This window comes from Magnolia sinica, chromosome 17 (assembly GCF_029962835.1).
Source record: "Magnolia sinica isolate HGM2019 chromosome 17, MsV1, whole genome shotgun sequence".
NCBI lineage: Eukaryota > Viridiplantae > Streptophyta > Magnoliopsida > Magnoliales > Magnoliaceae > Magnolia > Magnolia sinica.
Genome location: NC_080589.1, coordinates 67,253,387 through 67,325,475, shown reverse-complemented (window position 1 = coordinate 67,325,475; position 72,089 = coordinate 67,253,387). Strand labels below are relative to the sequence as shown.

Here is a 72,089-nt window from a genome sequence, read left to right as displayed (position 1 = left end):
GTCCTAAGAAGGATCGCATGTCCCATATGTTCTTGGGTGGAGATAGGTTAGAGATAAGATCAATTTTTGCCTTATCCACCTCAATTCCTTTGGATGAGATAATATGTCCAAGAACAATTTCCTTATGAATCATGAAATGGCACTTCTCCCAATTAAGTTCAAAGTTCTTTTCTTCACATCTTTTCAGCACACATTTAAGACTCTCTAAGCACTTGCTGAAAGATGAACCAAAAATAGAGAAATCGTCCATGAAGACCTCTAGATATTTCCCCACCATGTCAGAAAAGATACCCATCATACATCGCTGAAAGGTGGCAGGGGCATTACATAATCCGAAGGCATCCTTCTGTAGGCAAAAGTGTCGTAGGGACATGTAAATGTGGTCTTTTCCTGGTCCTCAGGGGTGATTTCAATCTGATTGTAGCCCGAATACCTGTCTAGGAAATAATAATAATAATGACCAGCTAGCCTTTCCAAGATTTGATCAATGAAGGGTAAAGGAAAGTGGTCCTTCCTCGTGATGGTATTCAGCTTCCTGTAGTCAATGCACATTCTCCAACCAGTTGTAACTCTTGTTGGCACGAGTTCATTATTGGCATTGGCTACAATGGTGATCCCGGACTTCTTAGGAACCACCTGAGTTGGACTCACCCATTGACTATCGGATATGGGGTATATCATACCCACATCCAATAGTTTAAGAACCTCGGCCTTAACCACTTCTTTCATGTTTGGATTTAGTCTACGTTGTGATTGCCGAGCGGTCTTCGCACTATCCTCAAGATATATGCTGTGAGTACAAATCGAGGGGTCGATTCCCTTGAGGTCCGCTATCGTCCATCCAAGGGCTCCCTTATGCTCAATGAGAGTAGATATGAACATACTCTCCTGTTCTTTTTCCAGATGAGCAATGATCACCATCGGGTATGTCTCATCTTGACCTAAATATACGTATTTCAAATTAGAGGGCAAAGGTTTTAGGTCAAGCTTCGGTGTCTTGAGATTAGACGGTAAAGGCACTACATCGGTTTGTGGCAATTCTTCAAATTGTGGCCTCCACCGGTTAACTTCAAGTACCGGTGCAGTATCAAGCAAGGCACACGTCTCCCTAATTATGTCATCATAAAAAGGGAGTGGGCCAGGCACATCTCTAGAGGGTCAGAGGATAAGGTAAGAGGTGTCGTATCTTCCACTAAAGAGTCAATCATATTAATGTCGTGAAAATCGTCATCATCCTCTAAGTTTCTGCCGTTATTGAAAAAGATGTTTGACTCCAATGTCATATTCCCAAAAGACATAGTCATGACACCATTCCTGCAATTGATAATTGCGTTTGAAGTGGCAAGGAATGGGCGACCAAGAATGACAGGAATTTGAGTGCTCATGTTATTGATGGGTTGTGTCCAGGATGATAAAATCTACAGGGTATTAAAATCTATCAACTTGGACCAACACATTTTCAATTATCCCTCTTGGTACACGAACAGAGCGATCAGCAAGTTGTAGTGTGGTTAGGGTGAGTTTTAATTCACCCAAACTTAACTGTTCATATATCCAGTAGGGAATCAGATTGACGCTCACTCCTAAGTCAAGAAGTGCATGATCAATTCGATGGTTCCCGATTACACATGATATGGTTGGGCTATAGGGATCTTTAAATTTCCGTGGCACGTCTTGCTTTAGGATGGCACTCACTTTCTCAGTCAAGAAGATCTTCTTTTGAATACTCTGCCGTCGTTTGGTCGTGCATAAGTCTTTCAGGAATTTAGCATATGAAGGTATCTGTTTTACGACATCAAGTAGAGGAATATTGACTTTCACTTGTTTCAACACCTCTAGGATATCCTGAGAGTTAGAGAGAGGTTTTGGTGCGACCAACCGTTGGGGAAATGGAGCAACTGACTTTTTTAGAAGTTCCGGTTCTAATTTTTGCGGGGCCTCACTAGATCCATCATTGTTGTCCTCTTCTGGTTCTTGAGGCTTTTTGGGCCTAACCGGAAGGGTTTTATCAATGATCTTCCCACTCCTAAGAGTGGTAATGGATTTAGCGTGCTCCATTTGATTTGAAGAGCTGGGATTACTTATCTCATATTGCGGTTTAGGATTGGAGAGCGGTTGTGCAGGAAGCATCCCCTTTCCTATAACCATCATACATGAATCCATCTTTTGCATAAAATCTCGCATTGCCTGGGTCAGCTCTTACATGAAATTTTGAACCGATTTTTCTTGAGGTTTCTCCTGATTTGGATTTTGATTGAAGAAACTTTGAGGGGTAGCAGTTTGTCCATTTCTCCAACTAAAGTTTGGATGATTTTTCCAACCAGGATTGTACGTATTAGAAGTCAGTCCATTGAAAGGTCTTTGATAAGTATTTACGGCATTGGATTGTTCATTCGACACTTCTCAAAAGGCGGGTATCGTAGGATAATTTTCAGTTGTATGAATGTTGCAATCACAGATGCTGCAAACACTTTCATTAACCTTATCCTTCTTTCCTTTCATGGCCTCAAATTTTCTTATGAGCGTAGTCACTTTATACTTGAGATCATCCTCTTCTTTCAAGAGATACAATCCACCTTTCTCCTTAGATTGAGTCGGCCTAAACGTGGTGTTCAATTTTGGGTAATAGTCTCATGATTGTGTTTTTTCAGCAAGACTATCGAGGTAATCTCATACCTCATCGACATTTTTATTAATGAATTCTCCATTACACATTGTCTCGACTATTTAGCGCATGGAAGATGTCAGTCCATCATAGAAAAAATTTGTAATGCGCCACGTTTCAAAGCCGTGTTGTGGGCATGAACTGACCAAATCCTTGAACCTTTCCCAACATTAGTAAAATGTTTTATCCTCCTTTTGGGTGAAGTTTATGATTGCTTTTCTAAGGGTAATCGTTTTATGATGTGGAAAAAATTTCTTTATAAATTCCCTCTGCATATCATTCCATGTGCCAATGGATCTAGGATGCAGTGAATGTAACCACGTCTTAGCCTTCTCCTTTAAGAAAAAAGGAAAGAGTTTCAGCCTGACTATGTCCTTAGACACATTTTGAAAATATAAAGTGGTTATGATCTCATCAAACTCTTTCAAATGTAGATATGATTCTTCAGATTCAAGCCCATGGAACTTAGGAAGGAGTTGGATAACCCCTGGCTTGATGTCCATATGTCCTGTATTTTTAGAAAAAATCATGCATGAGGGCGTACTCACCCCCGCTGGTTATAAATAATCTCGTAAAGTACGAGGCGAGGGTGCTTGATGTACCTCATTCTCATCCTGAATGTCCTCCACCTTAGGTTGGGGTAAAAGAGGTTGGTTTTCAGCCATCACTTCAATTAACTCAGGGGATTTCGAGTGGTGTTTAGTCCTGCGATGGATAGTTAACCCCTCAACCAATCCTCCTTCAGTTAAGAGACGTCGACTGTTGTCACGGGCCCACTTAGACATGAAACACTCGCAACCCTCAATCAAATTCGAAACCTAATCCTAAGAAAGGAAAAGAAAATCTAGAAAGAAAGAGAGGGTTGGAAAGAAGTTACCAAATTGGAGTCCCTAAGTTAAAAACCTGCAAAAGAAAACAAAACAAGTCAGTTTCTAAAGAGAAGGTCTAAAATTAGAAAATCCTTAAAAAGAAAGATAGAAGTAAACTAGCTTCTAAAAGAAGAAATTCCTAAAAGAAAGTGAAATTTTAAAATAAATTAGGAAAGTCCTAAATTAGAAAGTAAGTTATTAAAAGTGATCTAAACAATAGAAAGTAGAGAAAGAGCTTACCGAATTAGAAATTTCTATCTTAAAAGCCTACAAAATAGGAAAGTTATTTTCTAAAAAGGGGAAAAAAACTTTCTAAAATAAATGAAAGCCTAAAAATAAAAAATTTCTAAAAATAGAAAGTTAGTTTCTAAAAAGGAAATCTAGAATAAGAAAGTTTTTAAAACTAAAATTCTAATTCTAAAAATAGAAAAAGTAGAGGAATTAGAAATGGATTACCAATTTAGAAGTTTATGTCAGGATCCTACAAAATAGGAAAACAGGTTAGTTTCTAGAAATCAGAAAAACCTAAACCTAAAGTTAGAAAAATCCTAATCTTAAACTAATCCTAAAACTAGTTAATTTCAGAAAATGTAACCGTCAATCCCCGGCAACAGCGCCGAAAACTTGTTCACTCCCTAAGTATAGGGTTGTGATGTAGTAATAAACTCGGTGAGACCGAGGTTGAATCCCAAGGGACTGAAACCTGTACGTAATCTGAAACTAACTAGAACTAGAACTAGAATGAGATGAAATCTAAATCGAGTGTAATTTGAGGAATAATGATGAAATAGGAAACTAAATTTATAGAATTCAGGGAAAGGAACTAGGGATTCAGAGGATCCACTGTAGAGATCAGGGAGATCTTATGCCTGCATCAAAAACTCAACTGGACTTAGAGTCTATCTTCATCCAGTTGAAAAGTGTAACCATGGAAATCGAGACTGAACTTCCTTTGATAAAGATTTTAAGAGATGAAAGGTATATGAATTAGAATGGATTCCATCACCAAACTATGCCTATGAGACAAAGTAAACAACAAAATTAAACTAATTACTAACCAATCAACAATGTATGAAGCTTAGGAAGGGTACCGTCATCCGACCATGCCCAGGAGACGATGATGAACAATAAGGCTTCCTGACATCATAAACATAAAAGGGAAAAGGAACATACTTAAAGGTATCGCGGACCTATTGTAATTTTAGTCACAACAGACCATTAAAAACTAAAAACATTTCCTTAATTAAAACTAAAAATCAACATCGGTTCAGTCTAAACAAAAGGCACAAGCAACAAGTTCTCCCATCACGCTACAAGCTTCACCTCTTAGCCCTAGCTAAGAGGTTTAGCCAACCATGATTAAGCTAGAACTCATAAGAATAAAAGAAAACTCTAACAGATATACTCTCTCTGCTCCACGCTCACGTCCAGATCTGATATCCAACTTGAATGCCTCCTCCCTAGCCAAGATCCCTCTCACGTTCTCTCTCTCTCTCTGTTTTATAGCTGTCAAGGGCGGTAGAGAGGTCGGTCTGCAAGCTTCCTTTCCGCAGCTGGAGTCGGTGCGAAAATCTTACGTAGTTGTAACGTCCGCCGCATCTATCCCAGGAAAAACAACACAACAGATCACGTCTGAAAGGAATTTTCGGCTCCAAGTGCAGGATCTGAGCCATTCGGGCTGCATGGCCCTGGTCAGTCCCACTTTGGGACGATTTTGGATGGTCCGGATCGTCGGACCAATCCTCTCTGTGGATGCAAAACGGCCCGCAGCGTTCGGGTCTCGGACGCGCTGTAAACAGGGCCTGCGGACGGGATTGGCGCTGGTGCTTGGTGGGGTCCACTTCGACTGATCTTATGGAGAATCTAATCCATTCAACAAGCTTCCGATTCAGCTCAAGATCACGGTCCCAAGTTTTGCGTGAATCCGTGATTAATATGGACCACACCATCACTGGACATAGCAGTGTATTCCTTGTAGGTGTGAGCTTGGATGCATGCATAGAAACATAAAAGTATATGTCTTTGGACAAAATCTTGCACACAATGGACCGTTCGGATCACCCAAACGGATGACGATGGTGGGCCACTACATCATCAGCGGAGAGCCCTGCGTGAAGGAAACAGAGGCTTTCCTTCTCTGTATAGGAAAGTCGGGCGGGTCAAAGTCGGTTTGACCCGACTTTATGTTCAGTGCACCTCCACTGCACGTGTGCTTTGCACACGTATCCCATGTAGATGGGTCCCACCGTGATGTTTTGAGCAATCCAATCCATCCATCCATTCTTCCGGCTAATTTAAGGGATCAAGCCCAAGTTGGAAGCATATCCAGTGATCAAGTGGGCCCCAGTTTGACGATTTGTGGGATGATCTGTCTTTTGGGCCGTTTCCACAAGGGTCCAGCAGCTGAAATTTGACGTGTACGGTTACTTTATGGTCCTTAGGCCATATATGAAGTTTCGAACCAAACGGATGGTGGGAACCCTGTGATCTCACATTCTGGATGATTTTCGGGCCCTTTTAACATACGTGGCCTGATTTTCTCAGATCTCTAGTGTTTAAATTATTCGATCTCAGTCCCCTAGAATCCGTCCCTTGCCCTGGTTATTCTGGAGCGTCAATTCCATACGTTTAGCATCTTTTTCAGTCCACGCTTATAAATCCACCTTGCAACATAAACATGATTAACCCAGGCTGTTAAATAGGTAGATCTATCAAAGATGATTCTGCTTAATCTCAGTGAAGTCTGTTTATAGATCTATTAAGAATTAGTATTTAGCCTCTTTTGAAATGCAGAAATCAAACACTAGACTTTGAGGAATAAGATTCAAATTTTCTTTTTCTAGTGTATGTTTCTGTCACATACTTGACTTGTTTGTCCCCTTAAATCTAGCATATATTTCAAAACATAGGTAAGATTGCCATCAAGAGTGAAAGTTATATCTTTATACATCTTAGTCCCATTCATTTAGTGGTTCTTCTTATTTAATTTCTTGATAAACCTTTTGTTAAGAGATCTACTAAGTTCATGATGGATTTAACATATTCCATTGTGATTACTTTATTTCTAAGCAATCTTTTAACAAAGTTATGCCTTAGACCTACATTTCTAGACTTACCATTATAAGTCTTACTCATAGCACAATAAAGAGTAGCTTGACTATCACAAAAGATAGATATGGCGGGAGTAGGTTTTGGCCAATACGGGATTTCCATCAGTAAGTATCGTAGCTATTCACCTTCTTTACAAGTAGTGTCAAGTGCAATAAACTCACTTTCTATTGTAAAGTGAGATATGCACGTTTGTTTCTTAGATGCCCATGATATTGCTCATCCTCCAAGAGTGAATATGCAACCACTTGTAGATTTAAATTCTATGCTATCTGCATTCCAGCTTGCATCATTATATCCTTCAAGTACAGTGGGATATGATTTATAATGCAGTTCATAATTTATGGTTCCTCTTAAATACTTTAAAACTCTCGTAATCGCATTTCAGTGTATTTGTCCTGGATTACTTGTATACTTGCTTAGCATTCATACTGTGAATGATATATTAGGTCTAGTGCAATTCATTACATTCATTGAACTCCTAATAACACTCGCATATTCTTGTTGCGCTTTACATCTACCAATATTTTTAACTAATTTAATACTTGGATCAAATCGGGTTGAAACTGGTTTACCATCATAATGATTAAACTTCTTTGATACTTTCTCTAGGTAATGAGATTGTGTTAAGGCTATTCCATCATTAAGATTATAAATCTTAATACCTAATATTACATCGGCTTTACCCATATCCTTCATGTTGAAGTTAGTACTTAGAAACTTTTTAGTTTATTTCACACAGTCTTTATTTGGTCCAAATATTAGCATATCATCTACATATAGACATATAATGATTTGACCTTTAATATATATGCACTTATCTGCTTGGTTTACTTTAAAATCTTTAGATTGTACTACTTGATCAAACTTCTCATGTCATTGCTTAAGAGTTTGCTTGAGCCCATAGAGAGATTTGACTAGTTTACACACTTTTTTCTCTTACCCAGGTTGAACAAACCCTTTAGGTTGTTCCATATAGACTTCCTCATCTAGATCACCATTCAACAATTTCATTTTGACATCTATTTGATGGATTTTGCATTTACCTACAACTTACACGTGTGCATCCGACTTACAGCATCTTTCCATGCTTCTCTCTCTCTCCTCTCTTTAACGCAGGAAAGTCGTTAAAGTCATGGTCTGATGATTCGTGGGGCCGACTTGCTACGCGTTGCTGCACTCTGCGTGTGTATAACGCGCGTGGAATTCACAAGATGCGACCTAATTCGGTAGTTCCATAACGCGTGTGGGAGCCGCACGCATCCACGTAGGCACATGTGCGGCATCTGAGCTTTTCATCAGTGCAATACACTGTTTAGATCTTTTCCAAAGCTGCCTTGGGTCATAAGGTATCAAAACAAATAAATGGCTAGAAAAAAATTTAACCGTCAATTTAGTTTGTATTTTGTGGCCTACTTGATGAGTGAAATTGTCTGATTTTTTTAGGAAAATATAAAATATTTATTTATAATCTTATGGAAAGCTCAGATCTCATACACGTGTTTTATATTTATACGAGTGCCCGTGTGTGTAAATGTGTACGGCCCTGCACGCGTGTGGAATTACCAATTAGATACCATTTTCACCGCTCCCGCTCCCGTAAAAGAGAAACGATTACATGCACGCACTTGCACATGAACTTTCCTGTACACTCCCTCTTTTCCAATAGCTTGTGATGTGTGGATGACATCCAATCCGTACAAAACATAGGTCAGCCTATAAATATCAGCTATTAAGATCCAACCGATCCGTTCATTCGGTGGGGTGCCTGTCCGTTGAGTCGAATCATTTTGTGTCCATTGATTTCAATAGCGTGGTTCTCCAAATGATGGGACCAGTCTGATTGTGACATGTGTCATTTTCATTGAGTGGTCCACTTTTTGGACGGATCAGATGTCCTATAAATCTGACACAAGGTATGAAAGGTTGGGATGTATTTGAAAATTAACGTCGTGGCAGTATGTGATCATTACATCCGATGAAATGACATCAGCCACTAGATTGCATTCCGCAATCGTGCTTATACTGTTTTCGATCAGCGCATCGCAGCTGCCTTTGACCTCTACTGCAGCTGAGTAGAGGAATTTAACGGTACTGATGGAGCAGAACTTGAAAATCGTCCATGTGCATCTCTTTTTACTAATAAGGCCCATGCTTCAGTCATCCAGACCGTTGATCACGAGGAGCATACTTTGGATGCTGGGATTCCAGAAATTTTCCGTAGAATAGAGGTTCTATACCTTTAATCAGTGGCCTATAAATAGACGGTGAGATTTGGGATCTTCTAACCTGGGAGATTTTCCTATATTTCTAACCTGAAGCGTGTCCCTTAAGATTAACGGACTGGATTAACGGACCATGGGCCAAACCTGTAAGATATAGGTGCATCAGACCATTGTTCATTGTTCCATGCATCATGAACCATTATTTAACTTATAAAGCTTTATATCCTTGTACATGTGGCACACATGTGCATGATCTGAACCATTAATCTGCTAACCTAATAGTGATGGAGCACACCCAATAACACCATTCGGGTGATCTAAGGGACCAGTCGGAGGGATTTTCAATTGACGTTTAACATAAATTTTAAAAAAAATGAAATCTTCCAATGGATGGATAGGATCATTTTACTAATGCGACTTTAGGGTATGGTCCATCCATGATGTTCCTAAAAGGTGAACGGTCCGGATCAATTAGCATATACCATGTGTGAGGAGATAAGAGTGCTGGATTAACTAATTTAGATGTATGCGTTTAACACTGGAACTTTTCCTTATCACCCGTAGCCGTAGGTCAATGAAAAAATCATAAACTCGTGGGTGAAAGTAACCTAACATCATGGCATCTTGCCTTATCTAATGTGGGGCCCACCAAAGTATTTTTGGTGGATGGACGGCTTCTAGATAAAGGGCTTTGGGAGGGGACTGAGGGAGAGATGATACGATTGAGATGGATATGGACCATATGGTAGATCCATCAACCTCTTACAGTACACGTGGCAGGGTGATCTACCAATAAGGTCCATCAATATACTCGGCCCTACCATGGATGGATTATGTCTCAAAAATCACACCTATAAAAAAGTCATATTCATCTGAATGATGGCCATCAAATCGACGGTGAAAAATACACATAGTTAACGGTCATATATTCAGATGGGTAAATTGAAGAAAAAGTGTTTGTGGGATGAAGCATATGCCATCTATGCTAGGGCCCATTACATGGATGGACCGGATGGATGCATGGTCCTGCCACGTGTACCGTAGAGAGATATGAATGTAAATCTTAGGGGTAATTTATATAGACCGTCTGTTTTTTTTGGGTACAGGTGTGGGCCCCACATGATGATTCGACGGGCCGGATTTGTTGAGCCAGATCATCTCAGCTGTCGGTCCTCTTTTATGCATGGTCCAGATTTCGAACACAAGTGCAAGGTTGTCACGTACGGCTACCGAAGCCAAAGAATTTAATGACTTACTTTTGGTTTTTGAGATATAGCATCCTCTCTTTTGGTTGAAAGACAAATAACAGCCTCCCTTATGCATTTTTTCAAATAACCCCTTATGTTTTTTTAATTTTAGTCAAAAACTCATACCATCCACTAGCAAAACATGATGGAGCATGCCATAGTTGACAATAAAGAATACATTTTTACCCTTAAACTGGAAGTGGGTGAGGTTAGTTTAAGGTTTGAGAGAAGTGACAATAATCATAAGATTAAGGGCTTACGATTTTAGGAGAGGGATGTTATTGTCATTTTGAAATAGATTTGCGAACATAATCATGATTTGTCTTTTCATTCAAGAAAATTAAAGGGAGGGTAATTTGTGGATTGGGTCTTGCCTGACATAGACAGACTTGGTCCACGCAGAGCTTTCATCCACGTCATCGGTTCATTTATTCTTATTATTTTATTATATGATGAGCCCAGCAATTAGAGATATCTAAGGCGGTGTCCTTACCGTTGCTCCGGTCCTAAACTCTTAGGAGTTTCAACACCTGGTCAAGGGTTCGAGTACCCATAGGTGGTGAAATTTCACCATGGCATGAGTGTGTGTGAAGAGAGAGAGAGAGAGAGAGAGAGAGAGAGAGAGAGAGAGAGAGAGAGAGCGCTCTAAGGCTTGAGAGGACCACACATGGAAGATTAAAGGCCTATCAATATATAGGTTTTATATTTATTCATGTCTATCTAACCTCCTAACCTTATGGATAGGTTGAATGGCAAATAAGCTCTAGAAAAGTTTCAATGATTGGCATCATTATCATCACTATTTTCTATGGTGTGGTCTACTTGAGTCTTGGATCTGCCTCATTTTGGGGTTCATACCTTAAAATGACCTGCAAATATGGATGAGTGGCATGGGTAAAATCCATACATAACAGTGGTCGCCATAGAGCCCCTGCTTGGATTGAGTCCATTGGCTTCCATTCTTTTTACGATATTTGAAAAGGAAAGGTGTTATTTGCAAAACAAAAAAAAATGCATGTGGGAGGAGTAATTTGTCTTTAGTCCACAAGGGAGGGTGATAACTTATCTTCTTATTATTATTTTATTATTTTTACATTGGATGCTGGCTTTTTGGACTCTTCTCTGGCGAGAAAAACTTTGATACTCTGTCAGAGTAGGAAGGATGACACGTGGACATAGAGGAATTGTGAGCGTGGCTTGCAAGTGACTCAATTTGAACCGTCCAATTTATGCATCCTAATTTAGATATATCATAAAGTAAAAAAAATCAATTTCATTTAGCCATCTAAATATTAGATATATGGATATTTATTTAACGGTTCAAATAAAAAATGCCAAAGAATAAAAGTTTAGGATCATTCCACCGAACCGAATTTTAGATTGTGAATTAGAGAGAGTGCGTTCCATACTTTACATGGTTTAATTGAGTTATTGTATTCCACGTGTACAATTTCAGAGTGCCTGAGTATCAAGCATCATATGCTGCAAGAGTATCATATGGTCTGATTTCAATCCTTGAATGTGATGAAAGAACCCACACAAAACAAAATAGAAGGGAAAAAAAAAAAGAGGAGATTATGTAAGAATAATCTGATTTGATATGCTTTAATGATGTGTTAGACATGACTCATCAAAGGAGTGGAATCATGATTCAGCTAAAGCAATTAGATTATGAGGTGAGGCCCACCAGAAGATAAGTTGGGAGATGCATGCATGACATCTAAGCAGTCCATCAGATGCATTCATTCCCTTTAGGGTCCAAAAGTTAGGCACAACACATGAAACAAGACGAGAGGGGATGCTAGCCCTTGATTTTTGTGGATGGGGCCCACTGTGTTGTTTATATGGAATCCAAGCCGAGGGCCTGTTTGGCCGGGCGGATTGGATGGAATTGGAAGGGATGAGAAGGTAAATCCGGGGATTGGCCGGGCGTGCCAAACAGACTCGGATTTGATATAGCAATCCCATCCTATTGCCAGCAATCCACTGGCATCACCATCATTACCTTAAAATCTATGAGCGTGGATTGCGTCCTACCGTGATGTAAATGTTTTATCCACTCTGTTAATTGTGTTTTTTAGATCATTTTAAGGTATAAGCCTAAATTTTAATCAGGTCCACTTCTCCAGTAGACCACATTAAAGGAAGCTACAGTGATAATGGCACTACTGTTGAAACCTTTCTAAGGGCCACCATGATGTTTTTTTACCACCCAACCTATTAATAAGGTCATGCAGACTTGGATGAAGTGAAACACAAATTTCCGCTTGATCCGGCACTTCTCCAGCTCCCAAGAAGTTTTTAATGGTGGACGTTCAATCCCTACTTTGTGGTCCACTTAAGCCCGGGAACTACCCCAATTTTTGATTCATACATTAAAATGATCATATAAAAACAAGCAATGGTGTGGATAAAATATTTACATCACTGTAGGCCCCACAAAGCCCTGCCCAAACGAATTACCATCCTAGCGTGGGTAGGATGCAATCCGCGTCCAAAATCCATCCAATCCACCTTAATCTCATTCAATTTTGCCTTGGATGTGTTTGGATAGACGGATTGGAAAGGATTGGAAGGTGCAATCCCTGGATTGGACGGGCGTGCCAAACATACCACCCCTAATACCATTCAATCCCTTCCAACCCGCCCGGCCAAACACGCTCAGAGTATTCATCTGGCATGGATGAATGGTCATGCTAAAAGGAGGCTGGTCTATGCAAATTTGGAATGGTTAGGTTTATCTGCGGTTTCTGTCCTTAGATTGGGATGGACAAAGGACACTGCCACACATAGATATGGCACATGTGTGAGAGAAATCTGGGCAGTTGATAAGATGGAGCCTAATGAGCATCACTTTACTAAAAAAAATCAGGCCGACTGCGGTGGAAAATCTATTTTATTTTCTCAGAAATTAATTTTATTTCCATCTTTACTATTTATAGTAAGTTTTAATTTGATTATAACTTTTGATCCATTAAGTTTTAGAAGTTGTGTCCAATATGAAAAATGCTTAGAAAAATTAAAAGAATAACATGGTTAAATCAAATAGGACACTTAGTATTTTTGGCCAAAAATCATGAAGTCCAGTGGAAATATATTTACAGTAAGGAGTTTGTGTTGGAGTTTGATCATGAAACTTCTTCCTATGGTTCATATCACTACTTAAGGGACTGTAAATTTTATTTTATTTTTTATCAATTAATTTACTTTGAATTTTATAAAAATTATTTTATATTTCTTACTTTAATAATTCAAAAATCTTTGTAAGGAGTCCATATAGAGTAGTTATCATTGAGGAAGACGGTGCTCGAACCTCGTCACGTCCATCCCTCATCATATATTAAAGGAATACATGTAAAGTTTTTAAAACCATTAATTTCTCTCGTGCAATTGTGGCCCAGCTGATTAATGCAGTGGTCCCTACATTCAGGCACATATGCCATGTTGGCAGGTATCTATCGAGGTCCCTTCATCACTATGCAGAATCCCGGCAGCTACTTGCCGGTCCTTAATATGGGGACATAGGAGGATCATGCCCATCAGAGCCGTCCATGCAAACTGATTCACAAAAATAATGGCAAAATCTGATCCAACGGTCTAGATTCGAATTTGGATCAATTGGTACACAAATGATTTAGAAATAATTAAACAGGGATTATAAAATTTCTCCATTGTAATCTTGATGATATTGAAAGAAGAGAAGAAGTACCGTACTCTGGCTAAGTGTGTTTGGATGATACACGACCACTTAGAAATTACTTAGAGAATCTAAATTATGGGTACTAATTTAGATGTACCATGAATCAAAAAATTACCTTTATTTGATGGATTGACTATTGGATTTGTGGACACTTAGGGGTCGTTTGGATGCTTGTAATTGGAATACATCGGAAACCAAATCACATGATAAATGGATCTGAGTTGGAATCCTCATTTGTGTTTGGATGCCTATAATTAGAATATATTGAAATTTAAAAAATGTATTATGTCTGTAGAATATATTGGAATTTAAAATTTGTGTTTGAATGCCTATAATTGGAATAAGTAAATCAATTTTAACACTTCAAATTAGCATGTATGGCATTTTACATACTAATTACAATAAGCTAATTGAAATAGATACTTTGGTAAAAAAAAAAATTGAAATTATAAGCCTTAGATGGGCCATAAAAGTGAGCCTACTTTCAACAATCAGACCGTATCTGGTATTTGCATCGAAATCTCAGCTTTAGAGAGAATTCCCATTTACACGATTTTGTTGCATTTCATTTCACATTAATTTCAATTATCATTGTTTACCATCAACCATGCCTTTTTTGTTATGTGTATCCATTTACAGCCGTTTACCATCAACCAAAAGGCTCTTTTTTGGTCGGTTAAAAGCATGGGAAAAGGTTCAATGCGGTCAGCTCACGGGAACTTCCCATGAGGTCGAGCTGTGTGGGCCCCACCATGATGTATGTCGAACATCAACACCATGGATTTGATGGGTCCCCTTTAAATTATAGGATATCCTAAAAATCAACAATATACGGAACTAAGATGGGCCATACCATCTAAAATAATGTGAAGACATGCCTAAAACATATAAAGGCACTTGGAGGGACCCGCCTGAAATTTGGATGCATTTGAAACGTGGTCTGACCCCTCATCCAAGTGGGACACACATAATGGATGGGTTGGATTTGTGAACTACATCTCAGTGGTCCCAAAAAAGATTATGAATGTTTTAATGGAGGGAAACACCTCTCAACTTTTGTATGAGGTGTGGTCCACACAAGTCACAGATTGACTTGATTTTTAAGCCCTAGGCTCACCATGGAATGATGCATCTGACTGATGGGGTAGATGGTCGACACGCATCACAGTGGGCCCACATAACTCGACCTCATGGGAAGTTCTCGTGAGCTCAACGGCATAGAACCTGTGTGTGTATATACACACTCTCTCTCTAGAGAGAGAGAGAGAGCTCAACCGCATAGAACATAGAGAGAGAGAGGGGGTTTAATGCTCACGCGGGCATTGCATTTTCGTCCGACGAGCCATCCATTTAATGAAAGCAATCCCTCTTAATTAATGGAAGTAAATGCTTCCCCCACATACTAATTTCATGTTGGCATCGAAAGGTGGCTATGGCTTGGGTGGGCCCCATCATTGTGCTAATGTAAAATCAATCCCGAGCATCAAGTATATCACCCCATATTAGTTCAATGTCTCAAATTTCATCCCCACCCTTACTTCAGGTCTACCACATGATTGGAAACATTGTACATGGAAAGGTTCACCCACTAAACTATTTCCTATGGTGTGGCTCACATGAATCATGTATGGACCTAATTTTTGGAACCAAGCTTAGTTTTGGTGTGACATCTAATGGATGGAATGGATTTCACAGTTTCATCATGATGGGCCCGATAAAAATCAAGGGTGGATGTCTCCCTCCTCCATTGGTGTGGCCCATCTAAATTATGGGTTAGCCTAATTTCTTGGCCTTGTGTGTATAACTGGATTATACATATAATGGTCGGAGTAGATCTCACATGTTAGAGTGGACCCATAGAAAATCAGATGTAGGAGTCCATGTGGTACCTGTTCCCAGCACACTACCGCTTGGCGTAATTTAAGATGATAATTAATGCTCATAATACTTGGCAGAGAAGAGTAGTAGCGTTATTTTGGTAATTAATCCTCATGATGCCGGTAGAGAAGGGATTTAAACTAACTTTGGAAAAGAGTGGCCCGTTCGGGTCAGCCCACCATGGTGTTAATTTTAAATCTACCCCGAACATCAGGTGGGTGACCTCACCTTACAGCTAAGGTTCAAAAATCAGGTCCATCCTTGTTTCAGGTGTACCACGCATCTAGAAATAGTTGATAAAGAAAAGCTCACCCTCCAAACTATTTACATTTGTGTGGCCTACTTGAAAGATAGATGGATTTGAATTTTGGGTTCTAGGCCTAAGTTTTAGTGTGGAATCTAATGATTGGAGTGGATTTGATATAATCTCTATGGTGGACCCTTTAAAAATCAAGGGTGGACGTCTCTATTCCAACTATTTTTCTGTGGTCCACCAGAATCACGGGTGGTCTTGATTTTTAGGTTCTGTACCTGACATAAGATTACACATCTAATGGTTGGAGTGGATCACACATACACATCAAGGTGAGCCCCGTAAAAAATCAGGATTGAGCCTCCGCTGAATTTCTTTTTTTCCAATAAAAGTCCAAGTTGGAGTACCGTTTAATGTCCGGCCAGCACGTATCATCCAACCTATTATGTAAATATGACATCCAACCCGTCGAATAGGTTGGTCCATTACAAGCATTACTTTTTGTAAAACAACAACAACCATATATATATAAGCCAGTAGGCTAAACACAATTTGGTTGATTTTCATGGTGGGAATTTTTATCTTAACTATTTACCATGGTGTAGCCCAATCGAGTGTTGAATTTACCTTATTTTTAAGCCTTCGTCCAAACTTAAGGTGGCCCACATGATGGACGGGATGGACCTACTCCACATGAATTCGACCCTTATAGGTCTGCGAAAGCAATGCCCCGTTACCCTTAGGAAGGTCAAGCAAACTTCATACGAATATTTGGAAAGATGAGACGTGTGAAGGTGGAGTAAATGTAGGATGGGCTATATGCTATTATAGATTTGGACCAACCAACTCAAAATTAGATCCATGCATTAGATAGATTACACGTCAACATGCTGGGGTAAAAAAAGAATTTGATGATCTTATGATCAATCATGTCAAATACTTATGAAAAGTGTTGGTTGTTAATAAAACAGTACAATGATCCAGATTTAACACGCATGCGTACTTTCCTTACAAGTGTAGTTTCTTAGTTTTTGGTACATAATTTTTCTTTAATGAGTCTTAACTGATGAATGGCCTAGATCTTTGACACGTGTGTCACTTTATGTAACTATGACAGGGATTCTAAAATCCCTCAATGTAAGCATATGTATTATATAAAAGAGGTTTTTTTTTTTTTTTGGGTTAGCTTGTTAGTACACCCACTGTCAGTCCTCACTCCACTGTTAGTGTTAGCCACCCCCATTAGGGAATTAATACCAAGACCTCAATGTTGAAACGAGGTATCTTTCACTCAATCTACCACTTAAATGCACAGCTAGTTGGACGAAAATGCAATGGCCAACTAGTTGTGTGGGAGCATTACTCATAAGAGGTCCATGTTACTCAGTCAATTGACCACAGTTGGGTTCCACAACTTAGCTTCATTTAAGTCAGTACATGCAACACCTATTGTTTCTAACTGCCCGCATATCAAGCATCATACTCTACCGGAGTATCAAGTAAATGCCCTCAATAAAAATAAATAAACAAATAAATAAAACCATAAAACAGTGATTCATTGCCTAATTAAGATCATTTCATCACCCTAATCATTCAATGTGTAATTATTAAATGTTAGAAAGCTCTCTCCATTAATTTAAGAAAATCAGTCTGTGTGCATAGTGAGCACCGAGGGGAGAGTCAGTGCGCGCATACACATCACATGTCTCTGCAGGTGCAACCGAATTACTTTCATCGTATCATGCATTTCAAAATGTGCTCTTAGAAATTCCCAATCTAAAAGGCTGGTGAAATTCTCATAAAAGATCCTTAGATTAGATGGTGGAAGATGTGTGCACACCAAACTCTCGGTGGACACCGTTCGCACTGAAGCTATGCTCTCTTTATTTAAATAAATAAAATGCAATTTAATAACAGTTGGGGTGATAGGTTGACTACAGGCATAGAACCACATCTAAAATAAAAGAAAGCTATAGCTCTTTTGGATGGAAAATGATAGGGTTGAGCCAGTCAAACTCTAGTAAGGTAGAGCACCAATCAGTATATGCCATGTGGCACACTAAAAGCATTTTTCATTAAGAAAATTTTAAAAAATGCTTTTTAAATGCCGGTGGTTGGTGATCTACCTTATTACAATTCGTCCGGCTCTACTGTAGCATTTCTGGTTTTGTACAAAGAGTTACTAATGTGGGAATCCTCTCCCTTTATACTCTCGTTTTATCTTCTTTTTTTTTTTTTTTGATTTATTAGTATTTTTTTTTTTTTTAATTACCTGCTTTTTCTCCACCTTAGCTAGTAATCTATGAGGGTGCCAATGGGCTGTTTTTGCGCCAGGCTCGGCTTGACACTGAAGACCCAACAACCAAGCCAGGGCCCAAAAATTGTTGGTCCCAGGCCTGACTTTTCCTCGGCCTGAAAATTGATTAAATAAACGCTGGGAAGTGGCCTATCCAAAGAAAGAAATGTCAAACAACCATGTATAGTTGCTGCTCCCAATATTCTAAGACTTGATCCTTTGCTCTGATACTATGTCAAGCCACCACTTTCTCTAAAAACTCAAGCCACTCGAAGATGACACATCAATATAATATATATATATATATATATATATATATATATATATATATATATATATATATATATATGCGACCGCATATGCGATTGTGCGATCGCATATGCGCACACGCATATGCAATCCCATCATACGTGATGTGGATCCAAAATCTGAACCGTTCATGTGAAGCTATATATATATATATATATATATATATATTTCTCTTCATCATGATCATTTGTGGGCTTCATGACATGAGTCCCAGGCCCAACTAGTGAAATATGATATCCTCTATGGACGGTGAAAATAAGTCTATTAAAAAGTCTATGCATGGATGATGAAATCTTTGAAGTGGGATTTAGCCACGTCACTCATCTAGGTTAAGGTCCAATACATGAATGGTCTGGATCAGCACATGCCAAGAAAATAGGGTAAGAAATCCTAACAACCGCCAATTCATGAGAGAGCTACTAAGCAAAGGGCTTGAGCGAAAAAGTGCTGGGCTTGGACTACATGCCAGGCCCGTTAGGCCGTATCTATGCTTATTAGACGTGACCACGATCTCATTTTAGAACGGTAACTTCTTCAACTTTGGACCGTTTGGATACAAGTACAAAAGGGTTTTCTAATCAAGTTAGAAATCATCCGGCATGACTTTCTATTTTTAATAAATTTTGCTATTTTAAATAAATTCAGGTTTGGTTGAATTAGGATGAACATTATTGAATAATAAAATTTTGAATTTTTTTCTTGTAGATTTTAGGACTTTTTACTACTTAAGGAAGATGGTGATCTTCTTCATTGTTATTTCACACTCTCCTACATCAGGTGCCCATTTTACACAACGGCTTTCTGTAACCATTTTTTAATACCATGGATCAGCCTGATTCTTTTGTTAGGGAGATTATCGTGATGGGTTGCACCTATTGGACAGCTTGGATATCATACACAGGACATGTGTCCCACACAATACTCGACATTTTGAAAATAATAATAATAATAATAATGCAACTTTAAAAGGAAAAAATGACAAGGGCACCTTGACCATTTCACTACGTTTTCAGACTTCAAAAAAGCCAAGTATTGCTTAGTAAAATCAGTATACTTGAGAAAATTTGCAGCAAAAATCCTTTTATTTGTTCTTGAACTACTCAAGGCTGGTTTCAACCCCTATCAACTGACAGTGAAAATTCACACCAGAAAAGGTCCGTGCATTTTTCAACAAATAATACGAGTTTATAAGATTCCCAAATCCTACGCATATATTCCTACATTCAAGAACAGATGCCAACATGTCAGGTGTGATATCCAATCTGCTCATCAGGTGGGCCCCATCGTGTATGTACACTGACCCAGCACACAGGCCATTAGAAACATGGCCCACCTGATGAGCAGACCGGCCTGATTTTTGGATTTTGCACCTGTGTACAATGTGGAGCACGTGTGTGCATATGGGTGCTCAGAATTTTCTGTAAATTCAACCAGAAAAAAAAAAGAAAAAAAAAGATCTAGTAAAACCCAAGTTACAATGGCAATGAGTTGCAGTCTTACCTTCAAACTAGAATTATAGGATTACAGCATTGTCTCCTTCTCCTCCTTGCTTTCTTTAGAATCCGTTTTGTCTCTTCCCTCGCATCTTCCATCAAGTGGTTCCCCTTGCCTGTCATCAAAAGCAAAAAAAAAAAAAATGTTTTATTCAGACATATAGATCAGAAAACGTGCGTTTGGATGCACTGCTGAATTTGAATTGCAGCTATTAGCTCAATAGGGTGGGAATAACCAAAATCTAATTTCCTTCCATAGGATTCAAGTTGGATTGAAACAATCTCAAACTGCAACTAAGGGGGCCAAGTCCTCCCGTCATGCAATTCAGTTGTGCATCCAAATGCAGACTATAGCAGTTATCCATATAGAGTCCGGATCCAATATCAATGCTTCTTATTTAAGCTCAATGTACAAATCGAGGTGCGGGACTTGCTGTGATGTTTTACTGACATCTGGTCCATACATCATGTGTACGGTGTATTAGCCTCTCCTGATCTCCTTGGGTTCCAGAACCCAGGTCGATCCAAAACTTAAGGTGGGCCACAACAGGCACATTCATGATTAAAACCTCTAAAACCATGTGTTGTGGCCCACCTGAGTTTTGGAGTTGCCTGATTTTCTTGGGTATCCACTCATCCTAGTAGGATCCATCTTCTGAATGGATTAGATGGATTATACAAAGCACAGTGGGCCCCAAACACAATCTAGAAGTTTTTTTTTTTTAATGGTGAGTCTCCAACACAACTGTTCACTGTAGTGTGACCCACCTGATTATTGGATCAGCCTGGTTTTGGAGTGCAAAGGAGAGAAATAGGAGTTTGAAAGGATGGATGGACTGGTTGTCATTAAAAACATCAATGGGCCACACAGGTAGATTTGTACATTAAACTTAAAAGTAGAAACATTTGCAGTAGATCCAGCCTCATTCATTGATAGGCTTAAATACAAAGGAAATTGAGCCAGTGGCAAATCCAACACACAAATTAGTAGGCCCAGGTCCAACTTGACTTGAACCAGACTCATTTTCGACTGGTTAGTATGGACCGCTCTAGCCTGACTACCGCATGGTCATACAAAGGGTATGCCTACAACTAACCGAGCAGCATGGGGAGAACATGCATTAGATCCACCCTATCCATCAGATGCACCAACCATTTTCACCATGAATCTCAAAATCAGTCCAATCCAAGAATTAGGTGGGCCACATCATAGGGAACAGTGTAAAATCATGCCGAAAAACACTAAAATTCACATGGCATGGCCCCCACGAGTCTTAAAATGGCATCTGATTTTCGAAGAATCCATTCATCATGGTATGACATATCAGATGAGTGGATTGGATGGCATATACACACCATGGTGGACCTCACACCCAATTTGGACAATTTTAATGGTATGACTTCCCAATCTCTACTGTTCCCAATGGTGTAGCCCACCTCAGGTTTGAATCGGCCTCATGTCCGGGCATAGTTCAATGTTCAGCCCGGTTGGGTGTACTCAAAGATTCGACCCAACTCAAGACTCGATATTTAATAAAATTATAAATTAAATTCCATTATTAGAAATAGATACTTAAAATAGCTGTAGCTAGTATTAAAAATATAAAATAGATGATTAGCAATAAACTCATTGGACCTCCCACAGGCTAGGAACAGCTATGAACATGTCTTAGAGGCTAGGGTTCTATTCCCACTTCCTTTGTTTTACCTTTTACTGCCAATGATACTCGGCAAAACTGGGTGACTCTGTTTGAGTCGACTCAACGAGTCTTCCCAAGTCAGGATCGGGTCCGCACAAGACCGAGTTTCCCATAGACTCGACTCAAAATATTGCCAAGTCCAGTTGATTCAGCTAAGTTTCAAGTCGAATCAGTGAGTTTTACAACTGTGTCTTTGTACCCTGCTCCAAACACAGGTGGCACACTTGATGGATGGGGTGGATTTCATCCACTCGAGCAAAGAGTCACAGCCCCACATGGCTACACGTAGTCAGGCAAGCGTTTCAAACTAGTACAGTTAAAGATGTTTGGGATTAAAATCTTCTGTTAGTTTTTATAAGATCTTTATAAACAGATTGGCTAAGGGTCAGCCAGAGCTGGCCCTGTTTACCAGATAGCCCTCATTTTCAAGCCTGAACCTGACCCATGACCAGGCTGTCAGGCCGCCAGGCTTGGCCTCTTCTACAAGCCAAGGGACAGGTCTTCACAACATAGTTTAAAAACCTGAAAACTTGACTCGACTCAATGTTCCTCCGAGTCAAGTCTACTCATAGAATAGACCTGACTCAACTTCTTCTTTTTCAGTTAGCACGTTAGTACACACCCCATTATTAGCCACAGCCCACTTGGGAATCGATACCAAGACCTCAGTGTTGAAACGAGGTCATCTCCCCTCAGTCTACCACTTGAGCTATGGATCGGTGTGTATCAACCTGACTCGACTTGATATTTGATTATTATAAATTACAAATATCTAGAAGAGTACAGAATATTTAACATAGTTACATTATAAGTATTTTAAAATGAGAAATAGGTACCCATTGCATAGGTTGCTGGGAAACTAGCTCTAGGAATACATATGAAGTTGGTTACCTATTTCCTTTTCCTCAAGCAAGAAGGAAAAGCCTCCATCAATCTCCTCATCTGATTCGATGAGTACTCTACAATCTTGTTCCTGCATAACCAACATTTTCATCAAATGGACTTCCAAAAGACCTTGCCATCACCGTACTTTCAGTATTTTAAGGGCCGCCCCTTCATTCAAACTAAGGGCAGTGATTCAGTGAGCTGCTCCTCATGTGAGGGGGCAGAACACATGACAGAGGCCTGTGCATACAGCGCACATGTCAGAGATCCAAGCCGTTCATCAGGGAAAGCACAGGTGAATATGCAACCAAAATCAGGGCAGAACACGAGATTATTATTTTTATTTTATTTTTTTGGAAGGCAGCATTTCATACATGATAGCTTACATAGTTGTGTTCAATTTTCACCATTCTGTTCTATACCATCAACAGGAACAGACATTTCACCTTAGCCTAAAGACCACTGTGTGTGCCCTTTTATAAATTTGGGAAACAAAAGCTTCAAGATAATCGCATATTAGAAAGGCAAAGAGCATAATGATCTCTTCCCAAAAAACGATGAGAAAGCTGAGAAGTACCTGTTTCATGATAGTAACTTCTTCCTGTTTGAGCTCTATAGTATGTTTGGTATCAGTGAAAGCCACTGTTTTTGGTTTTAACGGCTTCTCTACTTCTATATTCGGAATCAACCCCCTCCTCGTACAGAACTTCGGAGGTGCAACTGGACTGAAATCAAGAAAATTCTCTGAAAAATAAGCGTAAAGACCATGATGCTCGGGTCCTTCAGAAAACTAAAAAAAGTACAGTTATATCTGTTACATGAGATTCGAAATCGACATCTACACAGGCGTTGAACTCTACACCTACGATTTGTGTAGAATCTAAAGAGGACCATACCAGCTAGGCTACAGTTTCTGAATAATTTTAACTTGAATGTTAGGACCAGGCAACTGAGCATGCAGGTCCACCCCACTATGTGCTGGTCTTGGGCCTGATTTTTAGGCCAATGGATCAGTCACTGGCCTGAATTTCGGCCTAATTAATGACTATAATGTGACCAATAAGTGGGTCAAGCTCAAGTCTGACATATAGAATGACTAGTGAGCAGACTGAGCCCAGTGCTACCCCTATCAGTTATGCTTAGATTTGTAACTAATCTTTTGCTACCTGAATCACATAACTTAGGTTTTTGAGGATTCCCTATGCGCAATTTTTGGTCTATTTGCAGTAAGGGGCACAGTTTGGATGGGTCGGGTCAGGTTGAGGGTCAACCTGAGCCCAACCCAACATCAAACTGGATCAACCTGTGGCTTGAGTGAACCCAAGCCCAGACCACTTTACCATATCCCCAACCCTAACCCATCTTGGGTTGGGTTTGGTCTACATAATTTTCAAGTGCCTAGGTATCATCCGTCAGGCTCTACTAGAGTATCAAAACTCTCATCAGTAACTATATGTGGAATACAAGGTTGGGTTTGGGTTGAGTTGGGTTGCCCAAGGCCTCAACCCGAGACAAATGAGCCCAACCTAACCCGGGTTGAGGTTGAGGATTTCCAGCCCGAGCCTAAGTGGAACTCAACCCAACCCCATCAAAATTTTTGGTTTGGGCCAGCTGGGTTTGGGTTGAGCTTGACCCAAGTTGCAACCCAACTTATATAATGCAGGGGCATTTTCACACCGGGCTCAAGTGGGGTTGCCTATGGGATGCAGAGGCACACTCAAGGTGGGCAGCCCGTGTGAGGCGGGTGGCTCGTGTGAGGCAGAACCCATGTGATGTGGAGCCCACAACGGGGTTCGGCCAAGGACCTAACCCATGGGATGTGGGGGCTGGGCTATGAGATAAAGGGATTGATTTGCCACACTTTATCAATTTGAGCTTTTAGAGCAAGTGGTTAGTTGTCCTGCATCATTATAGTTGCACAAAGAATAAAGGTAAACGTCAACAAATTTGGGTATAGGAGCAGGGAAGCTTGTTTCGAAATATCAGCAAGTAAAAACATGTAGGAAGCAGGAGTGAGAGCATGATTTCAACGTGTGATTAGAAGTGGAGTACCACCAAGATGGAAGGTTTGTGCAACTATGGGTATACTCAGCTCACATGCGTGTAAACTAAACTTGACAGAGCTAAACACAGCAGAATTAAGGTGATATTTGCAATATTTTAAACATAAAGGCATTTAAGGGACATCAATGTATTGACCCCAGTCAATCCCACCAACAGCTGTCACCTAAGAACTACATTCTTTTCTCCTATTTTGAAGAAAAATTAGCAAGCAACTGTCAGTGAACAAAAATATCTGAGGAATAACTATCGCTTGGAGCCGTAAGAATGAATCTGATTGCTGACAACACTCTAATAAAATAAGTTTCCCTTGTCAAAAAACGTTGAATGACGCCAACTTGAAAAGGACTGAACATGTATATCCGGCAGAGCTCAAGAATTTTTGGGATTTGTTGCAGAAAAATCAATTAGCAAATTTTGGGAATTCCATTTTCTTCAAGTAACCTCCTCAACTACAATGATACTTGTGTGGCTTATGTACCATCTAAGCAAAGCAATAACAAAAAATAAATGAACCATGAATTACAATCATACTTTTCCATAACGGGTTGCTGCTTTTTTAGGGATGGGGTAGCGATGCAGCTTTTCCTCTGTGCATTTGTGAGAACCAGTAAGAAACTAAAAAGATTTGCAAAAGAAACATGAACAAATTATGAAGGGATGTAGCATAAAAGGAACAGTTAAATTATCAATATGGTGGGGAAAAAAATTACTACCTTTGGTGGCTGAACAGCACGCGGTTGATGGTTCTCATTGAGAGGCTTCATGCTACTGATAATAGCCTGCCAGGAATTCAAGAATCTAAGAACTACCACGGAAAATATGATGCACCCAAAAAATGAGAAAATGTGAGCACTCCACCTGCCTTTTCAATTAAATTTATTAAATATTTTACAGTTTACTGGGAACAAGAAACTTCTTTACTCTGCAGGTATATGACATCTTACTCTTAAAAGTTCAGAGACATTTCTGTCATTGTAGAAATAGCAACTTCTTCTTTTTAATAATAAAAAGCAACCATTTGAATATATCCCTAGCCCTTTGGCTTTTTTCTGTTTTCAATATACTCGTTACCATAAAATAAAACAAAAAACAAAAAAACAGCAATTTCAATATCGAAAAATCTTGAAAACATTTATCAGAGGAGTGAGAGATTGTTCACACCAAAAGAGAAGGATGTGATCCTATGGTGTACAAATGTGGGAGTGCTTCACACACACCCAAAAGGACATGATCTTATGGTGTATAAATTTAGAAGTGCTTAAAATTCGTACCATTTCTTTGATGAAGGTCTGATAAAGTTCATTTTGGAGCTTCAATAGTCGTGTCTCGATTTGAACAGGCAGTGCTGAAAGTGTGGATTCAATCTTATCTAATTTGTGCTGATTTGATTCCTTTCTCAATTGATCAGATATAGCCTTCAGATTTACATCAAGACTGGCTTTGATATCATCCTCTCCCTTGAGCTTATTATTCCATTCAATGCCAAAGTAAGTCTATATTCATGAATATAACAAATACAAGAAACAGCTCGATAAAGCAAGTAAAAAGACAGAAAACCACATGGTCTTACCACCAACTGCAAGGAGTTATCATGAACAATCATTTTTTGCTGTATACCACCCACTACAGAAGAATACTGAAATTTGCCAAAATTAGTTGAATTGTACCCATTTTCAAACAGCCTTTCTTGGTGGTAATATAATGCTAAGGAAACCAAAATATTAATACAGCAAGTTGGAAAACATGATAGCATTCCTTCGGCAGACCATATTCTAGGGAATCATTTGGAATATATTTAATTTATAAAAGATGCTGTAAGTTATTGCCAGCACTTGCTTCCATTTCATTTGATTCTCTCGAACTGAGATATTATTTCCAACACTTGCTACTAATTAAGGATTAAATAAACTCCACCTGGCAGCGAATCTCAAACAGCGGGGTCATGGCTGTGATGTTGATGATGACAAAGGTGATGAATTAAGGACTTAATCAATCCTTAACACTGTTTAAACATTTATAACGTTCAGACATTTTTATATGCTTGAAAAAATCCTAGTTGCATGGGTTTTTTTTTTTTTTTTTTGTTCATGTCGGTACATTGGCATACAAACTATCAACATGGAACTAAAGTAAAACCAAACAGAAGCTATCCAAACCAGTGTTGAAAATGGAGCGTAGCGTATTGCATAGCATGTAGCCCTCTATAGCGTGTAGCCTAAGCTACACATACTTATATTTTTTAATTAAAAATAGAGAAATATGGTGAATACTAAGAATAAACATTTAAAAAATAAAAAATAAAATAAAATAAAATAGCCTAAAAAATGCTTTATTTTTCTAGTAAAAGCAAACCAATCCACTTATATTTAAACCAAATCAAATCGCTATCACATCAACAACTTTCTAAGCAAACTACTTTGATTAATGATGTCTAATTGAAACCACAAGTCACAACCCACAAATATAAGCTGTACTATAAAATTTCATGAGTTTAGAGTATTAAGTACAAATATCACATTCCTCAAAAGGCTCAAATTTCAAACAACACTAAATCTACTAGGCTCTAGACTCTAACTCTAAAAGTCACTAACTCTTGATGAGGTCATCTTCATCATCTACTAAATCCTCATCATCTAATAGATCACCATCGTTGTCGTCGTCCTCCTCATCCATTTTGTTGTCACCATGTCTAGCCCTTTCATCATCGGCATCAGCATCTACATCATTCACTTCATGAACAGTCTTGCCCATATGAGCAAAAAATCATCCTAGAGGACCACCTACGCATTAAAGAAAGAGATTCGTGGTTTTTCTTCTTTTTCTTCTTTTTTTTTTTGTGTAAAAAATGTTCACGTAAAACGTAATCTTGAAAGTTGGAAGCTATAACTAGAAAAACTTACTTAAATAAGTTGTAGCCTTTCTTTTATAAGTTTCATTTAAGGAAGGGAGAGGGTTAGGGGAACAGGGAGGAATTGAACCACTAGATGTTGATGGTGCATTGCTGCTAGCTAGCTCATCAAACTCCGGAATAGTTACAATAGGGCTGAAAGTCGGGCGGGTTGGTCGGGTTGGTGCTCAACCCTAGCCCAACCCAAGGTTACTATACCTCAACCCTAACCCAACCCAACCCAACCTCGGGTTGGGAATTCTCAACCCAAGCCCAACCCAAGTGAGCTCAGTCGAGTTAGTCGGGTTGTTCGGGCAGATACATGCTAATATTTTCATTATTACACTAGTCTATCATATTTCAATACACGTTTTATTTTTTGTATCTATAATTTTATTAATTATATACGTAGTTATTTATCATAAAAAACTTCATTTTTCCTAAACAAACAAGCTAAAATATAGGAAAACTACTCGTGTAGCACACAATCTATTTGGGAGAGAGAAATCCGGCATATATTGTTAGCTTGAGTCATTGGAAATGATGTGGACCAATGAGACTCAACAACACTGAAATTTCCTATGCCTTCAACACAGACGATCCATACTCAATTATAATTTATAAATAACTTATATGTTGTTTGGGTTCGGGTTGGGTCGGGCAACCCAAGACCTCAACCCGAGCCTGACCCAAGTTTTATCGGGTTGGTGTTTGTATAACCCAAGCTCGTGATCGGACTCGATATATCTTGCCCAAGCCCAACCCAATGTCGGGTCGGTCACGGGTCGGTCGGGTTGAACCCACCCAACTTTCAGCCCTAAGTTACAAAAGCACTAATATCAAATGCCATGTTTTGATCTTCAACCCATGATGAATCATTTAGAAGAACAGGGTCTTCTTTCTTAACAATCCACTCATCATCTGAAGCAATGTGGTCAATCAATATAGGATCCATTGTCGCCCTCCTCTTCATACTTCTTTCCTGCAATTTCATATTATACATCACATATACTAGAGAGTTTATCTTTTGTTGCTCTAGCCGATTTCTCCTCTTCGTGTGAATCTATCAATACAATATCATGATTTACGTCAATTGTCAAACATTTGCTAGTGCACTAAATAACAAATTTAGAATATCAAAGAGTACAAAAGTCACCTACTCAAAAGTACTCCGATTTCTCTCACAGCCAGAAGCAAATGCATGTGATGCTTAAAACCCAAATTGCAAACCTTGTAAGTTGTGGTGTTCTATCTCCAAAGCGTGCCCACCAATCAGCTACACAAATTACTTAGAAATTAACGAATGCTTTAACCTACTATAGAAATATAGTATCCATAAAAATGAAAATAAAAATCACCTAGGGAACACCTCATCATGGTATCAAGTGCCAACTGAGAGCCAAAATCCCCTCTTCTAAAATCATATTCATCCAACTAAATACCAGCATCCTCAAGCTCATTCCTATTAGGGATCATCCTATCAATGCACTCCAATAACCCTCTTTTTATCTTAGGGAGTGTAGAGAACTTATCTGAGTATCGTATCTGAGGATTCAAATAGTACCCAACTGCATGTAGAAGACAATGAAGTTGAGGAATCCTCTCATCAATCTTGTTCCAAATTGGAACATATCTCATTTTTACATTATTGCAATTCAATGCAATATTCTCCTTTGCCGAGTCCATCAATTCATAAATAAAGCTCGTTGTTGGCGTCTCTTTTGAATCTATTTCTCTCAAAACACTTACTAAAGGCATGATGCTCTTAATGCATAAAGCGACTTACGGCCAAAACTTTGGATCAAACATTATGATAGCCCGTGCCTTCACTCCCTTTAGTATTTTTAGCCCAAGAACACAAATATCATTGATCCGATACAAACATGGCTTGAAGACCCTTCTTTTGCTTGTAAATACTTTAAAGGATGAGTTAAGTTGTTGCAAAGCGTGTCACCAATAGCCGTAAAAGCTCATTATTATTCGTGAAGCTTCTCATCATGCTGAGAACAATTCAACGCCCATAAATAAATTTGGTCATTATTCTTGCCTTTTCAAGCGTTTTAGAAAACATTTTTATTTTTTTGATCCTCCAACATTAAGTCTATGCAATATGCAACACATGGAGTCCAATATATCTTTCTTATCTTCTCCATCACCTTCTTCCTGGCACGCTCATAGCTTGAATGGTTATTTGTGATAACCTAAACCACATTTTGCTCTTCAATTTCTTCTGCAATATCATTAAGATATTTAAACAACAAATTTTCATCTTTAATTGAATCTGAAGCATCAATAGACTTGTAAAACATTGTTCCAGCCCGACTATTTATCAAGAAGTTGATGACGCTTCTATTATTTGCATCTGTCCAACTATCAGACATAATTGAGTACCTATAAGCTTTCCATGAATCTTTGTATGCTTTCATTAAATTATCATTATTAGCAACCTCCTCCTTTGGTATCCATGTTGTCATCTCATGCATGAATAGTGGCTTCAATCCCTACCCAAACTTTCCAATAGCCTCACACATATCCGAAAAGCATGGGCTATTGCATAGGTTCAATGGCAAAGCATTCCCAAAAAAAAATCTCTCAATCGCCCTACATACTTCTTTTCTCTCTTCAATGTGTCGTTGTTCACTGCTAAGAAACAGGTCCATAGGACCCCTTGCTCTTACCGTTGACTGGTTACCAAAAGATCCATCGCCAGTCTCAAACACATCATTACCCCCCCCCCCCCCCCCACCCAAAAATAAAATAAAATCACGAAACACCTCATTTTTTAATCTTTTTCATCATGATACTCTCTTAGACCCTTTATACACTCCTCCTTTGCTTCTTGTGTCACTTTTGGGCACGGCCTTATCCCATTGAAGGTTGCAGCCAAGTGATGCTTTAGGCAAGTCATGCCTCCTGAACATCTTTTACCACAAAATTTACAAAACACGTAGTCCTCGTGGATTATCAGCCACATATTTCCATGCAAAATCTCTGTCTCTCTTTTCCCTCGGACATCTCTTTCTCTTTTTTAGTTTACTGAAAAACAAAAAAATTATAAGTCCAACAAGTCACAAACTCGCAAAACATAATAGATGACAATTGTCAAATAACCTATTAACATTTTAGTATTTCACCATAGAGAACAATGGACAGCCACATGATAGAAAACAAGACCTAGAAACAATGGACAGTCACACCTAGGAAAAAAAAGGGGGGGACCAACCAACATCATCACGTGGACACCACACATTACACCACGACAAACACTAAAAAACCACCACTGTAGAGTGGCGGCCCACATGATGGACTAAACAAGTTGGACTTAATGCCATACTCACACCACAGCAGGCCCCATGCATGTGAGCCACGACATAGAAAATAATGCACAACCCTCCAAACACCTCCACTGAAGTATGGTGGCCCACGTGATGGATCGCGTGCATTGCATACACACACCACAGGAGGCCCCACACATAGCAATGTCATAGAACAATCCTATCATACAACATTGCATAGGAACCGGCCTCCTAAAATAAGAAAAATCGAAAAAATCCCAAAAGAAACCACAAATCCTCATCCAAAATGAAAAAAAAAAAAAACGTGAAGAGATATTTAGTGGCAAGAACATACATCTATCAAGCTCAAAAAGAGATTCAATCAATCGAAACTGAATTTTTGAGCTTCATAGCCATATGTATGTGAAACGGGGGGAATTTGATTTAATTTTTTTCCTTCGTTCAGGCTCCAATGTTCTTGAAAATACAGTAAATGGACCTTCTTGCAGGTTCAATTCATCGACCAAAATTCCCCCTTCGATGACTTTATGGATCGAGAGAATCAACAATTTGGATTTGGGGGCTAGTCGGTTGCATGCGTCGAGTATCAGGGCTTTCAAAAGTGGCAAAGGCACCTCTTTCGATACCTTTCGACTTTTAAGACCACTTCTTTAAAATGTGAGTTTCACACCATTTACAATGTGCCATAAGTCCTCATCCGTCCACGTGGAGGCCCATTTATAGATGGTTAAGATTGTCTAAAATAAGTAGAGGAAAAGATATTCTCTCTACAATAGAAACCACAATTTGGATGGTCTGGATAACTCCACAACATTGCCACGTGTGAGAAGGACAGGTTAATACCATTTACATTCGTTGCTTAACTAATAACATTAAAATTGCCCCCTTTTTCCAATCAAACCACTATTTTGTCACGTCCGCTGCCTTACGCTATGGCCTGTAGCGAAATAGGCATTTTTTTTCACGCTAAGTAGCACACGACGCTATTTAAAACACTAATCCATACAACATGCAAGATAAAATACACATTTCAACAAATCCTGTAGAGGAGATAACATCATACTAGTTTCATTTATGTAAGAGTAAAAACTAAATGGAACAAAATTACATTGCCGGGTTTAACTCTTAGGCCCTGTTTGATAGACTCCCGTAGAGAAGACAACAGTAATTATGTATTGGAGATCTTCATCTCTGACACATGATGAATTCATATTAACAATGATTATGTATTAAAGACTAGGGAAGCAGATTGCCCTGAGCTCAGAATGGGCAGGAGCCCTGAGGGGCCACCATGATGTATGGGTTATATCTTCACTGTCCATCCATTTTTCCATACCATTTTAGGGTATATGCCCAAAAATGAGGCAGATCCAAAGCTCAAGTGGCCCACACATTGGGGATTAAACGGCCACCATTGAAAACTTCTCTGGAGCTGTAGAAGTTTTGGACCAAGTTGATGTTTGTGTTTTCCCTTCATCCAGATCCATGTGACCTTATGAACAGGTTGGATGGCACTTAACTATCATAGTGGGCCGTAGGAAGGTTTCAACAGAATGTCTCACTATCATTGCTACTTGTGGCATAGTCCACTTGAGCCTTGGATATGCCTCATTTTTGGGCTTATACCCTAAAATGATATGGCAAAATGGATGAACCATGAGTATATAACCCATACACCATGGTAGCCACTCGGAGCTCCGACCTGTTCTAAGCTCGGGACAAACAGGGGTAGGATGCAATCCGCTTCCAAAGACTAGTATCTTTAATACATAATTACTGTTAGCTAAAATGAGATGAAAACATTTTTAGGCGCCTACCAAACAGGGCCCTAATTAACCATGCCGCACAAGGGACATGTTGGTTGAGTAATTACAGTAAATAGTTTAGTCATTACAAGTTACAACCACAAGATTAGTAAGAAGTGAAGCCCATGGTCTGAGAACAACTTTTCTAGTTCCTGTTCTGATATAATATACTTACTCTCCAGTGATACTTCTTTAACTGCTTTGTTAACTTGCATGACGTCGCTCTGAACAGATTCTAGGACCATTCCCAACCTGTTTAATGAAGTTTCCATCAGTCCGATTCTGTGTTCAAGTTCCTCATTGACATGGCCTGTTCAGACAAATCAAAACTTAGCCTCTCCCAGGAGCAAACATACACAAAAACACAAGCTACACACAATGTGGCCTGCTTAACCCATGCATTGTTTTAAAAAGGCTAAAATTTTCTTGGTTAAAATTCCAATTAAAAAGGCTAAAATTTTCTTGTTTAAAATTCCAATTAGTGTTATTTTAGTCTTCTTGCATAAAAACGCCGGTGGGTTATGGATCATCCAAAGATCTTACAAGCTTACATCTATTATCTGGAGCAGAAGTTGAACTCCATCTGCGGATAACGTTGTTGGATGATCTCGACATTGGCATCTGATTATCTTCTCGCGTGTAAGTAACAGGCGCCAAGCAAGAAATCCTCTTCAACGAGTTGTCTTGAGAACCAAATCTCTAAATTTACAATGTGCACATGATTAGTCAAGAAGAAAAAGAAGTGTTGCTAAAGAAGTGAAGAAATAGCAACTCAAGAAGGATCTGGAAATTTTGGCAGCAGCAACAGAGATGGTAGCAAAGATTATACTCATCAATCCAAATATATACATCTAATATTTTCTTAAATTTGGCAAAAATTCTTGATAAATTTAAAAGCCAGTGGACTGCTATGAATTCCACAGTCAGTGTTGAGGTATTTCACCCAAACATGCACCCGTACACATGAAAAAAATGGATCTAATTATGCAGGATAACATTTCTTTTCGTTTATTTTTTATACCACACATCACTCTCATCCTGCACAATTTATTTACAAAAACTAAATATAATAATTCATGCATAGTGGAAACTCTCCATAATACCAAACTTCAAAAGTGAAATACCTGAGTGCAACTTGTCTTGAACAAAATTTGAATTAGTTTTTTGTGAATTTTTATAGAAAATGAAATATTATTATTTTTCTATGCTGGCAAATTTATCATAAATTTCTCATGGTATAGGAAAAGAAAGGCAACTTAAAGATGAATTCATCTAAAAGTCACACCTAATTCCTCCGAACCCTGGAATTTCAGGCAAAATTGGGCTTCCTAAAATATTCTCGATCGCTTTCAAAAATGAGAAGAAAAAAAAATTTAGCTTCAGTGAAAGCATTGACTCCTTTCAATTGTATCCTCACAACTCAATTAAGAGGAAATCAAAAGCATACCAAAGAAATGTATGATTGCTACTTATTCCTCTGAAACTTAGAAAATGATGGCAAAATCGAGTCTCTTATGTTTATTTGCCATGATCTGATCCAATATGGGAAAAACCAAAGCAAGTTCAATTTTCTTTTTCAAGTTCATCATCACAATCTCAAATAACAGGAAAATGAAAATAGAGATGACTTCATGCAAAATCACCACCCTAATTCATGTAAAAGATTATCATAGCTTCCTTGGAACTGACTAATTCATCTAAAAGATTACCACCCTAATTCATGAAAATGGAACTAACTAAATTATTATTTTTAGCTTAAAATCATGATCTTAAAATCGAGTTTCTTGCAGTAATTCACCACAATTTCTTCCAAAAAAGGAAAAACTCATAGCAAATTCGAGTTTTATTTAATTTTTTAAAATTTCATCATAATGTCATATTAGTAGGAAATGAAAATTAAATGGATCATAAATTCGTGTAAAATATATGGAAAATTAAGGCAATATCTAAGTTCCTTACATGTTCATTTGTCATAATTTCCTCTTGAGAATTCTGTGAGAGCTGAGACATTGACATGCCCTGTGAAAATGACTGTTGCGACTGCGACCAGAACTGCGAAGAACCCTGGCTTTTACTGAAAACCGAAGTATCTGCTCCTGGTGGGACCGCATTTCCTCTCCTGCACGAACAGAGTAAGGAAATCACCACAAAAGAAGACTATAAATGTGACTGGATCAGGTTTTCTTGATAGATCTGGACCTGGAATGCGGTGGAAGGACAGAAATGGAGCTCAGATCACAGGCCTTGTTGATCTTCAACTTCATTGTCTGAATTTCAGAGGATCATAATCTCCATAAATGCTATGTCTCCATCTACTGCTCGAAATCGTCAACAAATCATGTAGAAGTCAATTCCAGTGAAAAAGATTCAGGAAAACGATAAATCAATTCCAAGGATAAAGATTCAGGAAAACGATAAATCAATTCCAAGGATAGAGATTCAGGAAAACCCTATCGATTTAGTCTAGAGCTTCACGTGACGACTGGAGCCCCTGGAATTTCATCGAACGGATTGCAGATGACTGCATTCTGATGACCTTGAGCTTCGTCAGATGATCGAGGCCTGGATCAAAACCCTCACTTTGTTCGAAGACAGAAAAAAGGACTTCTACAACGTATTGATCTTCTTCGAACGATTTAAAAACCCTAGCTTCAGTGAGTCTGTAGAAGAGAGCTGTGCTTCTGTTTCTTTTCTGAATGGAAATTAAAATTTTGAAGGGCGGGGCGTTCGAGCTTTATATAGTGAGGAGTTTTAGCGGGAATTCCCTTTCCATCCCCTATCTTCTATTGAAATTCCCATTATATCCTCAAATCATTTGAGGACACGGTGCCCCTACCAGCCGGAAGCGGATAGCCTCAGACCCCGTCGGACCTTTGAGCGTCCGACCAGTCTGTGTGGGGCCCACCATGATGTATCTGTTTATCCACGTCGTCCATCCCCTTTATCATGTCATGTTAAGGTATTGCCCCAAAAATGAGCCAGATCCAACTCTCTAATGGACCACACCAAGTAAGACTTGTACATTTAATGCAACCCAAGCTTACTCTTTGGTGTGGTCCACTAGAACATTGTATCTGCCTCATTTTTGAACTGATTCCTTAACATGATGTGATAAAAGGGATGGACGGGGTGGATAAATGGATACATCATGATGAGCCCTTACATATACCTAAGGGCGTGTTTGGCAGGATGGATCCCATGGGATTAGGAGGAATGGGATGGTAAAATCCCGGGATATGCCAAACGAGTCAAACAGACCCGATGAACTCGTCCCAGGATATAGCAAACCCATGGATCTTAAACTAATTCACTGACATCACCGTCATTACCTTAAATTTGATCGCATCCCTCCTAATCTCGTTCAATCGGGCCGGGGGCGTGTTTGGTTGGACGGATTGGAAGGGATTGGAAGGTAAAATCCCGGGATATGCCGGGCGTACCAAAATGACTCAGTGAACTTGTCTAGGGATACAGCAATCCCATGGATCTTAAACCAATCCACTGACAGCACCATCATTACCTTAAAATTGATCCCATCCCTCCTAATCTCATTCAATCGTGCCAAGGGCATGTTTGGTTGGACAGATTGGAAGGGATTGGAAGGTAAAATCCGGGGATATGCCGGGCGTGCCAAAATGACTCAGTGAACTTGTTCGGGGATACAACGATCCCATGGATCTTAAACCAATCCACTGACAGCACCATCATTACCTTAAAATCCATCTCATCCCTCCTAATCCCATGGGATCCGTCCGACCAAATAGGTCCTAATTGGACGTTGCTAGGTTCGATTTGTGCCAGACACAGCGTGTGAGAAATATTGGTCGTTGATCAAGAAGCTTCTCTAGATTCGTCTGGTTTGCTCTACAAGTGACAACATGGTGGATGAGAAGGTGTATGTTTATAAAAAAGCATAAATAATACTTGGTGTGTATGTATGGCCCACCTGATGATTGGGCTAGGGGAAGGGTGTCATGGGAGTGAAAATAACACCTTCATATCACTATTTTCTTACTCTTCGAATACTTTTTCAAAATTTTGGGATGAAAATACACTTAAATACCTTTTTCATTTATCTGTTCATGTACTTGAACACCGAGTGATTGGCTTCTTTTACTACTTCACTTTGATGATCTTTTATGTTTTTTTACAACTCTTCGCGATCTATCATCCGTTACAACTATCCTTTGTTGTAGAAATTGTCACTTCTTCATCCTACTTTTACATATTATATTGAAATATTATTGTCTTGCGGAAATGATATATATATATATATATATATATATATATATATATATATATATATATTAAATATTCTAATAGAAATATGAGATAAAAAAATATTACAAATATTCCAACTTAAAAAGATGTGTTTTCTTATTTCTTAAAAAAATAATGATGAGATGGGTTTGCTTAGGAATAAATGGATAAAGAGGAAAAAATATATATAAAAGTAGAAGATAAAAAATCCACCAAGTAAGTTAGGCGATCATTCATAAATGTACACAACATGTAAAAGCCTATCAAGATGGTGAAAGCCTACTCTAAAATGAGAGATACAAGTTGATGGAACTAAACTCAGGCAAGTGGGTAGATCAACTCACTTCATACAATCACGCATCTATGCATCTTGCGGTATTCATCCATCCTTATTATTATTATTATCATGATGTACATGAATAGTGATTGGTTCACTCAATGGACTTGCCCAATTAACATTATATTGATGGAAAAATTGCATGAATTTAGTAGAATATGAAATAATTGCTCAAGTCTTAAGACAAAAAGATGAACCAATAGATCATCCAAACAACAACTTGTATTTATTTTGTTGATTTAATGCTCCAGTAATTTACCAAAGAAATAGGAAAAATATCCTTAAAAGAAAAGGCCATGGGTGGGAAAGATTTTAAAAATAAGGGAATGAAAATACTAAAAATAGAGGTTGGCAGGCTTTGAGGACCCATTGCTATGTATGTGTTTTCCATCTACCTCGTCCATTTATTTTTCTAGCTCATGTTTAGGATGTAAGCCAAAAGATGAGACAGACTTAAAACTTGAGTGGGAATGCCCACCATTGAAACATTCACGAGCACATTTAAGTTACGAACCATGATGGTAATTTTGTGTTTTCAGTCCATGCTAATGAGAATGACTATATGAACTCTTTGAATGGCATATAAACATCATGATGGACCTAGGAAAAGTTTCAACCCCCCTCATGCGCCCCACCTCAATGTACGTATCATATATCTACACTGTCCATCCACTTACAGGGAGCCCAAAAATTAAGCATATCCCATTCTCAAGTGGACCATACCATAGGAAAAAGTGGTGATTAGCCATTAACGGGTCACCAAAGCTTAGATAAAGTTGATATTTAGTTTCTTCCTTCATCCAGGTTCATGATACTTTTTCAACAGGTTCGATGGTAAATAAACATTACATAAACATTACAGTGGGCCTTAAGAATTTTTTAATGGCAAGGAGTTTAATCACCACTGTTTCCTATAACATAGCTCATTTGGGATTTGGATCTTCTTTATTTTTGGCTCATGCTTTAAAATAGCATGACAAAACGGATAAATGGCATGGATATAGAATAAATACAACAAGGTGGGCTCCATGGGAAGGGCCACACCATCTTGGGTGAGGCCACGCCGCACCTTTTCCCTTCTCCTTTTTGGATTGCATAACCTAACACTTGAAGGCAAAACGGATGAACGGGTTTAGGATTTCTCACAGAAAAGTCTGCCCCTTCCCTGGAGACTAGAGATGAGTTATATGATACTCGGTCTGTGTATGACTCCTGGTACGCAGGCACTTAGAAATTAAAACATGTGTAAATTGTGTATTCCGTTGTCACCCATTCAAAATCTCAAGAGCAGATCGGTTGAACAATCCAAACCTTTGATTTGTGGACACTTGGTTGTGGAAATAGAACAATTGGATTTTTCAATTTTAACCACCCAATAGATGCACACAACAGTCAGATAATCCAATGAGCTTAATTTTTGGTTCATGACACATATAAGCTAGGTAACATAGTTTGGACAGTTAAATTTTGAAGTGCCCGAGTATCATCCAGTAGACACCAGAGTATCCAAGGGCCTGTTTGGCCGGACCGATCCCACGGTGTTAGGAGGGATGGGATCACGATATCCGGGGTATGCAAGACCAGCCAAGCGGACTGGTGAACTTCTCCGGGGATATAAGTAATCCTATGGATCTTAAAACAATCCACTGACATCACCATCATTACCTTAAAATTGTTCCCATCCCTTGATTAGATGGATTGGAAGGTAAAATCCCGAGATACGCCGGGCGTGCCAAACAGATCCAGTGAACTTGTCCTGGATGTAGCAATCCCACGGATCTTAAACCAATCCACTGACACCACCATCGTTACCTTAAAATCCATCCCATCCTTTGTAGTCCCACGGGATTCGCCCGGCCAAACGGCCCCAAGTGTTTGTCTTTTTTCTTAAATGCCAAAAATACCCCTACTCAATCACTCAGTTTCCACCCAACTCGCCCTCATCCACAACAGAAATCCGAAAACCCCCTCAAAGCCCCCCTTCCCCCCCTCTCTCTGAAACTAACCCTCTGAAATTCTTGAAATTCCCCGCAAATCCCTCTCTCTCTCTCTCTCTCTCTCTCAAATGACATTTCCTTCTCTCTCCTTCCCCTCCTTTTCTCCGCCATTCTTCCCACTCTCCAAAATCCAATCCCCCTTCCTCTCCAAACCCCACCTCCTCTCGCTCTCCACCCTCCGCTTCAATCTCCACCGTCCGATCGCGCTACCCCCATCCGCCATCGGTCCCGATGGCAAATTCTACCCCACCCCCTCTGATGATGACCCTCCCGAAGCTCCCGAAGACTCCACCCATGGCGTCTCCAAGTTCCAGCAGATTCACCGCCAAGCCGCCCGTGCCCGGAAGCTCCAAGAATCCCAGTTCGAGAAGGACAAGCCCACCTTCCTCTCCGCCCTCGCTGCCGAGACCGACGCCCCCGATAACCCCAATGCCGATCCCCCTTCCGACGGCGACGATCTCTTTGGTGACATCGACCGTGCCATTGCCCTCAAGCGCAAGGAATTCGTCCGGCAGGGCCTCCTCCCACCCAACCCAAAGAAATCGACGGGAGTCCCTGGTGCTGAACCCGGCCTTGAGGGGATTGAGGAGCTCTTACCCGAGGAGGTCGTTGACCTCGATGAGATCCGCGACCTGCAGGGCCTGACAGTGATCTCAGATGATACGGATGAGGAGAGCTCACCAAAGTTCGCTGACGAGGTGAGTGTCTCGGACTTGAATTACCGTGATTCTTCATTTGATCTTGATTTCGATAGTTTCGGTAAAACCAAGGCTAGGATTGTGGAACCCAAGTTCAAGATGACACTGGCAGAACTCTTGGATGAGAGCCGCGTCGTGCCGGTTTCAGTTTACGGGAATCTGGAGGTCCTGATCACAGGTATCCAGCATGATTCTAGGGAGGTGGGGCCTGGGGATCTGTTCGTGTGCTGTGTCGGGATGCGCACTGACGGGCACTTGTATTTGAGTGAGGCTGATAAGAGGGGGGCGGTTGCCGTTGTGGCCAGCAAGGAGATCGATATTGATGAGACATTGGGGTGTAAGGCTTTGGTCATTGTGGAGGACACGAATGCAGTGCTCCCCGCGTTGGCGGCGTCCTTTTACCGGTACCCATCAAAGAGCATGTCCGTGATTGGAATCACGGGCACAAATGGGAAGACAACCACTGCGTTCTTGATAAAAGCCATGTATGAGGCGATGGCATTGCGGACCGGGATGTTGAGCACCGTTGCTTACTACATCCACGGTGATAACCAGTTGGAGGCCCCGCACACAACCCCAGACGCTGTTATGGTCCAGAAACTGATGGCCATGATGGTCCACAACGGGACTGAGGCGATCGTCATGGAGGCGTCATCGCACGCTCTGGCGCTGGGAAGGTGCGACGAGGTTGATTTTGACATCGCAGTGTTCACAAACCTAACGCGGGACCACCTAGATTTCCACAAGTCTGAGGAGGAGTACCGAGCCTCCAAGGCGAAGCTATTTTCGAGGATGGTTGATCCGGAGCGGCATCGGAAGATCGTGAACATCGACGATCCAAATGCCCCATTCTTTGCCGCACAGGGTGGACCGGATGTGCCCGTTGTCACATTCGCTATGGAGAACAAGAGCGCGGACGTGTACCCGTTGAAGTTGGAACTGTCATTGTTTGAGACACAGGTTTTGGTCAATACACCGAAAGGGATTTTGGAGATATCATCGGGGTTGCTTGGGAGGCACAATATCTACAATATCCTTGCAGCTGTGGCTGTTGGGATTGCAGTAGGGGCACCGTTGGAGGACATTGTGAGGGGAATCGAAGAGGTTGATGGAGTTCCGGGTAGATGTGAGTTGATTGACGAGGAGCAAGCATTTGGTGTGATTGTAGACTACGCCCATACACCTGATGCATTATCTAGGCTCCTTGATACAGTGAGGGAATTGGGTCCACGGAGAATCATCACGGGTGTGTTACTTTGATCTTCTTTGATTATTTTCCCGTTCCCATCAAATTCTATGCTGCTTGGATGAACAAAATTTGGATTAGAAAATGCACAGTTGGGGCTCACTTTCGGTTGATCCCGACTGTTATCTGATGGGTCACATTATGGATTGGTCATCCTGTGAATATTCTCTCGATCGGACAATCTTAAATCTTTACTGTCCAAATCGGTGGCCTGCAACTGGACATCTTAGTTAACAATCAAACATTCAATGGGAAAATTACCATCAATTGTGTAGGTGAGATTTTCCATTGGAGGGGATTTTTGTGGCACGACCCACTCGTGATAGGACCTACCAGATGGGTCAGGATCACTGAGAAGTGTGACCTACATGTGTTGTTAGTTCCGAACAGAAAAATAAAATGCTGTTTTGCTTAGCCGAACATGGTATTTTTCGTCAATAAGGTATATTGCTCCCATCTTTCCAATTAGTTGAAAGCAGTTGAGCCACTTCAGTATCTCAGAAATTGAATTCTATATTAGCCTGCATCTCCAAAAGGGTTCTTATCACAGATTGCTGACTTGTCTGAGTTTTACCCCACTCGTCTGAGTCAACTCGGGCTCAGTCGGGACCTGTACAGGTTGGTACCACCATACCACGAGTCAGCCTAAGGTTCACCCCCAACTTGGGTGAATCATGACTTGACTCAAACCCGAACAAGTTGGGATGAGTTGCTGAGTAAAAAAACCACGGTTCTTTTGCATCTCTTAGATGGAATTGTTTTTTCCCCCCTTTGGTGATAAGCAAGAAATCAGATAGACGGAAAATTCTCTTTTATATCAGTTTCTGCCATTTTGATTCATGACACCGCTACTTTCTTTATCCATAAGCAGCATTCAGCCTACCCATGGTAAAGGTAGTAATGAATGGACTTAGTGATGCTACTTCCAATATTTCTGTCTCTGACAATTGATGCTTTCATTGAAGTATTTGGTTGCGCCGGTGAAAGCGACAGAGGAAAGAGACCATTGATGACGAAAATTGCAACCGACAAAAGTGACGTAACCATGTTGACATCAGACAATCCAAAGTCAGAAGATCCATGTATGTAATCTAGACCATAATTCATAGATGTTTGCTTATACCACTCGCATATAAGAGCCCTACCCGTCTACACATAAGCCCATGCCAATACAGCACAAGCATGATATCCAACCTTTCCTTTAGGTGGGCTACACTGTTTAGATCTTTTGGCATAAACAAAAAACAGGCTGTTTTACTCCTTAGGTGGTTGACACTGTACATAGCAATGGATGTTTAGGAAGGTCTTTTTCACCATTTGTTTTGTACCACGTGGCCCACCTTAAATGTTCTGTGGCTGACATTTTAAGTCAAAAGATTTAGTCAGTGTGGCCACCTGATGCAAAGCTCCTGTTTTACGCCTCAGGTGGGTGACACTGTACATAACAATGGATGTCTGGAAATAATTTTTTCACCATTTGTTTTGTAAGATGTGCTATGGCCGACATTTTAAATCAGAAGATTTAGTCCGTGTGGCCACCTAATGTAAAGCTCCGATATTGCTATGTCTGCTATATTGTCATGAATGTGTGTAGATGTGCAGGTCTATATTCCCATTATGCTTGGCAAACTTCATTATCCATATATTTTGTAAGCACTGATATTGCTATGTATGCTATATTGTCATGAATGTGTGTAGATGGGCAGGTCTTTATTCCCATGTATGCTTGGCAAACTTCATTATCCATATACCCTGCGCGCGCGCGGATCCTGAAACAAGGAGATGATATAGAGAAGCTGTTCTCTCTCTCTCTCTCTCTCTCTCTCTCTCTCCCCCCTCCCCTGCGCGCGCGCGGATCCTGAAACAAGGAGATGATATAGAGAAGCTGTTGGACAAATCTTTTATCTAACATATAAGGTCTCACATGATGTTCAATTGATAGATATGGAGCCCTTTTGTTCGACCGATTAATGGTACAGATGGGACCCACCTTTCTGTAACCTTTTTTTTTTTTTAAATTATATATATTTAAAGATGCCTTGCAAGATTAAACGACATATTTAACCTAGCAGACAGGGATCTAGTCTGTTGAATACATTTCGAAGCATCCAAGATTCTGTACCCAGCGAAACCCACCGGATAAGAGATTCTGAAGGGCCTTCAATAAACGTGAGAGGAAGCTCTGTTTCCAATCCAATAATGCGCAAAACCTCCCTTCCCACAGCTGCTACGGCATACTGTGTATGACACGAACTAATTGGCCCCAAGAAAGCATGAATCACACCCCCAGCTGAATTCCTCAACGCACCGCGGATGCTTCTGTTGCCATTGTGCCCAACTAGACCTGATGCATTGAATTCCAGGCATTTGGAGGGAGGATGGGACCAAATCCATAGAACCTAAGCCATTGATCTGGTGGGACCCCAATCATGGCTGGTCTAATCCCTAACCTCACAATGTGGTTGATCCTTGCCATCTGGTCAAGATGAATAGTTAACAAGTAGTGGTCCTCATTCAATTGGGGGATATTGGATGTCAAGGATAATCAGATGGGAGAGATTTTGGGGGCACCTCCCATCTACAATTCGGCCTACCATATGAACAATTTAGATCACTAGAAGTTGGGTTCCAGATGTACTGTTTGTTGGTGCAAGCAAAAGCCTGGGTGAGCTTGTAGCCACATATATTGCCTCGGAACTTCCAGAGCAGGATACTCAATCTGACTTTTCGTGCACATGTTTACGTTTCATCAGTGGACATCTTGGACGACATGCTGGCAGGTGTGGGATTGACCATGCAGGACTACTTGCGACATGGTGAAAACGATTACTACCCACCTCTTCCGAATGGTCATAGGCTTTTCCTACATGATATCAGGCGAGTAGCTGTACGGGCTGCAGTGGCCATGGGCGAGGAAGGTGATATAGTTGTAAGTCTTTTACTAGTTGTTAAAAATCTACCTTATCATATATGGATTTCTCATTATAGAATTGCTAGTTGTCAAAGACATGTTTTTGAACCAAAACTTTATTTTCTAAGCGCATGTTTGCATGCGGGGGAGCATCGATCAACCAAATTGGATAGATCACTCTATCTATTTCGCCTTGAGCAGGAGATGAAAGGAAATGGCTTTCAAAAGAATACTCTTTTAATGTGTATCCCGTCTGCCCACAATGTTTTGGAGAAACCAAATGTCTAAAATTTTCATATTTAAATTCTTTTGGGCAACTCTTCAAAAAAAATAAAAAATCCTTTGGGGTAAAAAAAAAAAAAGAAGGAAAACTCAGGATTCTCCATCATTCCAAAAGGTCCTAAATGTCAAAGTAGCATCATACCCTAGCCTGACACAAGTGGTTTGTTTTCTTTATTATTAGGGAGGGCTAAGACCTATGTAAAAGAGTGGGCTTCTAATTTGAATATCTCCGCTGATTGTTTCTCTTTGTTGCTTTGGGGCTCTTGTTGTATCACCAGTGCTTGTGGCACTTATATGATAAATAAATTTTTTATCATCTTTCAAAAAACCCTAGCCTAAGATTTGCAAGAAGGGAATCTATGTTCATGGTTAGGAGACAAAAAGTTTTCGAAGCGACCAAGGACACAAGGGGGCAATTGGTAGGGTTTTTTATTTTTATTTTTATTTTATTTTTTAATTAATCACATTTCATAAAATGATTAGATTACCATAGATTGCATGGTGTACTCATGATCATGTCACAACAAAGTCAATCTCTCCAAATCAATTCAAGTATGTATTTTATCAAACGGCGACTAAAATTCTATCAAAGGCCACCTTTCAAAAAAAAAAAATAAATAAATAAATTTAAAGGTACCAATAAGAGCTGATAAATACATAAAGGTGCTAATAGCTAGTGATCCTCTCATCACCTCTTTAGCGAGTCTATAGGCCACCTTGTTGACAATTCCTGGGACAATGGAGAAGTTGGCTTCCAATATAGCTGCAATATATTTGATCTGTAGAATACAGAAAGCTAGCTTCTGAGGCCCCAACTTATCAGATGAAACGATAGTTAGCAAAAAACCAAAAGGAAAAAAGGGGTACGGGAACTGTTCATATTTAATTAGGGGCGATTTGGGAAGCTGGAAATGGTAGGAAATGAAATTGGTTCCAATGGATATGATGTTTTTAGCTGTTTATATTGTAAAAGGTAGCTGTGGAAATTGACTATCATTATTATGCTTTTGCTCAGAAGATTAGTGAATTGATTACTTCCCAAAAAAGCTAATCCATAGGCATTTTCATAATAATGAGAGACACCCCTTGTCGTTCATTAATGACTTTTCAACATTTCCATGGAAACCATGCAAAACAAACAAAATATATTGATCATTGACACCTTCAACATTTCCTCTGTTTTCCACATTGTTAGATTTTCAGGGGGTTTTCCACATCCGTATTTTGTATTCTTCCTATCCAAAGGCTATGGAAAATGTTCGCGTTTAACTTTATAGTAGAAGCAATGGATCTATGCCTTGACATAATTGCATCATTCTTCCATGTTCATTGTGACTCTAACAGTGAAGTGAATCGGCTAGGTAAGGTCTAAGGAGCATGTATTTGGGGATCAGCTTCTAATTATTGCTGGGATAAATTGCCCCAGTGTAGGGGTTCGTCAGCTTTTTATTGTTTTGATTTTAGGCATCTATCTGCTTGTGGTTATAGCTGACAATTTCCCTTCTTGTATTTCCCTTTTTCTTTGGTTATAATAAAATTCTGATCCATTCATAAAAAGATAGCATTTAATTTGATCATAAAAAAAGACGGTAAGGAATTTGGTCAAAGAAATGGAAACGCCAACAAATCGGAGAATGGATAGTTCAGATTTAATACAGTTCTGATTGAAAAAATAGTATTTTTGTCTCTCTAAATCCTTTCTTTTCAAATTACCCATATAAAAATTGACAGTCTCCACTAAAATTTATCACCTTCTAATCAATTCCATCAATGGATAGTGATTACCAATCACTGTTTTTTTAAATAAGTTCCTTTTTCTTGTTTCTTTTTGAATAAAACATGTTTTGTGAGAAAAGTGTGTTTAATTTGGTTAACTAGTATGTTTGCCAATCTTTTGAAATACATGGAGGTTTTTTTTTTTTTTTTTTCCCCTTTCAAAATGTGGAGTTTTGCTATCTATGGATGAAACCAACTGAATGTCAATCCGGCATCTCCTTCAACGATCAACTTTCTAGCAGAGGACAAGGAGAAATGCATAGACTTCCTAATGTAAGGATGTCCACAATGATTGGCCCCACCTAACTACAAGGTCCTAAGAAAGCCTTGGAGGCTAGATATGTTGGCTGTTATTTGGGCTTTGTGGTTGGAAAGGAATAATTGCTCCTTATGGGACAAGCATGAGTTTGTAGAGGATGTATTTTTTAGAGCAAAGCTAGAAGTTTTTTCTTGGGTCAATTGTGGCGAGGCCTCTGTCCTTTTGTTAGGTCTGTGAGGGCAGGGTTTTGTTGTAGCTTGCCTTTTGGCGTTTTCTTTTTAATAAAATATTCTTAACATTTCATTAAAAAAAAAAAAGGAAAGCAAAAAAAGAAAAAGAAAAAGAAAAAGCAAAAAAAGAAAAGAGCTAAGCTTTAAAAAGCTAGAGATTGTTGGTAGCCACATGGGTCTCAAGCAATGTTTTTCGTATCGGTGTCGACGGGATGTATTGCACCCTTGAGATACGGAAACATATTGGGTATCACATGGGAAATATTGGATGTATCGCGTAATGTTCTGTTGTTTTCGCGAAACATTGGGAAATTGATCAAAATTTTCAATGAAACTTCATGGGATGTTAAAAAAGACATCTATACACACTCAGAAATCAAAATCTCACAAAAAACAAGTGCACATGATAGGTTTCCTTTGTATAAGTTTTTAAACTATGTGCTGTCTGACAAAAGTGATGCAACTATCTTCAAAATCTTACCTCTTTGATAATTTTGGATGTTAATTATGACTTCTAAGTGGTACCTGATATCATTGGCATTTGCAAGTGTGAAACACCCAGTTGGCTTCACACAGCAATTTCTAGTTTTCTACTAACTCAATCACTATCACATATGTTGTAGGTTGTGGCTGGTAAAGGTCATGAAACTTATCAACTAGAAGGCAGCAAGAAGGAGTTCTTCGATGATAGGGAAGAGTGCCGAGAAGCGTTGCAATATGTTGATGAGCTTCATCAAGCTGGGATAGACACAAGCGAATTTCCATGGCGGTAAGTCGATCATCAGTCTTGAGTATTAATTGTGCTTACTAGGCCAAATTTTATTACAAAAACCACTTTTTTCCTTCGCAACATCACTTCATAGATTGGGATTTTAATTACCTGGTGAGTGCTATATCATATTTATGGTGTGATCACCTTTTATAAGGTGTTAGCCCATAGCGTTAGGATTTCATGGCCTACTCTTGCCACATGTGCCAATGTGGCTTGGGTGTGAGATCCAGGCTGTTCATCAGATGGGTCCACCAGTTATGCATGATGCCCAGAAAACAAGCCAGTCTAGTGATCAGGTTGGCCACACATGTACATTGAATGGGGACAACTGATCGATCTTTTCTAACAATCCACCTTTTTGTATACGCATGGCCAATTCGGATGATTGGAGAGACCTGATTTTTTGTTGTAGAACATACCCAAGGGGCCAACCTAAAGAATGGACTGAATCTTGTAAACATGTGACGGTGTAGGAAAGAAATCCCACTACCAAAGTAGCCTAATCATTTCTCATTTATGAGTTCTTTTGGGCTTTTAATTTCTCAGAATTTTATTTGGTTCTAGAAAATTGGATATTCTTGTCACAAGGGGTCCCATGTGGATATATCAACATCATTAAGATGGTACCATTATAAGAATGAGAACGGCTTGTTGTGAAATTGATGTGTTCTCAGGTAACATAAAATCTTGGATGATAAGTTGGATTGGGATAATTGGAATATGGTAGAGCCATATCTCCATGTGACACATGGCGGGCCAATAAATCAATCTGAGATGTCCATTTAGTCTCTTAAAAAATAATCTAATGAGACTCATTGATTGTAATGAACCTATGTAATAGACTTTTTTTTTTGAAAGATGATAAATTTATTCACAAAAGGCTGAACCCAAAAATACAAAAACAAAAACAAAAACAAGAAAAAAAGAAAAAGAAAAGAAAATTACAACTGAAGCCAATTGATCGGAAATTGGGGGTTTTAATGGGTTGGAATGTGGCTGATTTTGGGGTTTTAATGGGCTGGAATGGGCTGATTTTAGGGATTTCAATGGGCTGGAACCAGGCTGATTTTGAGGGTTTTTAATAGATTGGAATATGGCTGGTTTTTAGAAGTTTTAATGGGCTGGAATGTGGCTGATTTTTGGAAGTTTTAATGGGCTGGAATGGGGTTGATTTTGGGTTTTAAAGGACCTGATTATGGAGGAAAATGGTTGAAAAAATTTCGACAGTGTCCCCCCTGGTCAAATGGACTTTTTGGGTTTTGTAAAAGAAAAGAAAAAAGTTGAATGGGGGGTAGGAGGGATGGGTGCAATGAAGAAAATAAAGAAAAAGAGGCAGAATTTTATGATTAAAGAACTTGAAAACAATAATATCAAGATTATTGTTGATCTAGGACTTCAACTCAACCGTTGGGACCCGCTTTGATACCTAACTGGCATAGCTGGCCGATGGGGAGTATCCGCCCAAGCATAGGTACTTCTAAGCTAAGCTCACACAAGTAGAAGAAAACAATCTAGAAATTTTTTATTCAATTCAAAATGCCTTGGTACTATTCATCCTACGCCCTTATATAAGCTTTTGAAATGTACATACAAGTAAAACTTATAATGTCATTGACAACCAATGACTTATTACAAATGTGGAAAAGAAATTTAAAAAAAAGAAAGAAAGATAAGAATTGATTGATTTTGCTAGCTAACTGCCTAAATAAGTTAGCTCCTAAATAGTAGGCTTGTGCCTCCTTATTGATGGGCCGGCTGTTGGGCTTGTGCTTAATGGGTCTGTGCTTGGCCCATAGATCATGGGCCCAAATCAACTTGAATCACCTGCATAGGCTTGGTGTTTCCGTCATTTCTTTCTTGATGTTTGGTCCCCTTCAACCCTTGAGCGATATAAATATTCTTGCATAGGCACTTGGAAAACTTGCACCAAAATCTTATTGAAAGCTACTTATGTAGCATTATTCCACCAATTGCTGCATGGTTCTATATTCATTTAGGACCGTTTGTTAAGAGAGAAAACCATGGATGACCACATGGAAAAGAAAAATGAATTCCTTTGATGTGACAGTTTTCTCTATCTGAGAAAAAAAAAGGTGGAGGAAATCAGTTTCCTTTTCCAAAGTATTATTCCTCAAAAAGTGGCGAAAACCTATCCTCCACAAAAATCTCTTTAATCTCTTTCCCTCAATTGGTGGGAAACGAGTTGACCATCTGATCTGACATTTTAACTGGCAAGAAATTATCGTTATTTATTGCACTTCTCCTTGGTTTAGGCAGATTTACCCATTTCGAAATGGCAAAACAACCATGAGAAAGGAGAAAGGAAATACATTTCTATGGAAATTTACATTGCTAAACAAGCATCGGACATGGAAAGTAATTTCCTTCCTTTTCCCTTATATTTCGAAATGGCAAAACAACAATGAGAATGGAGAAAGGAAATACATTTCTATGGAAATTTACATTGCTAAACAAACATTGGACATGGAAAGTAATTTCCTTCCTTTTCCCTTAAATTTCGAAATGGCAAAACAACAATGAGAATGGAGAAAGGAAATGCATTTCTATGGAAATTTACATTGCTAAACAAACATCGGACATGGAAAGTAATTTCCTTCCTTTTCCGTTACATTTCCCTGATTTGAGGATTCCATGGGGTTTTCCATTTCCTTGTTTTGGTTTCATTACAAATCGGTCCTTAGCAAACAGAGTGCAAAAAAGAAAGCCAGTCTTCCGCTCTTCTCCCTACGATGCAGAGCTAAGAAGGAAGAAAATGTCTTGAGTGTGCGAAAAACCAAAAAAATGTCTTGAGTGGGGATGTCCCATCCAGTTTTTCTTTTGGGCCTGGAAAATCAGCCCTGTGCTGTGGGGGCGCCGAGCCTGTCGATTTTTGGGATGGAAGTTCAAGCCGTGAAGGCCAACATGCTAGCTAGCTCAATCCGTGATAAATGCGCTATTTTAAGGCATGTTTGGAAATTTGCATTTTAATGCATTTTCTCTCTCAATAAACACTGACACAACCAACAGGTAGAACTAAATATGAGATTGTGGCCCACTCAAGTATCCAATGCGCCTGAAATTTCATCCATGTGTTTTTTCTGTGGCAGCAAGTCAGATGAATGGTTCGGATTTTTGAAAAACTTATCATATTTTCACATTTGTGTGGGTGGCAGTGAACCATGTTCAAACCTATGTTATTCACCCCCTCCCTTCTCTTATTCCACTCTACTTTCTGCAGGTTACCGGAGAGTCACTGATCTGGAAAAAGCCTAAACTCTTATCCTACAGCCAATGGGGGGATGACGGACCCTTTATCAGGCCTGCATTTTGGGCACTCATATCCCATCCATAAAAAAGAATCTATGTCAGAAACCAACCACGTCGCTATGTGATAGGAAGCAATGGCTTATACTATTGACGGCGGGCCCTTTGGTATATGGTAGGGAACTCGGCCAATGTATTTTATTTTATTTATTTTAACACACACACCTACACCACATGGGCACTCGATCCCAGGATCTCTGTGTTGAAACAGTCTTTCTATCACTGAGCCATGGAGCCGGACCCAACTCAGCCAATGTAGTTAGGCTGCGGCTTTCAGCATGTGCTTAGGGCCTGTTTGGTAGATGCTTAAAATCTATTTAATCTCATTTTAGTTAATCGTAAAATCGTAATTATGTATTAGAGATCACATTTCTTTTTCTTTTGTTGGTGAGGATTAGAAAGAATCTCGATGACCAACAATCATGATCTCTAATACATAATTACGTTTGAACTAAAAATGAGATGAACTCATTTTTTTTTAGGCGTCTGCCAAACAGGTCATCTCATCTTTAGTAAATTGTAATTATGCAAGTACTAAGTGTGCCAAACAGGTCATCTTATTTTTAGTAAATTGTAATTATGCAAGTACTAAAGCTTACACTGTTACCATGTAGATATGGGGTCCATGTGATGTATTTGCAACATCTAACCTGTCTATCAAATGTGTCATGTTAGAAAAATCCCATAGCACCCAAAATGCAGCCCGCATCCAAAACTAAGGTGGGCCACAGCAAAGGGAACTACCCGGGAGGGAATGCCTACTCTTGAATTTCAGAGGGGTCCACTGGAGTTGCAAAACAGCCTGAATCTTGGCTGAATCCTTCACTTGGACTCGATAAAGGGTCTGAACAAACTTGATTATATATAATCAACATGGTTGCCCCCTTGCACTAATCAATGGTGGCTGTTCCTCTGTGGTGTAGCCTATCTGAGTTTTGGGACGGGCTGATTTTTGGGATCTGAAGGCTTTCTGAATTGATGCATCTTATGGACAGATTAGATTCTGTGAACACATCACTGGCCCCCCCATCTGCCTGGTATGGTACTGATCATCAAGGATTAAAAAATAATCTTGATAACCAATGATGCTGATCTCTAATGCATAATTACATTTACCAAAAATGAGATAGGACTCATTTTCAGGCGTCCACTATCCGGGCCCTTGGATTTTTAGAAGTGTATGTTTTAGGTTAGAGCAGCTAACGATGTGATATTTTTGTTTTTGCAGTATGACGTCGGTTTTGCTCCAAAAGAAAGCCATGGCTTCATGTTATGAGAGTGAGTGAGAGTGACATGGAAGAATATGCTTCAAAGCCGGAATTATCTTTTGAAGAAAAGAGAGAAAATCCGTAAGCATGCGGCCGCGCTGTAATTGTTTGTCTTATAAAATGCCTTTTTCAAATGCTAGATCGTAGCCATTTCAATGATCAGGTAATGCGCAGGATTCCACACATGCAGGCCCAGCCCCGCCATGGAGGGTGGGACCAGCGTCCTCGACAACAGGCATTGTAGCCCGAGCTCTGTGGGGCCCAGAACTATGCTGTGTGTTTGATATCCACCGGGTGTGGCCCTCAGGTGTTAGGCCCTGGAGCAAAAAATGAGCCTGATCCTCTCTACAGGGAACAATGGAGATGGGGAACGTGCCATGGGAACTTTTTAGATGCTGTGTGGGGCCCACCTAGAAGTGTACATGTCATCCAACCCGTTCATCAGGTGCACCTCATCAGGAGGATCGAAAAATCAGCCCAACCCAGAACTCCGGTGTGCTGCACTGCGTGAATTTAGAGGTTTCAGGTGTAATTTTACATTATTCCCATAGTGGCCTACCTGACACGGCTGATTTTTGGGGCTGTATGTTGAAGATGAGGGCCAACACATGATGGGTGGAGTGGATATTACACTGAACGAAGTGGGGCCCATGGAGCTCGTTAAAAAAAAAAAAAAAAAAACCGTCTGGGAATGTACCTGTCCTTTGATCTCGCAAAATGGATGGACGGCGTGGATAAAACCAATACATCACGGTGGGCCCTAGGAAGGTTTCAACAGTGGGGGCATTATCACCATCGCTTCCTGTGGGGATCTGCCTTATTTTTTGGGCTCATACCTCAAAAAATGCTGGCAAAGTCGATGGACGGTGTGGATGAAATCTATTCATCACGGTGGGCCCCATAGAGCCCCTGCCTGGATTGAGTCCTTCCAGACGGGGCCATGACTAGGGCTGAAAGTAGGGCGGGTTCAACCCGACGGACCGGACATTGGGTTGGGCTCGGGTAGGATGTATCAAGTCCGATCTCGGGCTTGGGCTATACAAACCCCAACCTGGTAAAACTTGGGTCGGGCTTGGGTAGAGGTGTTGGGTTGCCCGTCCCAACCCGAACCCGATCAATATATAAGTTACTAATTAATTATAATTGAGTGTGGATCGTTTGTGTTGAAGGCATAGGAAATTCCAGTGTTGTTGGGTCTCATTGGTCCACATCATTTCCGATGACTCAAGCTAATAAGATGTGCCAGATTTTTTTCTCCCAAATAGATTGCGTGCTACCCAAAATGACTTTTAAAGAAATAGTTGTCCTACATTTTAGCTTGTTTGTTTAGAAAAAAAAAATGAAGCTCTTTACTATAAATAACTACATATATATAATTAATAAAACTATAGATACAAAAAATAAGACCTGTATTGAAATACAATAGACTAATGTAATAATGAAAATATTATCATGTATTCAACTGACCAACCCGACCGTGCCCGCTTGGGTTGGGCTTGGGTTAAGAATTTCCAACCCGAGGCTGGGTTGGGTTGGGTTAGGGTTGAGGTTAGGAAACCTTGGGTTGGGCTAGGGTTGAGCACCAACCCGACCCAACCTGCCCGACTTTCAGCCTTAGCCATGACAGTCCGACATTTTGGAGGCATTCCTCGACCATGTGTGGCCCCGTGTGATGAACTGTCCAACGATGCCTCCTCATGTACGAGCCCCGTGCATCACCAGCTGTGTTTTCTGAGGTGTAAGAGTCTTTGAAGCTCCCATGGTATATGGTCAACTTTACTGATGAGAGATCATCACCTTTAATGCTAAGTAGAGTTGACCAAAACCGTTGTTTTTGTAATGCTTTGCATGGATCTGGAAACCAACGGTGAGTGATATGTGAACCATCTATGATGAGGACTTCCCAGATGAAGGGTCAGGATTATCTCTTCGTGGGCCAAAATGTTAAGCTTCTGGGCAGAACATTTCTTGCTACAAGGGGTGGGAATCATGGTTTAAAGACTCGGGATTCAACCCGACTCGTTTGGCCTTGAGTTGAGTGATACTTCCCGAGTCAACTCGGATCATTAGAGTCTTAAAACCATGGTGGGCCTTCCCAGGCTTCGATCTATCATCTTGTCCCGTGTTCCTGGCCCATTGCTACCTCTGCTAGATATGGTTCAAACTTAAAAAGACATCAACGGCTCAGATCAACTGGCTCAGCCCTGACTCAGGCTTGAATTGGCCAGACTCGTCCAAGTCGGTGTGACTCAGGGAATCAAACTAGGTCGGATCCTCCTCAGTCTGAGTTGACTCGGACTCGAACAAGCTGCATCGGACTAGTCTCAAAACCATGCTAGCAAGCCATGTGATGGATCGCATACTTCATATTCAGTTCATTTCACTTAAATAAAAAAAAGTGTTATCGCTTGAATTTGGTTGATCCTGTAATATCTTATGTAAGCTGTTGGATACTTATACTTTAATGAAAAAATGAATGACACGGGAGGCACTGGTTACGGCTGGAATTTTCAATGCCTATGTCATGTGGATGAACTCAAAGCAGATGTGGCTAGAATTGAGATTTTTATGCTTACGTTTTTTCTTTTTTTTTTTAGATTTTCCAGATAGTTTACATATTAAAGTAGATTTATAAAATGCGTTGGAAGGGTCTATATTAAAGTTTGAAATCTACTTTCAAATATATATTCAATTATATCTGGATCGGTGTGATCTTCGAATAGAATATCACTTGGCAGGATAATCATGCTCGTACGCAATGGAATATTTTCTACCGATTTTTTCACACCGAGCTCCGAGGTCGGCATCCGCAGTCAACGTCTGTCAATAAGCCTGGTCGCCGATCTTGCTTCACTGATTTAATCTGGCTGCTGTGTTTCCTCGCTCACCTGATCTTCCATAACACTTGGGTGGTTCAAAAAATCTGCTAGGTCTGTACTTCGTGGTTCAAAGAATCTGCCAGGTCTGCTTTCATGTTTCTTTGCCACGTGTCTTGTACGTTACCTCATTTCAACTTTTCTCACGACAAAAACCATCAAAACAGTGGGACCCTCTGTGGACAGGACATGAACCTACAGCCGCTCAAAATACACCATCCAGACAGTGAGATCCACCGTGGACAGGACATGAACCTAATGATCAATGTACTTTCAGCCGTTGAATTAGTACCGTTTGACTATTTTCATTCGTACCGTTCATTAGATGTCCATCAATCTAACAATTAAGACATATCCGTCCACTATAATGTTGGATCATCATCCACCTAATACGGGCCCAGGCTTTTATGGGTTCGATCGACTTGCGCATGTGTCAGGCACGTGAAACTGATCAACTCCATGCACGGTACCATACCATATTTTCTGAGGAGTTATAAGATACTCTGGCTGCATATGACTCTTGGTACGCATGCACTTGAAATTGTACGCGTGGCATATATTATCTCAAATTAAACCGATAAAATTATGAAATCCACTCTCACTTAGTCACAGTCCCAAAATCATTGTGATGGAACAATCCTAACCTGTGATTGGTAGACGTTTTTGTGGAAACACCACCATTGGATATTTTTCATTTTAGCCGTCCAATAAATTTCCATCAGTCTGATAGTCAGATACTCCGAAAAACAACCAAACCGAGACGAATCATTTAATCAGTTTAATTTACTGTTTCGTTGCATAAGCAATTTGTAAGCGCCGCATATCATCCCTCACGTTCTGCCAGAGTATCAAAGCTTTTTTTTTCCTTCACCCCTTTGATATTCGTAACACCGTACGGCTTCCCATGAAAATCATCCGGATAACTTTTTGCTATAGACTTGACCTATGGCTCACTTTTTTTTATTCTATCCAAACAAAATATATCTTATCAAATTAAATCTTTACCCGTACTTATAAACTAATAAAAATAAAAATATCTTTATCTTTTTCAGCTGCTTTATTCTAAAAATCAAGAGCATTTTTATTCAAAATTTATTATTCATACCCTAAAAACTACTTTCATAACAAAAGTCTTTGGGCATCCGAAAAAAAAAACTATACAAGGGAAGAGTCTACGGTGCTAATTTTTTCAAATAATATGAAAGGCCATTTCACTCATCAACCGGGCCACACAGTTTAAATCAACATACAGGTGTGGTCCATTGAGTGATCCAATCAGCCTGATTTACAGGGTGGGTGATGTTGACAGTGGGACCTATCATTTTCACGGTCCTGATTTTCCTACAAGTGGGGTGCAGTGCAATTGAGGTATTGAGAGGTAGGAAATCTTCCCCTGCACGTAGTTGCATCTGAATTCTTTATCTTTCCAACTGTTCATTTGGTGGCTCACGTGCCACGTCTGCCTCGTTTCTTTGCCTCACGTTCTAACTTGAGCTGGCACATTGGGTGTATGGAGAATCCCACAGTTTTTTGCTTACACAAGCTTGTGTGACGTCAGATGTAGAGAGTAGGCCCCACAGAACTCAAAGTGCTCAACTAATGATCTGGATATGTCTATTTGGAATGCATGATCTTCACCGGCCATTCTGCTCAAATTACTTTGATAGCATGATCCTAACCATCGTGACCCACAAAATGGACGATCAAGATCAGTTATAACAAACGAAATCAAATGATCAATCTAGGCTGTCCATCTAGCGGGCACAACACTAGATTTTCTGACTTCGATCCGTGTGTTCGTATAGCTTTTAAAACAGACGGTTATAATAAAAAGGTCAATGGCCTAGATTAACGTGTATTTCTCATGTGTATTATTGCATTGGAACATTTCTAACACGGACGCGGATTAGCTGCTGATCTCGACAGTTGCAGTGTCGATGCTGAAGCGACGTCACCACGTTCTGTGAGCCCATCATGATGGAAACGGATTGGCTACTCCCCCTGCCACCAGCCAATGGCTGATTGTCGGTGGTTCTCTGTCGGCTCTACCATATGATGTATGTGTTTCATCCATGCTCCATCTATTTTTATAGATCATTCTGTGGTATTAAACTAAAATGAGGTGTATCACAACCTCAAGTGAAACGGTGTTGAATGAATATTGACCCCTAAAAACTTGTTAGGGCCATAAAAGTTTTGGATCATATTGATCTTTGTCTTTTTCCCTTAATGTATGACCTAATAAGCAGATTGGATGTCAAATAAACAGTACAGTGGGCCGTAGGAGGATTTTAAAGGTGGATATCCAATCACTATTGTTTTCCCGTGGTGTGGTCCACCTGAGATTTATATCCATCTCATTTTTGGATAAATCCCTAAAATAATATTAAAAAATGGAAGAACAGACGGTATGAACACATACATCATGGTGGGGTCCACATAGCACCGACCGCCAGCCACGGGGCTGATGGCAGGCAGAGTAGCCAGTCCGTTTCCCATCATGATACGTGTGTTATGGGGTGTCTTGCGCATGGTACTGGGAAGGATAGGGTGGGATGAGATTAAAAAAATATAATTATTAAATATGGCACGGACTGTCCCCTGATAAGCTTAATTTGGTGCTATGTTTGTAATACGGTGCTACATTGAATGGATATATCTACTATCTTTTGAAACTATTGAGAATAACACATATATGTTATATCCAAACCCTTCATCTGTTTTCTAACATCATTTTATGGCATGGGCCTAAAAATGAGGCAGAGCCAAAACTTATGTGGCCCTAAAGAAGTTTTCAACGGTAGGTATTCAATCCCTGCTGCTTTTTATGATGGGGTTCACTTGAGCTTTAGGTCTACCTGATTTTTCGGCCCATGGTCTAAAATGATCTCGAAAAATGGGTGGACAGTGTGGATATGGCCCACACATAATAGTGGGACCTACACAACTTGCTAACATTGAGTGGAATTGGCACGGACCGAATGCAATTCCATCCCATCTGAATGGTTGAGCAGCGAGACTGGCAACTGAAGTGACGTCACCACCGAGTTTTGTGAACCCCACCATGGTATAATGTGTACACCGTTCATGCGTTTGGAGATATCATTTTTATCCAAAGAATTAGGCAGATCCAAATCTGAAGTGGACCCCACCAAAGAAAACAGTGGTAAGAGTGACGTCCTCCGTTGAAGTTCTCCTAAGGTCTACCCTGATGTTTATTTGAGGTCCAATCTGTTCATGTGTTAACGCACGCATGAAAGAAGGGAAGACACAAATATCAGCTTCATCCGGAACTTTAGTGGCCTATAGAAGCTTTTAGGGGTGGGGAAGTTTTTAATGGTGGCGTCACTCTCCCCACTGTTTTGAGTGGTGGGTCCATTCAATCTTTGGATTTGACTCATACTTTGGATCATGCCCTAATATGATCTCTCCAAGTGGATGAATGGTGTGGATACAAAACATACATAATGGTGGGGCCCACAGAACTTGGTGATGTCACTTCAGTAGCCAGTCTGGCTACACACCCAGGTAGTTAATCTGCATCCTGTGTTGTATCCAGACCATCCATCAATTTGTATAGATCATTTTAGGGGAGGAACTAAAGAATAAGTCAGACCTGAAGCTCAAGTGGATATTAGAAGTTTTTTATGAAGCTAATATTTATGCTTTTCCTTATTCCATATATGTATTAACGTATAAACAGGTTAGATCTCAAATAAACATCATGGTGGGCCATAATAAGGTTTCCACGGTGGGACTAATTGTCCCCACTCTTTTCTGTGGTGGGTCTATTTGAACTTTGGATCTGCCTCATTCTTTGGCTCATGCCCTAAAATGATCCATCCAAATGGATGCATGTTATGGATACAACACATACATCATAGTGTGCCCAAAGAATGTGGTCACGTCACTTCAGAAGTGAGACTCGCAACTGTCAGGTTCAGTAGCTAATCCACACCTCAGTAGCGAGTCAGTAGCTAATCCACAGAAAAAATTAGTACCGTGGACGCTTACCTTTTATGCCTTTTTTTTTTTTTGAACAGCCGAAACCTTATGTTACGAAAATAGATTTTTTAGGTACGGAAAGAGGGTTTTATATAAAAATACTCCTCGTTTTCAGGTAAAAGTAGCTAAAAAAGTAGGAGTATTTTCGTCTTTATTGGTTCCTCCGTACAGTTAGAAGTTTAGATTGGTAAGGTAGGTTTTGTTCGATCGAAAAAAGGAACGTGGATGGAAGGTCGCGTCCATAGTAAAAAATTACTGTAACAACCTGGGTTTCAGGGGCCGTATAAGAACTTTGCTCCCAAATTCTCAGGTGTCATGGGTGCCATAATGGGCTTCAGATTTTAATTACATTTGGATGATTTTATAAACAATTGAGAGTTTAGTAGAGTATGAAGCATAAGTAAGTCATAAAGCAGTATCAAGTGCCGCTAAATATAAAAATATCCAAACCACAAATACAAGATCATCTAAATAAGGAACTAATTCCACATATATATGACGACCTAAAGTGACTAGAGCCCTGGCCCATACCCCACAGTAGCCCAAACTCAGACTAGAAGGTCCTCCGAAAGTCTGGAAGCAGGGAAGCTCCTCTTCCTCATCCATGCTCACCCTGCTCAACTCGTCGTGCTTCGCTTCACCTACATCTAATGATGCATCTAGTTGGTGTTTTAAAACACCGTCCTAGAGTGGGAGTGAGTAGCTAACTCAGTGAGTACCATTAGCCATAAGTTACATCAAATAACAATTCGATGATGAATTTAATGAAAAACATAAATTCATAAATCACTAACTAGTCTTTGTTAATGCGTATGCATGAGTTATGTATGATGCATGACCTCACCCACAACACTCCCTCGAGCGACTTCGTCTCACGATCGCATATGACCAATACTCCCTCATTGCGACCTTAACTGCTGAGTCGCCAAATCCTAGCTAATGCGATGTGTGAATAATGTATTAGCCGAGTTTTTAGTTAATAACATTCATCGAGCAGGTTGGAAAAACTAGTACACTGACAATATCAATGCCCTCATCGATTTACGAGGTGAGAACCCCTCAATGTGCGAGGCCAAGACTCCGCGATCCTTAATTCCATCGGAGTCCCCACCCCCAATTGCAAGCACGTGGGGAGTGCTGGGAAGTGGGATTGCTCGTAGTCACTACGGGGAGGCTCATCACTCCAGCATAAGCCGACAGCTCGGACATAGTTTCTGATTCCACCATGCCCGGCTCATGAGACTGTGGATCAAGTTTCTATCTGTTGTCAATGGGCGTCAGTGGGCGAGGGGTGTTTCAGGTTCCAAACAGACATGAGCAAACATGGTTGGTCAGTCGGTGGACTAAACCACCCAAGTTCAGGTAAGCACACAACGCACGACATCGGGTGCAAGCAACCCATGCAGTTCGGCTACCGTTGCCTGTTCGCGTCTGCCCAAATTAGTCGGACTAGTCACAGGACAGCCTAATCAATGGGGCCGCCCTTACAATTCGCAGATTCCTGACCAATCCAGAGAAGGGGTTATATTCAATAATAATTCTAAACAGATAAGATTCATACTCAAGAACAGATGGAAACAAACATGTGATTAATCAAAACATAAAATCCAAGATAAAAATAATGAAGCAGTGGAAAAACAATCGTGTGTGCATGTGGTGTCGGATTTGCCGGAGGGATAAGGAATTTGCAAGTCAAACATACTGCAAGGGAAAATAAAAATATATGCAACAAGAGAGGATGCAGAAAATCAAATGCACAAACAACATACAACCAAATTTCCAAATCTAAATAAGTTGGAGACAAATCAAATATCAAATTTCAGCACATGCATGTTAGGTAGACTTATCAGATAGGATTCTAATAAGATTTTCCTCTAAGCTATACATGCACAACAATCTAGCATCCATAATCATTAAATCTATCCTGAAACTTGGCCACCTACGGATAATGATCCGCACCTTAAGAAGGAATATCCGATTTTTGAGCTCCTACGGTTAGGGATTTGGAAAAAATCATAAATTCCTATATAAGGATCAAGAACTATATAAGATTCATGTAATTAAAGAACCTAGGTTAGGAAGTAGGTTTGTTTCTTACCTCCAAATCGCAAATTGGGTGGATTTGACGGAGGAAAATGATCGATGCTAGGGCTTTGATTGGAGGAAACCAATGAAGGGAAGCACTAAAGCTTCCCCACTCCTACTCTCACTCTTCTTCTCTTCTTCTTTATCCTTCTCTTTCTCTCTTTCTCTCCCTTGGAGGATGTAAATTAGTATGGAGAGATGGGGTGCCCAAATGAGGCCCTTATATAGTGCCAAATTTGGTGTAAATGGCCTCAATGATTGGGTTTTTTCTATACTAGCGATATGGGAGGGTTTTTCTAACCCCTAAGGCCCACTATAAGGTGTACATATTGATATACACCGTAGGATAGTTAGCCCCAAATGATGATCTACGTATGGATATGATCGGCCCGCCATTTGGACGTGTCAATCAACGGATATGATTAGAAGTCTGTTTAATGGTCACCAATGGTCGATCAGGGTTGCAGCTATACAAATATGAGCAGAGAAATATCATTAATCGGTACTCCAATTTTAGTTGTGGATTGAAGGTCTGAAATTCTCAACTTCGCGTAAGAGTGGACGACCCAATTCACTTAAATTTTAGCTTCTTCCTTTAGGGTATTTACACTTCTCATGCACTCGTCCTTCGGCTTAAGTTAAGCGATTCTGGACACTACCCAGGTCTGACTTTCGCAATGGATACCGAGCTCAGTAAGACAGACATTATTCTATAGTTTTGGAACTAGTGGCCACTAACGAGCTGTAACACCCCGTGTCTTCAGGACCTGAGTATACGACTCGTTTCCCAAAAACCCGAGTGTTAACTTTAAAGGATAGTTAAATTCAATATATAATATTTTTCTTTTATCAGAGTTAACAGATGAGCATAGGACGGACAAATCAACGTGAAGGAAAATTTCATTTACATTTGAAATATACAAGAGCTACCCATAATGACTTATACAAACCAATGCCTCCATTTTTACAATTACAAAATGAAATAATATTACGTGTGAAATAAAGTAAATTACAACAATCTTAGGATGTGAAATCCTGTAACAACCCTCAGCAATTACAATCATGCATCCTTGTCAATTATATCATACTCCTCATCAATATAAACATGAATATTACCTGGGCCACCTGGGCTACCTGTACGGTTATATTTAATGGATGAGTGACTAACTCAGTGTGAATTTTTCTCAAGATTTCACACTGCTGCATTAGGCAAGAAATAGTATAAAATATCTAGACAACCAAAACAGAGTAAATGCAGTCTTATTATATGCATGGATGCGTGAATGCAATCATTGTCCTTGGTAAAACATCCAGACGGATATTGGGCTCGTCACCCATGAAATTATTGTCTCAGGTAAAACATCCAGACGGACATTGGGCTCGTCACCTATAAAACTATTGTCTCGGGTAAAACATCCAGACGGACATTGGGCTCATCACCCATGAAATCATTGTCTCGGGTAAAACATCCAGACTGACATTGAGCTCATCACCCATGAATATGACTGGTCATCGCGCAACATTCACCGTAATCGCATGGGCATGATGATCCAAGTCATCATTATAAATCGAATGACTAGTCATTAGCGCAACATTCAGCGTAATCGTATGGGCATAATGATCTAAGCCATCTTAAATATGCCATGTATTCACGATTAGTCAAATCATTATTAGTCCATTTACAACCAGCAAAGTTAAGAAAGCTCAGATGTCACTACGAGTAGCTTATAGCCCAGCATAGGCCGACAGCTCGGGCATAGGTCCCACACCACCATTCCCGACTCATGAAATTATCACCTTAAGATGTTTAATGGAACCCTGTCGACTAGTGGCCAATCATATTACAATATATGGGACTTACCATCTCATGGTTGCACAATATAAAACATCGGACCCATATAGGAAAAATACCAAAACAAAGCTACGTAGAGCTATTATCAAAATAAGCCACATAGGGCGAGTATTGAAACCATACGATAAAAGACCATCCTTGAAAATCACTTAGACACAACACCTGGGATGGTAGGTGTAACGCCCTAAAAATTGAGGGTCGTGCATACGCTCAACTCCCAAGTTCCCGGGTATTACTTATAACCAATTTTATTGTTTTGTGTTTAATCCAGTTCATTGAGCAGCATGAAATTAACTTGAAACATGAATCACAAACACAACTAAACTACTGAAATAGAAGTAGTTAAATATACATATACATGTCCAAAAATATCATTGGGTCGCATACAACGTTGCCCAGCAAAAATATAAAATAATGATAGTCCAAAAGAATATTGCGCTGAGTCCACTCAGCGATCCAAAATAGGCTGCTAAATCTATGGTGAGCTACCCATCAACTGAAAATAGGACAGCTCATCCTCCTCATCAATACTAACGCCGTGTAGTTCCTCAAACTCAGCACCACCTGCAACTAATGAAGAGTCTGGTTGGTGTTTTAAAACACCGTCCCAGAGTAAGAGTGTGTGATTAACTCAGTGCGTGCTATTAGTATTAAGTTACAACAAACATCAATTATATTATAAATTTAATGAAAGACATACATTCATAAAGTCCTAACCAATCTTGTTAATGCAAATGCATGTAATATGACATGATGTATGCCCTCATAACAACACTCCCTTGAGAGACTTCGTCTAACGATCGCGTATGACTAACACTCCCTCATTGCGACCTCGATTGTCGAGTCGCCAACCTAACTAGTGTGATGCGGTCGTGATAATGTTAGCCAAGTTTTTAATTAATTTCGTTCATCCAGTAAATTAGAAAAACTAGTACACCCCACGTATCAATGCCCTCAACTGGTTGCAGAGCCAAGACCCCTCAATGTGCGAGGCCAGGATCCCACGATCCTTGATCTCATTGGGTTCCCTATCCCTGATTCAGGCACATGGAGAGTGCTGAGAAGAGGGATTGCTCGTGGTCACTATGGGAGGCTTGTCACCCTAGCGTAGGCCGACAGCTCGAACACAGTATCCCATTCTACCATGCCCGGCTCTCGAGTCAGTGGATCGGTTTCAAATAGTTATCAATGGGCTTTAATGATTGAAGGGTATTCCGGATTCCATACAGGCATGAGCAGACAGGGTTAACAAACAATGTTGGTCAATACGTGGACTAGACCGTGTGAGTCCAGGTGAGTACGTGACGGACGACATCGGGTGCAAGCAACCCATGTATTCCAACTACTGCTGCCCATTCGCATCAGCCCAAATCCACCGGCCTAGCCTCAGGAAAGTCCTACCAACGGGACTACCTTCTCTCACCTCAGTTTCCTGAGCAACTTAGGGATTTGATGGTATTCAATAACATTTCAACAAATTAAGGTTTATCATCTAGCACAGGTGATGTCAAGTAGTCATACATTAAACATATAAATTCAAGTTTCTCTATCAATGCGACTACTAACATTATTACGAAATAAATGTGCAAGTGTGTTGTGTGGGTTAGTAAGGAAGCCAAGAATTTCATATATCTCATAATACAAAATACACAAGGGTCAATGCATCATACATGTTATAAGGAAACATTGTACAAAAATAAAGCAAGGAATGAACAAACAATCATCAAATTCATACCCAATCATGTTGAGGAACAACAAACAATTTATAATCATTCCATATTGATTGAGAGGATCTAAAATGTAAGGTCTTACCTAAGTTTTCTCTAAATTATCCAAATACATCACTCAAGCAAACATAATCATTAGACTCATAGTAAAATTGGTGCTAGGGCACCTACGAATAATAGTCCGCACCTATGGATCGTTGAAATCTTGGAAAACGACCTAGAAGTGTCGAACTCGGGGTCAATTGGCCGTGAACCTGAGGCAGTGCATTTGCATGTTAGGATTTCATGCAATTCCTCTCTCAACATAAGGATTTTTAAAAGGATGAGAGATTTACCTACCCAATCGATGGAGAGGGATTCTTCCGGTTGTAGATGAGGAATTTTCTTGAGGGAGAGGTAAGGAGTCGCAAGATTGAACTCCCTTCGGCCCCACTTTGAACTATGGTCCACCTTCACTCCCTCCTTTACTCTCTCCTCTCTCTACTCTCTCCTTTCTCTTTTGTTGTTGGAGTAATAGTGGGAGTATGAGAGAAAGAGCCTTAGGGCTTTATTTCCTAGTTTTGGGCCCATTAGCCTTAAGTTTCAACAATTTTTCTTAATGGCCCTGTGGGGGCCCTTTTTAGCTTTGGGACAGCCCTGTCACCCCATTGGCCACCAAATTTGGTGTGTAGGTGTCTCATGGCTCGATGAAGGGTTGTGCAAAATTTGGAAGCAAACGAATGCAGGGTTTTATCGTAGGTTCTGATCTATAAATGGCCCTGTGGGGTCCATTCTGGTCGTTGGGGCGGTTCTTATGCCCCCTCGCTATGAAATTTATAGGGTAGGTGTTCCATAGCCCGATGAAGGGCCGTGCAAAGTTTGAAGGCAAACGGATGCGGAGTTTTACCGCAAAGGTCCGATTTGCGATTAACAGTCACCGTTTCACGATCGGGTTCCAGATTTTGTAGACGGGCGTAGAAAAATATTTTAGGCCTTCACTGTAAATGTAAAAGAAATCCGACAGCTGCAAAGCCTAATATCTCAATTTCATTTAAAAGTGCCAAATTTAAATTCTAGCTCTTGGGTCAAGGCTGGGGCGAGTTGCGCTTGGCAAGTGCCGTTGGGGCGGCATGGATAGTGAATTTCTAGGCGTCTACTGAGTCTATGGTCCGCAATGGACCGTAAACCCAGTGAGATTTGCGGTTTCCCTAATTTTTAGATTTTTCTGACCTTCCTTGGCCATTGCACGACCCGTACAAGCTGTTGCCAAGTATCACAGGCTATCTGGCTTGACGGCCCGCTCTCGATCTGATCATAACCAAACTGGTCCACCTAAAAGGGTTAACTTGTGTTAATTTGTTGGTGGTACCCCACATACTAGCTGTTTAAGTGAACGGTCCTGCCGCAAATCCTACGTGGATGCCTCAGGACACTATTCTGGTTGGACAGGACGTTACAGTAGGCCCACATCAATGATCCATATACACCACCACTCAATAACCACTAAATCGAAGGTCCATTGCAATCACCGTCAATCGAGTCACATCCCAAGTATGGGTGTACATTTATAAGTGGGGGTTTCCCACTAATGTACCGGTTTAAATCCCAGAAGTAATCCACAAGTAATCCAATAACATTAATTAACTATACAGGATAAACAATAAGCATGAGATGTAGCAACTTAATTCCAACAATTAACACATGTGGTTATATAATAGAGATATCATTTATGAATTAAAATAAAACTATAACTTAAGCTAATGGGAAGATGAAAAGCTCAAGGGAAAGAAATTATCACCTTCTGGGTCGGTTTTCCTTACGTGTTGACTCCTCTTTTAGCAATCCAATTTTCCATGATTGATTCACGGGAACACCTATGACCATTCCCAATAAGAGCTTGAGGTTAATAATCAAATTTGACAAATGGTTTCAATGACTCCGAGTTTTCTAAACCATTGCAAGTATGTGGGGATATAGGGAACTATTCAAATGAAGACTGGGCTAACACCTACCTTGATCAGGCCCAGTAGTTGTGGCCTAACACCGAGACCCAAAATAGCTTGAACTTGGCCTGGTTTGGCCCATCAATTTCTGCCAAAATGTGGCCCAGAACTAGGCTGGGCTAGACCCTTTTTCGGCCCACCATTGTTGCCCAAAGGTGGCCCCAAGAACTGGGCTCAAACCCAACTTGATCCGGCCCAAACCTGTGGCTCAAATAGCGGCTGGGGTAGCTTGGCCTAGCCCAGTCTGTGCAGCCCACTGAGCTGTGCTCAGGTGCAGCCCATGGCTGTGGCTGGGTTGGCCCAACTGTGCGGTCCACTGAGCCTATCTCAGGTGAGGCCCACACTCCCCGTCTACTGGCATAGGTGTGGCCCACAGTTCGTGACTAGGTTGTCACACCCCAAACCCAGAAATCGGATTCACAAGAATCCCGATCATCGAGTCTGATGCCGACAGCCTCCATAGTACCCCATTCTTGGCTCCCAGCGTTCATACACCAGATTTCGATCCTGGGATCCTACAAGGAGGATTTCCAGATTGAATTTTTTTTTTTTGTAATGGAGCATAACCAAAAGTATACCCAATTCACAAAGGCAACATCATCATCACATATCCATTAATATAATCAATTGAATACAATGCTAAAAGGGAAACACATATATCAAAGCTCCAGAAGATAGCTGCACGCTCCAAGCTTAACGCTGCTGCAACCTAACGCTACCTGCACGCATCTATCATGCATAAGCTTATAAAAAGCTTAGAGGGTGGTGAAAGTGTGTGTAAGATAAGTGCTAAGTATACAATAAAGCCCATAAGTCATACATCATCGCGATGAACAAAAATACTGATAAGATCACGAATCATATGATATCAGAGTAAGCAGAAATATACTGGTAGGTCCATGAATCATACAATAACAGAATACGTAATGCAGATCGGCTATGCAAATGTGAAAGTCAAATATCAGATGCCAATGATGCAATGCAATATGCAAATCCTGCTAAGTTCGTCTAGGCCATATAAGTGCAAAAACATAGTAACCCAAAATGCTAAGTACTGCGGTGCAATGTAATATGTGGTGCGAATAAAATGACCATGCTGGAACGTGAAGTCGGGATGATAGTACGTAATATCACAGGCTATGGTATCCACCACAAGGGACTTCTATCCAAACTAGTCCCATACATAAATTTGGATAGTTAGACTTAATGTGGTAAACTCCTGATATCATGTTAGTCGTGCGCCCAACCAAAATCCTGGCCATGCGATGGTACACATAACAAATAGTTACGCACCACCAGCCCAAGTAGATAGTGAATGAATGAAGGAATGGATATGCAATTCCTGCTCAATAAGTCCACATATCAGTACAGTTGCTCTCTGGGGAAATCACCGGGGTCTATTACACTTCACATCGACTGCCACCTCCCTAGCCGCACAGCCTAGCGAGTGGAAGAGACCTCACTATCCACCTAGCAAGCAGTCGGTCAATACCTACTCGGCTCGTTGATAGTGGACCCATTTACAAGCTGGTCATACTCAGCTTAGCTTATAGCCCCCTCACTTGGGCGAATAAGGCCACACCCCCTCCCAACTGACCACGACATAGTGGGAGATGCGACCTACTGGTATTCATCATCGGACGCTCATGTTCCACTCGGTCTAAATGTTGGGGCACCTCCTGACCTCGAAGATTCTGAGATTTTCACCCAAGGACATTTTAAGTGCCCACAGTGCTAGAACCAAGTATTTCTGGTGTCCCATTTAGCCATCCACGATGTACCTGTGGAGGCCACGGCCCTGATGTCGTTAGGGCGCACAATGATTAAGTTACATATATGCGAGATGCATGAGTCACACTATCCAGTCATGCAGCAATCCTGCGCGTACGGCGTGATAATGTGGACACTCCGTCTCATAAGGGGTCCTGTAAATAGTCTGCCCAATGGCGTATGCTATGATCAAACATTCCTCATATCAGGCATACATATGATGTGTATGGGCATGAATCATGGAGTTATATTAAGCATTTTATATGGTGATGAACTATCCTCACAACGAAGATGGGCTTTGATGGCCTACACACAACAAGTATGAGCCTATCAATGGGCCCTAGGGAGAGTTATAATGTGGATATTTAACCAACATTATTCTTACAATGTGGACGTCAAACCAACATTGCTCCCAAGGCATGGCTCGCCATAAATGTCATTATATAACCCATGATTGAATCACACAATGCAATAGACCTTGTATACATCTCAGTGGGCCTCAACCCATGGGCCTCAAATACATTAAATGGGCCTCATCATATGGTCCTCAATATGTTAAGGTGGGCCTTAACAACGGGCCTCATACACATCATGGTGGACCTTAATAACGGACCTTAAATACATCATAATGGGCCTCAACCCACAGGCCCTTATACATCACAATGGGCCTCAACCCATGGGCCCTAATACATCACAATGGGCCTTAAACATGGGCATCATATACATCAAGTGGGACGCATCGTATGCGTCTTACCCATTGCAATGGGCCGCATCAATGGGCCATAAATAAGGCAAGTGGGCCACATCACATGGGCCATATGTATATCAAATGGGTCACACCCAAATATAGGTGGTGATAAGGATTTCAACCATTAAAATTCCTAAGGGTTTAATGGTGGATATTCAAACCCACTGCTTATTGCTGTGTGGTCCACTAAAAGGTAGATCTGCCTCATTCATCTCAAGCCTTAAGGCAGCCCACCAATTGAATGGACAGTTTGGATGTAACCCATACATCAAAGGTGGGGTCCACTGACCGTCCAGCAGCCCATGGCTGGACGGCATGTATAAAACACATACATCGTGGTGGGTTCCACCGCCCACAGCCGTGGACGGTGTGAATAAAACACATACGTCAGTGGGTCCCACGTGGGGCCCACCATAACGTTTATTTGTCATCCAAGCTGTTGATAAGGTCACAGGGACCTCGATGAAAAGGAAGAACAAATTTCATATTAATTTAAAACTTCTGTGACACACAAAAAGGTTTCAATGGCAGACGTTCAATCAAGCTGTTTCCTACCATATGGGCCACCTGAGTTCTAGATATGGCTAAGTTTTGGATGGGGCCCACTGCCTTAAGGGGCCTACCACATGCACGGTGTGGATGTTCTACTACATCACGGTTGGGCCCACGGTTGGGACCCGTGGTCCCTGGCCCAGACGCAGCAGTGTCCTGCTGCAGCGTCAATAGCAGCAGGCGCTGCCTGTATTTTTTTTCTTTTCTTTGAAAAATGGAATTTCTGGGGTTTTTTGTATGTGGGGCCCACATCAGGTTAATCCAACCCAGCCATTGCATTCCATGTCTCAAGACAGACCAAACAAGCCCAATATTCAATATGTTTTGGAGGTGTAAAAAGATCAGAGTGCATTTTAATGGTGAAAATTACTGTTTTCTAAGCTACGGCCCGCCAGAAAGTCGGATTGGCTTCATTTTTCAGCTCAACGCCTTAAATGGTCTGTGGAAAGGGAAGGACGGTGTGGATTGGGTTCATACATCAAAGTGAGGCCTACACAAGTGGCCCACCCAAATAGCTTTAAAATATATATATAATTTTTGTTTTTACCCTCAGTACACCACACGGTCATTGCACACTTCATTGTGTAGCAACGTCCAGCGTCCCTGGACACTAGACGGTTTAGATATATCACGTATTTAAGGTGGGCCCCACCTACAGGCATGCTGCCTAGGTGGGCCACCAATGGTTGGATGGTGTAGATAAGATAAACATCAAGGTGTGGTACATCTAAGTGGGCCACACGGCCACATCATCACACACAAAAATAAATGAGAAGGAGAGGGAGAGAGAGAGAGAGAGAGAGAGTGAAAGAGGGACACGTTATGATGGAGGGACCCTGCCACTATGGGCCCTCCCTTCCATACATATCAATCGTACATCAAGTGGGTCCCAATACATGTGGGCCCACCAAATCAAAATCAATGGTGGAGATTACTTCTCCACCAAAATGGAAGGTCTAGATGACCCTTATCAAACTAAGAAGTAAACATCAGGATGGGGTCCATGGAGAATGACCCCATCATAGAATGATCATGATAATCAAGGTGGGCCATCGGCCACATCTAGGGTCCAAAGTGAGATCCATACCATCAATCGGTAGGCCTCACTTGGCCCAGCATAAAAACATGAAATCTAGGTTATAAAGACACCCACCGTTAGATCTTCTTGGTCCATTGGAAAGCCGATCTCCTTGTGCTTCACTTTGATGGAGGATGATGAGAGATGAACGACTAAGATGAAGGATTTTTGGGATGGGAAGTGGGCCACACACACTTACTTTCTCTCCTTAGAATGCATGGACGTCCATCACTCTCCTTGGTCTTTGTTGCTTGGAAGAGAATGGGTGGTTGTAAGAGAGGGAGAGTGATGGGTGATGGATGTGAGGTGAGTGATGGGTGAGGTGAGAGACTTGTTGACTTTTGGGGTTTGCTTGACTTGTGGAGAAAGAAAGCATGGGTTGCTCTTGTACTTGACATGAGGTGATTGATTGATTGATTTGAGTGATTGATTGATGAGACATTTTGTAGAGATTCTTTTGGGATTACAAATGGGCGATATTTTCTCGAACGGAACGCGGGTCCACATCTCCCTGCCAGGGTATTGAATCGGTGCGTAATACGCGGCGTCGGAACCGCGGCGACAGCACGGTCGCAATGGTACATGTCTCAGATTAAGCCAACTCAAATCTATGGGATACGACTTAGGGTCGTGCGCAAACGTCGATCATAAGTCGCGGGTTGCAGAAATTCGACAGGAAGGATCGCGGGAGTCGATGGAACAGTACGGATTAGGATACGGGTCTTACATGGGTGGGCCCAATTGTGCGGTCCATTGAGCCTATCCCAGGTGAGGCCCACACTCTCGGTCTACTGGCATAGGTGTAGCCCACAATTCGTGGCTGGGTCGGCCCAACTGTGCGGTCCACTGAGTTTAGAACCTAGTCTGATAGAGCAGCACAATTGCTGCTATGGGCTGCTGAACTCAGTGGCTTTACAACACCGAGTTACCTCATTTGTCTGAGAAAATAGTCGACCATTGAGGTGGTGTAGGTTCAAACCTTACGGAGCGCCTCTGGGTGATCGGACTGGGCCCGTTTGAAGGCTGTTGGTGGAGCTCCCTAGGCTTGTACTGACCCAGCTTGATCCGAATTGGTCGGTTTGAGCAGTGCAGTGCGATTCCGAGTTCGCTGCTCGAGCCTACTTACTCCCTCTCCCTCTACTTCCTCCTGTCCTCCCTCTTTCTCTCCTAGCAGAGGTGCTTCTGGACTGCACTGATTCAACTTAGTCCGAACAAACCGGGTCGAGTCAGTGCGGCACCAAGTTTGCACCTACACGCTCGAATGGTTTCTCTCCTTTCCTTCCTATTCTCTCTCTCTCTCTCTCTCTCTCTCTCTCTCTCTCTCTCTCTCTCTCTCTCTTCTCCTGCTTGCTCGGTGGAGATCCCGAGACGAAA

General features: G+C 40.5%; 2 protein-coding genes and 1 non-coding gene across 8 annotated transcripts; 2 read left to right on the top strand and 1 right to left on the bottom strand.

Moving 5' to 3' along the window:
- The first annotated feature begins 2,785 nt into the window (after positions 1 to 2,785).
- Positions 2,786 to 2,892, top strand: LOC131232062 (small nucleolar RNA R71). The gene has a single exon (XR_009164667.1). It is a non-coding gene; the product is annotated as a small nucleolar RNA R71 (small nucleolar RNA).
- A 16,690-nt stretch (positions 2,893 to 19,582) lies between these two features.
- Positions 19,583 to 35,364, bottom strand: LOC131231895 (putative recombination initiation defects 3). 4 transcript variants are annotated; one of them, XM_058228245.1, is made up of 12 exons: positions 35,130 to 35,357; positions 34,880 to 34,995; positions 34,640 to 34,799; positions 33,232 to 33,379; positions 32,856 to 32,990; positions 26,263 to 26,315; positions 25,964 to 26,155; positions 25,406 to 25,471; positions 25,224 to 25,279; positions 23,206 to 23,353; positions 22,635 to 22,716; positions 19,583 to 20,159 (listed from the first exon to the last, which is right to left on the bottom strand). In XM_058228245.1, exons 2-12 carry the CDS (start codon positions 34,942 to 34,944, stop codon positions 20,053 to 20,055), a joined length of 1,212 nt encoding a protein of 403 aa, XP_058084228.1. In that variant the 5' UTR covers positions 34,945 to 34,995; positions 35,130 to 35,357; the 3' UTR covers positions 19,583 to 20,052. The 4 variants fall into 4 exon arrangements, 2 of the variants coding, with proteins under 2 accessions (XP_058084228.1, XP_058084230.1); XR_009164556.1 differs by lacking the exon at positions 19,583 to 20,159 and having other exon boundaries at positions 22,629 to 22,716; positions 25,224 to 25,307; positions 35,130 to 35,363; XM_058228247.1 differs by lacking the exons at positions 19,583 to 20,159; positions 22,635 to 22,716 and adding an exon at positions 22,724 to 22,868 and having other exon boundaries at positions 35,130 to 35,364.
- Positions 35,365 to 39,244: 3,880 nt separating this feature from the next.
- LOC131230795 (UDP-N-acetylmuramoyl-L-alanyl-D-glutamate--2,6-diaminopimelate ligase MurE homolog, chloroplastic-like) lies at positions 39,245 to 52,202 on the top strand. Of its 3 annotated transcripts, XM_058226782.1 has the most exons (6): positions 39,255 to 41,218; positions 42,184 to 42,300; positions 43,972 to 44,147; positions 47,300 to 47,445; positions 50,687 to 50,887; positions 52,001 to 52,202. In XM_058226782.1, the coding sequence occupies exons 1-5, from the start codon at positions 39,343 to 39,345 to the stop codon at positions 50,703 to 50,705; spliced, it is 2,334 nt and encodes a 777-aa protein (XP_058082765.1). In that variant the 5' UTR covers positions 39,255 to 39,342; the 3' UTR covers positions 50,706 to 50,887; positions 52,001 to 52,202. The 3 variants fall into 3 exon arrangements, with proteins under 3 accessions (XP_058082767.1, XP_058082766.1, XP_058082765.1); XM_058226783.1 differs by lacking the exons at positions 50,687 to 50,887; positions 52,001 to 52,202 and having other exon boundaries at positions 39,249 to 41,218; positions 43,972 to 44,136; positions 47,300 to 47,443; XM_058226784.1 differs by lacking the exons at positions 43,972 to 44,147; positions 50,687 to 50,887; positions 52,001 to 52,202 and having other exon boundaries at positions 39,245 to 41,218; positions 47,300 to 47,443.
- Positions 52,203 to 72,089: the final 19,887 nt, after the last annotated feature.

Bases quoted from the DNA above. Each gene is read 5' to 3' on its own strand.
- LOC131231895 (XM_058228245.1), bottom strand. From the start codon at position 34,944: ATGAAGTTGAAGATCAACAAGGCCTGTGATCTGAGCTCCATTTCTGTC. The intron at 34,800-34,879 runs GTCCAGATCTAT...CTGTTCGTGCAG, and splicing joins GTCCTTCCACCGCATTCCAG to GAGAGGAAATGCGGTCCCAC. The intron at 25,280-25,405 runs GTAGTAATTTTT...ACAAATGCACAG, and splicing joins GTGCTGTTCAGCCACCAAAG to AGGAAAAGCTGCATCGCTAC.
- LOC131230795 (XM_058226782.1), top strand. From the start codon at position 39,343: ATGACATTTCCTTCTCTCTCCTTCCCCTCCTTTTCTCCGCCATTCTTC. The intron at 41,219-42,183 runs GTGTGTTACTTT...CTTTCATTGAAG, and splicing joins TCCACGGAGAATCATCACGG to TATTTGGTTGCGCCGGTGAA. The intron at 44,148-47,299 runs GTAAGTCTTTTA...CATATGTTGTAG, and splicing joins GCGAGGAAGGTGATATAGTT to GTTGTGGCTGGTAAAGGTCA.